At 33.1% G+C, this 72,089-nt stretch overlaps 2 protein-coding genes across 2 annotated transcripts; both read left to right on the forward strand.

Moving 5' to 3' along the window:
• The first annotated feature begins 8,047 nt into the window (after positions 1 to 8,047).
• Positions 8,048 to 50,652, forward strand: LOC113077155 (kinase non-catalytic C-lobe domain-containing protein 1). The gene is made up of 30 exons (XM_026249612.1): positions 8,048 to 8,428; positions 12,045 to 12,243; positions 13,995 to 14,053; positions 16,335 to 16,481; positions 17,399 to 17,516; positions 18,369 to 18,931; positions 20,090 to 20,204; positions 20,444 to 20,515; positions 20,676 to 20,737; positions 20,808 to 20,966; positions 21,762 to 21,839; positions 23,788 to 23,878; positions 26,191 to 26,353; positions 27,646 to 28,190; positions 28,988 to 29,150; positions 30,868 to 31,178; positions 33,588 to 33,904; positions 35,842 to 35,935; positions 36,046 to 36,143; positions 37,681 to 37,874; positions 37,961 to 38,071; positions 40,204 to 40,351; positions 40,443 to 40,610; positions 41,671 to 41,877; positions 42,719 to 42,801; positions 43,030 to 43,183; positions 44,093 to 44,215; positions 44,349 to 44,408; positions 45,804 to 45,961; positions 49,509 to 50,652. Exons 1-30 carry the CDS (start codon positions 8,324 to 8,326, stop codon positions 49,729 to 49,731), a joined length of 5,088 nt encoding a protein of 1,695 aa, XP_026105397.1. The 5' UTR covers positions 8,048 to 8,323; the 3' UTR covers positions 49,732 to 50,652.
• Positions 50,653 to 53,084: 2,432 nt separating this feature from the next.
• On the forward strand, positions 53,085 to 54,643 carry LOC113077154 (homeobox protein vent1-like). The gene is made up of 3 exons (XM_026249611.1): positions 53,085 to 53,760; positions 53,849 to 54,081; positions 54,298 to 54,643. The coding sequence occupies exons 1-3, from the start codon at positions 53,475 to 53,477 to the stop codon at positions 54,520 to 54,522; spliced, it is 744 nt and encodes a 247-aa protein (XP_026105396.1). The 5' UTR covers positions 53,085 to 53,474; the 3' UTR covers positions 54,523 to 54,643.
• The last annotated feature ends 17,446 nt before the right edge of the window (positions 54,644 to 72,089 follow it).

A 72,089-nucleotide genomic window follows, 5' to 3' on the forward strand; every position in this document is an offset into this window, starting at 1 on the left:
TTTATAGAGTGATCCTACATGTGTGAAAGTTTATAAAATGTTCTTGTTGATGGTTTAAGTCCTAGATTCACGAATGCATCCCTTTTTATAAGTCGTGGTTAATTTCAAGCTCATTGTGAACAAGCACATTAACGCCATCTACGAAATGGCCACAATTTATATCTTTATGGATGAGAAGTTGAACAGCCATCATCATCATTGGCAAGAAAGACCAATCCCATTTTATTTTATTTTATTTTATTGTTTATTTTTTTATTTTTTTAAATAAATTTTTTAGGCCATTTTATTTTATTTTTGTTTCAGATAAATAATTAATAATGAATTAATTTCATAACTATCATATAAACAAAAATATGCAGTTTTAAATATATATAATATACTTTTATTTATAGTATCATAATTTATTCTTTTTTTTCAGGAATATAGTGTGTATAAAAAACAGTACACACACACACACACACACACACATAAATATATGTTATCAGATTCCAAAATTAAGCATATGTAATATGATTAAATTACATTTTAAAATACTCAAACTTTTTTGTAATCTGAACTTCTTTCACCAAACATATTAACTTGAAGTGCCCCTGTCATATTAAAATAAATATTAAATAATTAAGCATCAGAATCCACACATCCACAGTTCTCTGATGTTGCTTAATGTTCACGTGACATGCAGAAAAAACTAATAAAATATTTTTTTATGAACTGTTTTATTTCGATTTGTTATTTTAAACGATATATTTAAATTGTACGTTTTTATGATTTGATTAATTATTAACTTTTCATTTAACCCCCTGCAGTACCTTTACGAGCCCCAGTTTGGGAAACATTGACGTAATGTTTAATGCACTTTATGATGTTAATTGCAACGAATAAAATATATTTTTCTTACTCTATGTATTTTATACCGATATTGTACAAGATATGATAAATTAGGTCAAAAGTTATCTAAAAGTAATTAAAAACTAGTTCGATTATATGTGTAATGTAAACACACAGAGTTGGGTCTCTTCACAGATTGTGTTCACATTTTCACATCAATTTTTTGGTTTGTTTGACTTGACATCGTATAAAATCCGTGAAAGTTCAGATCAGTCGTGTGTTTGATAAATGAGGCCCCTGGTTTGAGCTGGAGCACGTGTTCACACTGCACTTCAATCCGGAGTCACTCCACTTGTGAGAGTGTAATGTGCTTCTAATGATGTTTGATTTACACTCAATACTGAACCGAACTGGACCCGGCAGTGTTTATATGGCCATTGTGACCAGGTACAGGTACATTTATCACTCCAGGTGACACATTTAATAAAGTATTTGCCATATATTTATTTTCATAGATGTATTTGAGAGTCCCACAGATGTCCCAAAAAATCACTAGCCGTTTTAAACCATGGGACACACATGCTTAATATATACTGTGAATATCAACTAGCGTAAACTTAGTAATACCCAAAAAAGGCCTGCTTCTGTCTAACTTCTGTTCTGCCATTGAAATGTGTGACGTAAACAAACTCTGTTTCAGTTCCTAGTGAGTTGCTTGTAGGCTACATATGATTATTTTAGCCAAACTGTGAAGAAGCATTGTAGAGAAGGAAATCCCAGAATGCATTGCTCCAAACGTTAAAAGATGCATCCAAGATAGCGAACTTATAAATTTAAGATTTATAAATGTGAATTTCAAATAAAATCTTCATGCATTTGGATTAAATAATTATAATAATAATGTGATGCATATTTGTCGGTCATGCAGTAATGAAACTGTAATAACACTAATAATCTGAAAGTGTTTTAAACAAACGATAACCAGCTTTATATATTTATCATCAGTAAATACAATTTGTTTTAATCTTGTACATTTTAACTAATTGAATATCGCTTCTTGTCGTATTTTAACCATGTTCATAATTTTTAACTGTAATTAAATATTTTTTTACAATACCAATATTTATTTATTTTTCAAAGTGCATGTAATATTATTTAAATACAAATACAAAGAGTTGCAAATACTTATGGTAAATGGGAAACACACACACACACACACACACACACTCAGAGTATTATATTATCTAATTCTAGGAATATTTGAAGATGTGTTATTTATTTATTTTGTGCAATGGTCAGATCACAGTTAACAATAAAGCAAAGTGTTTTAAGAAGCTCCTTTTAAAAATATAAAATTTTCAAAGAAAATATTATATGCAATTCAAAAACAACACGGATAGTAGAGCAAATGTAAGGAAATTAAGTATTTTAAAGATATTGTAAGATTTATTATTTCTAGAAAAATAATGCCACAATGCAAAACATCATAATTACGTGTGGATCTTTGATATTTAACTCAAATATCTAAATCAATATGTTTATATGTTCTGAAGCGGCTCACGAGGTGCTGGAACACAGTTGTTCTGTTACAGAATCTTTACTGTTTCTAGTGAATCGCTGTTCTGTCGTTTGTGTGAGAACGTCATCACTGTGTAACGAAGGGAAAACGAGAAGGATGTGATGCTTGTGGTTGATTGACAGCTGCTTGACACACGTAAAGTATTTGAGCAGACGAGCCTTCAACGTACAAACATCTGGCTTTTCTTCTTTTGACGTGGAGTTGATGTCTGTGTAGTAGCCTCGCGTTCTTCAAAAAATAAATGCAAAGAGTGAATCTCAGTCCATCTGTCAAAAACATATCCCGGTCATATTACACCCCAAATATTTAAAGAAAAAAGTGTGTGCTTGTGTGAGAAGCCTATTTTAGGAATAAAGAATATTTTAAGAGCTTAATTGTCATGGCAGTAATGACACAATCAGATTACAATGCAAATATGTAATATATAATTATAGAAAAATATATTTACTATTATAGTAATATTTTAAGATCCAAAGCAACTTACATTGCATTCAGGCTAAAAACATTTTCTTAAAATGTGTTCCCTGGGATATATATATATATATATGTCAAGAAAATTAAGCATAATTTAAGATTTATTAATTTTATTTTATGTTTTAGTAATATAATGCTATAACATATATAAATGCAAAAGATAACAATCCAAAATGATATTATATTTTTACATAAATATTTATTAATATAATAATGTTATATTAGAATTTATATTATATTTTTAATATTAATATCATATATAACAAATAATATTTTTTAATTTTAATTTAGATAGTTTAATTAGGCTATAGTACTTTAAAATGATATATTTAAATATTAATTGTCATGATAATAACTACTAATTTATTATTTTTATTTATTAATCTTTTTTATTTCCTGCTTAATTGTCATGACAATAACAACACAATGCAAAAGATCTTGTTTCTTTATGAATTGTATTTATTAATGACAAATGTGACCTGGACATGTTTTCTGAGATTCTCTGCTTTTCCATTTAAATGTGACTTTCAGGAATCAACCGGAAAAGTTTCCTCTTGAGAAGAAGCACCAGGTTCAGCAGCGTTTAATTCACCGTTCGACAGAAAAGAGTTTAATTTGACGCCCTCCTGTGTTCCTCTGAAGTGCTGCGCTCTGATTGGCTGTCCTGGTGTGGGCCCCACCCATCAGTTCTTTTATTTTGTGTCCGTGTGTTTCCATGCATCACAGACTGAGATGTAGATGATGGATGATGTGTGGATCTTTACTCTGGAGGCGGATCTGTCTCTGGTTTATTGCTCAGTATCTGAGTCGAGATGTTTTGTCAGTTTTAATGCATCTGTCGTCTGTGTCGTGCAGGATTGTGATTTACACTGTGAGATCTGCAGGAACAACTCTATGCTGTTATGAGAGACGAACTTCAATTATAACTCAATTCTGTTGAACTGTGTGTCTGCTCTCCTTTTGTTTTTAATGCTTCACACGCTGGACTTTTGTTTTCACAAAAAGGTCAAATATCAAATTATGAGCCTTCTTCATCATAATCCTGGAAAGTCTGTGAGCCAAATGGGTTGAAGTCTTTTAAGGTTATAAGCATTTCCAAAAAAATGTCTTAATATTTCATCATGTTTGATATTTCTGTTCCTTATGCTTCAGTTTCACATCCTTCAAATTATGAATAATGTCTATTATACAGAATAAAATATGATGAATTATGAATATGTGGCAGAGAATAGTTTGATCCGCTCTGAAGCAAGAAAAATAAAGAGGCTGCATTTATTTGCAAAATACAGTAACGTTTTAAAAAATATTATTTAAATGTAAAAGCTGTTTTTGATGTCAATATAGTGTAAAAAGTAATTTATTTCTGTGATGCACAGCTGTATTATCAGCATCATATATCATATAAGATACATATCATTTATTTTATATAATATCTAGCATTAAAATAGCATTAAATTACCTTAACAAGGTCAATTTTATACATCCCACCTTGCTGGTCTTGTCTTTCTCAACAAATTAAATCCTATAAAAGTGTAATGATGGACTGCATTTAGAGAGAGAGAGTGTGTGTGTGTGTGTGTGTGTGAGAGAGAGAGAGAGAGAGAGAGAGTGTGTGTGTGTGTGTGTGTGTGAGAGAGAGAGAGAGAGTGTGTGTGTGAGAGTGTGTGTGTGAGTGATAGAGAGAGAGTGTGTGTGTGTGAGAGAGAGAGAGTGTGTGTGTGTGTGTGTGTGTGTGAGTGATAGAGAGAGAGAGTGTGTTTGTGTGTGTGTGTGTGTGAGTGTGTGTTTGTGTGTGAGAGAGAGTGTGTCTGAGTGTGTGTGTGTTTGAGTGTGTGTTTGAGTGAGTGAGAGAGAGTGTGTGTGTGTTGTCTGAGGACACAGTAATGAACACTCTCTAGTTGTGTGATATCTTTACATTTCTGAAGAATAATCCTCTTTTTCCAGCTCAGCTCAGCCAGAAGACGATCATTAGTGCTGTTAGATCAGCGTCGTGTGGCAGAAACCACACAAATCTGTCTCTGATCCTCACACTGTCAGGATGACACTCTAAACTATAATTCACTTATTTTGTGTCTGTTTATTAACAGCACATTAGTCATGTGTGTGTTATCAGTAATGTTCAGAATATAATATATAGATTACAGGTATATATGTTATTTGGAAATATTCTCATAACCAGAAGAAATAAATCTGAACATAACAGGGTTATATTTGACTAAAACTAAAACCATTAAAATTGTCTTAAATAAGCATAGACTGAAATCAAATATAAAGTATATTTCAGCTTGTTCCAAAGGCAACTTTTACATTTTCATTTAATTTAATTTGATCGTACTGAAATAACAACTTAAACTGAAATACAAAAATGAGAAAAGCATACAATAATATAACTAAAACAGAAATTATAGAAATAAAAATAAAATCTAGTTCCAAATATGAATAGAAATTAAATACTAAAACGACTCTGGAGCATTAAAAAAGAGTCTCAGTGTGTTATTAGTGATCTTCTGCCATCTAGTGGCTGATTTGATACATTAAATAATGATTTTTTTTTTTTTATTATTATTATTATGTATATTATTGTAGTATGTATTAATATGTTGAACTTTTCATTCTCATTTTAGTTTAAATAATGTCATTGTTTTTGTCATATCTATTTTTTAATTAGCTTTCATTTATTTTTAATCCCATTTTAGTAACTTTAGTAATTAAATATTTTTATTAATTTTCACTTTTCATTCTACGTCTAGTTTAAGTAATTTAATTGTACTTTCTCATTTTTATTTCTTTAAAATATTCATATTTATTTTCTTTTTTTTTAACTTATTTCATTTTATTTTTTAATGTAAATATTTTAGCCAGTTTCCAGTGCAACATTTATAATTTAAATTAATTTTTAATCTAGTACTTCAATTTAATTTGATTTGATTTTATACGTCACTTCATGCGCTCCTCCATGCCGATCATGTCTTGAGGAGCAATATTTGGGGAGAATCTGATTTGCATTGGAAAGCTGTGAGGTGTCTTAAGGGAGAGATATAAAAAGTGTTAATTTATGGATGAAATCCCTGCGAGCTGCTGTGAGAACATGAATATTCAAATGTTCATCACAACATTGTCTTAGATTTAGTCTTCTAGGATTTTGTTTGAAATTCAGCTTTGACTTGTTGATTGTTTACTACTGAAGTAATGTATTCCTGAAGTGTTCTTCATATCAATAACTTTATTCACTGTAAACACTTCTTGAGTTTTCCAGTAAATCTACATGTTAGACTGACAATAATGCATTGACCCAACCAGGCTTATTACAGTTCATTATAAATAAATACTTATTCTATAATATTTACTTATAGTAATTGCCAAAGCATCAATTCATTTTTTTTTTTTTTGATGTAATAAAATAACTACAACTTAAATAAAAAAAAAATTAATGACAATAATATCACACAATACAATTATTTAAACATCAGTTAAAATAAATAAATAAATTTTTCTAAATGTTAATAAAAACTAGCATCTCAGATGCTATAAGGTTTTGTTTAATAACTATATTATTTTACATTCGGCATTTATTAATCTTAATTAATATTCAGCATTTACGAATAGCTACATCAATAAAAAATCAAAAGTTGCATTTTTTTACATTAGTTAATGCACTGAACTAACATGAATATTAACATTTTGATTAATTGACATTAATAAATTAAATTAGTTGCTGTTAAAACATAATTATTTAAATAGCTTTTATCTCTTTATTTTCCATTTTAATTTTGTGCTTTAGTTTTTTTTTTTTTTTTCAGTTTTTTTATCCATTAAGCTTTCATTTATTTTTTTATTTCAGTTTTAGTCATGTTAATGAATTAGTTTAATTTAAATTTTTTATGTAATATTTATTTTATTTCAACTTACAGTAAATAAAACGTAAAAAATAGTGAATTTTTACACAATATTTTTTATGAAAAATATTCAAATTACAGTTTTTTTTTATAACAATAACAACACTGTTGTGAATGTATTGTGCTGTTCCTTTATAATATCATCTCAATGATACTAAAATAACACAACAAACATTATCATCATAAACACAGCTGCTTTTTGTGAGTTTCCCAGCATGCACTGCGGCACAGCTAAATCATGCAGCTACTGTTAAAGGGTTAGTGGATGTTTATAATAATCTGGATCATCATCATTTAAATCGTGATATTCTGGGTTGAATAATTAGGCCAGTTTGCTTTCCGTTTACTTGTAGTTTAGGCTGTTAAAAATTCTCTCGTAACAATAAAATTCTTGTAATGTAGGACAGTTTTGTTACAGGAGGTTGTTTCTGAATAATCTTTACTGCCTATAAATAAATGAAAAATTTCACAAACAGTTCCAGATAAATGGATCAAATGTACAATTTTAAAATAGAAAAACTGAAATATATGGAAAGCATCTTTTTATCTCATAATTCTGACTCTTGCAAAAAAAAAAAAAAAAAAAAAAAAAAAAAAAAAAAAGAGCCATAATTACAAGATGAAGAGTTATTATTATTATTATTACTATTATTATTATTATTATTATTATTATTATTTACTTATGTTATTATTGCATGGTGGGAAGAATCTACTATATTTTCTTGCAAAACATAATCTTTGTTTTATAAACACCTTTTATGCTACTCATAGTATTCTTTAATACTCATAATTTAATATTCAGATGTGATGGTACAGGAATACTGTAAACCTTCAGTGCCCCAGTGTAGGGAAGACCGGGGCTAGTTGTCACACTCTTTACCAGTCAATATTTCTCAGGTTAGCTTAATTTTATCACTAAATTATCAATCTGGGAACCTTCTGTATATTGATATTAAGAAAAAAATCGTTTTATATATATATATATATATAGAGAGAGAGAGAGAGAGAGAGAGAGAGTTGTTGAGATATCAAACATCCTTCCACAATATCGCTGTTTATTTATTTATGTACTTATTTGTTGTCCAATTTAGGAAGATGGAACACAAATGTAAAAATGTAAATGTTAAATACACTTGTGACAACTTGCCCCCTTATCAATGTGACCGCACACAGAACCGTTTCTTTATAAGGATTTATCACTCTTTCGCAGTTTTATCGCTTTAGAGACCTTCTAGAAGCGAATTATGTCAGATATTGTAAGGGGAAGCGCTTATGACGCATCTGCGAGTCACACTGAGTGAAACAGTGTCGCGTGCGCGCGCAGCTGCTGAAGACGCTCGCGCCTCGCGTAGTAATCGCGTCGTTACTATGGCAGCAGAGTTGGTAAACTCCCCGGTTGCCATCGGTTATCGATCCGCGGAAGAATCGCCGGCGCGTGACTGATCTGAGCGAGTCCTTCGGCGTGACGCGACGCGGCGCGCGCGTTACCGGGAGAGCGCGAGAGGACCCGAGGCTCCAGCTGCTCCGGGATCGATCGGGACGCGTTATGGGGACGCTCGGGAGCGCCGCAGCCGTCCTGGATGAGGAAGAGGAAGAGGAAGAGGAGAAGAAGCGCGGAGCTGAGCGTCTCCCTCCACTGCTCGAGGACGAGGTCAGTCTGATTGATCGATTGATTGATTGACAGGTGATTGACAGGGTCTCACGAGGACATTGTGAAGAAATGCTGATATTACATATGTAAAATATTACTATAACACACACATATATGCATATGAAAAATAGGTATTAAAATATACTATATAATTTTTATATTATGAAATTGTATATAAATATAAAATATTACAATATTATATTTAAAATATAAAATCTAATAATTAATATGCATTTCTGCATATATGTAAAATAGGTGTTCCTTTTGTATAATATATATGTATGTGTGTGTATATATATATATATATATACACACACACAAACACACACAAATGTATACAAATATATAATTTTAGAAAAATTATATACATATCTAATTATTAATATAATATTTTATCATTATTATAAAACATTTATAATTATTCTGTAATTGTTATAAATAAAACAAATAATGTGTTATTAAATATATGTAAAATATTAGGCCTATATATATATATATATATATATATATATATATATATATATATATATATATATATATATAAAACATATTTATTTACACTTTTTTCATGTCACTATATATTTATACCATGTATGTTTTTTTTTTCTTCTTTTTTTTTTTTTACTTTGATTATGGATGTAAATACTATGGTACGTGAATATTAAATTCTTTCTGTACCATGGTATTGCCATCACTTTACTATGATACCACAGCAGTACTAAAAGTGGAAAGAGGGTTAGCGCCTGGTTTTTTTAAAAATACATATTTTATGCAAGTATTTCAACTCCCTGAGGAACAAACATGTAAGCGTTTACAGAGATGCCATTGAAGATCGCTTCTCATGATGACCTACTTATAAACATGATTGTGAAGTGTGAGGTTCAGGACAATCTTAAGTAGGCCGGTGTGTGTGAGAGATTGCAGGGAGGTTCGGGAGAAATGCTCTGTTCTCACGGGAGATTGTCTATTTACAGGTTTGTGCCCATACAGCTGCATGAGACGGCAACTTTATGCCCTAAAAACACGTTATTGTTCAGCTACTAGTGAATAAACACACTCTTTTCTCTGAGAGTCAAGTCATGTGTTACTCTGTTGTGTTACAGTAACTATAAGTGACAACGAAAACAGTGCAACCGTATCATTTATTCATACTGCAGTGCATGCTGGGAAGCTAAGAGCCAGCATTGCAATACAGACGTGACATTATTACAGTTAAAGCTGCAGTGCGTGATGTCTGTGTCTCTGTACTGTAAATACAGCATCACTAAATGCAATGGGAATAATGATTGTTTGTAGAAAGTTTGTGAGGTGATTTAATGATTATGTAGCTAGTAATTAATCTATAATTAAACAAGCCTTTGCATATAATATTGAAGACTTTACAGCATAATACTGTGACTTCATCTCTTGGCCCTGTTTACAACGAAAGTCACCGTTATTTAATTGTATTAACTCCTAACGTAACAATTACAGCAAATTAGCAATTAGGGAAATATTGAGAATTATTTTTTTTTTTTAAACAGTGACATGTACTCTAAAAACATCATTCTTTGTTACTTTATTACATGCTTTTATCCTAGTTGTAATGTTATATATTTGTTTGCTTATAGTTAAATTTAAATGTCAATCAATGTCTTAAATGATTTTGCATAATATTTAGTTTCTGTTAAGCTACTTCTACTATCACCCTACTTATAATAGTGTTTTTATATCACTTTATTTGTATGTTTATTTAAATATATTTAATATTTAAATTTAATATATTTTAATTCAGTATTTTTTTAATCTCATTTGTATTTATTTATTTGTTTGTTTAATTTATTTACTTTATTTTAATCCAATTGTTTATTTTGATCTAATGTTTTAATTATTTTAATCTAATTTCTAAATATTTTTTAAAGGCATCTTTATAGTTACTTGTACAAAAGACCACATTTATTCTGTCAAAATGAATATTTAATGTATAATGTTATTTGGAAAATATTTAGTTTCTATTCAGTCACTTTATTGTGCTACTTTCATCCTCACTGTTATAGTACTTAGTTTCTTTATTTATTTTTTATCTTCTTATTTTTACTTCATTTTTTCCTCAAATTTTGATTATTATTTTTTATTTTATTTTATTAAGTATTTTGTATTACTTATTTACATTTAAACTTTTTACGAACTATGACATCATCACTGACATGGGCTTGTTTTTGGATCACAAATCAGATCCTTCTGAAGCGGGAGAATATTAATTTGCTATTTATTAAGCAGATTAAGTGCAAAAGTCTTTAAAGATCATCTTGGAGTAAATCTTCTTATGACTTCCATCTGTGAAGATGAATCTGTTATCTAACCATGATTTGATTATTTCCTTATAAAGGAAAATGACTATGCATGAAGTTTGGCTTGTAAGCATATTAGTAACTGCATAACAATGTCCCAGCATCATCAGTGAGGCGTTTTCTTCGGAGTGTGTGAAAATGTAGTTTAGACCCGACTTTAGAGGAAAACATACAGCTGTCCTTCATATATCTGCCAAACACACATTCCCCATGGAAATGAAATTAGGAATTGGAGCACAGTGATGTACAGATACTGCTGACATCATAGTGGAACTTATTACAATCTGTGCTTTGTCATCTGAGGAATATTCCACTGCAGTTAATGGGTCGATGGAGTTTTGTACTGTATGTGTATGTAGATATAGATGATTTAATGTTTTTGAAAGAAGTCTCGTCTGCTCATCAAAGCTGCATTTATTTGATCAAAAACACAGTCAAAATTGTGAAATATTATTACAGTTTAAATAACTAATAACATAGTAAAATAGTTATTTAAATAACTATTTGAATATATTGTAAAATGTCATTTATTGTTAAATTTAAATTAAATTAAATTAATTATAAAAATTATAATATAATATTATATATATATATATATATATATATAATATATATATATAATTATAATATTAAATAATATATATATATATATATATATATATATATATATATATATATATATATATATATATATATATATAATTATAATATCTAATATCTAATTTAATTAATTTTAATTTAATTTAACAGTAAAATAGTTATTTAAATAACTATGTGAATATTCTGTAAAATGCAATTTAATGTTATGATTATTATCAGCATTGTCTTGTCCAGTCAAAGTCACATGATCCTTCATTAATCATTCTGATATGCTGCTGTGTTATTTTATATATTTATTAGGGGTCAACCGATTATCGGCACCAATATTAAGCTTTTTATGCTTATCAGTATCTGTCATTTACGAAACCGATTTGCCGATAAAATAATTTAAAAGCATTTAAACAAAGTTTTTGTCAGAGCCCTTGATATTCTTAATTTTGACATTACTTTTCATTTTTAAACCAGACATTTATGTCGGTTTAAAATATTGGTTAGCTGTCTACTTGATCTGTTATAATCGGTATCGGCATCAGCTATTAAAATAATTAGTGCATTATTATTATTTTTGCATTAAACTAGATTAATGCAAACATGTTTTCATTAGTTTCAAAGATTTTTGATCCCATACATGTGTGCATTTGTGCATGCATGAGTCTGATCTCTCAGTATGTGCCTTCCATCCTCAGGAGAACGTGTCTCTGGCTGATATTCTGTGTCTGCGGGAAGGTGGGCTGTCGGAGCAGGAGTTGTGGGCGGTGTGTGTGGAGTGTGTTTGTTCTCTCCAGAGCATCGGCCTCTCGCCGCTCTTTCACACCCTCTGTGTTACGCCCGACACGCTGGCCTTCAACGCTCATGGTAATGTGTGCTTCATGGAGCAGCTCAACGGTGAGTCACCAGCTGCATGAGTCAAACTAACACTCAGCACTCACTTTAGTCACGAAACATTGCTTTTAATGCATATCTCTAATGAATGGTTTTGACAGACATGATCTTTTGAAATCGACAGCGCTCTGTCTTCATAAGTGTGATTTTTCATGTGCACCTCACATGCTGTTCCATTGTAAAGATAATGGATGCATTCGTTTGCATAATGATAGCATGTATGACACCCTCCTACGAGTGTAAAAAGCATTGATTATTTGACATTGGAAAAGTGCACATGTATTCAACTGCGTCTGCAGCAATTCATTTGATCACATTGCTACCTTAAACAGCTCCATTAAGCCTTTAGCCCAAAAGAGCACATATTTGGAATGATAAATTCTCATATGTTCATGCTAGAGGTCGACCAATAGTAGATTTTTGCCGATACTGGACCACACCGGCCGATACCGATTAATCGACCGATATTAAAATAATTGAACGAAAACAGTGCTTTACTAATAAAAAATACATTACTGAACCTACTTTGTACGTAAATAACAATATTATTGAATATTATTCATATATTGACCTTTAAATTAATTAACTACTGTTAACAGAAGAAACTTAAAAATATTAGTAGATGTAGACATTAACACACTATCTAGTTGGCCATAATTTAATATCTGCACAAAGGCAATAGCATTGAAATTGCATGTATATGAATATTGTATGCATACTCTCACACCTATATAATCAAAATAACAAAATATGGCAATTGCACACTGGGCAAAAAGCGCAATGCTAAGCCGACAATCAGCCAAAGCATCAGTGATTCCTCCACTAGGGGTCGCTCTCACTCTCTTACTGTAGAATGACAGCAGAGCTTCTCAGCCGCTTCAGCAATGAACAAAACCCGGAAAACTATCGGCATGGACATTTTTCCGATAACCAATAGTTCCAGCAATCAAATATCGGTGCCGATTAATCGGCAAAACCGATACATCGGTCAACCTCTAGTTCACACATAATTACTTTACAGAGTATTACTTTATTACTTTAGTTTTTGAGCATTCTCTCAAAAACTACAGTGGAGCAGAAATGTAATCAAAATTAATTTAACTTAGCTTATTTGGCGCTTGACGAGTGTTAATTACTGGCCCAAACAAATACGGCGTCCTGTAATGCGTGAAATATTGTCACTGTGTGTTTTCCAGTGAAATCACAAATGTAAGTCCAAAACCATCAAGGAAAAAGGTCTAGATCTGCTTCAGGTCTCACAGGTGAAGATTGAGACTAAGAACTATATAAAAGCAACCACTGGTTTCGTCCTCTAACCCATTTCTCAATGGCTGCACTGCATGCTGTCTAAATATACCGATGGCATAACCCTGAGGAGCTTCTGGAGGATCTTACATACTCAGGAGGAGAAAGCCTGGCCTATTTCAGCTGCAGAGCTCTGCAGAAGCGTCTGGAGGAGAATGTGAATCCTCTTCAGCCTGGCCTAGTTAGACTAAGACTCACTTACTTACTTACAGAGAGAGAGCAATGTAATTAAACATCAGCGCCAGAGCGTTTGATCATTCTGCCCTTTTGTGTCTTTTTTAGAGAACTATTATTAGAGCACATGCATCTGTGCTTTCTTTCATGTCTTATCAGTTTGTGTGATTTCTATCTCTCATGACGTATTGCATGAAGATGCATTGCTCAGATTCGACTGAGTTTGTGGAAGTGTAAGAATCAAGTTGATTTTGTTGTTTTGTCCTTGTTCTCAGATGATCCTGACGGCTGTTTTGTTCCTCCAGAGTTTGATAAGACTGGAAGCACATTTGAGGTGAGAAAGCATGAATCCAGGAGCTTGTTATGAACACGCATTACAAATATACAGTCGTACTGGTACTGTAACTTATCCTGAAAGAAGGCATATAATATATATATAATATATATATTTTTTATATTAATTGCATTATACATCAAGATTATTTTATTAAATAAAAACAAAAATAAAAATAAATGTTACTTGAAATACATGTAAAATAAATGTTGATATAAAATAAAAAACATAATGTATTTAAAAATAAAATATTTCAAATAAAATCTAAAAGTTTTTCATTTTTTTTTTTTTTTTCATTTTTAGTTGGTTTAACATGATGAAATAAATGAAATAAAAATGTATAAAACTTTATAGAAATGTAAAAAAAAATTCTAATGTCAAAACAACAAAATTACTAAAACTTTAAGTAAAATTAAAATTAAACAGAAAATACAAAAATAAATAAATAATTCAAAATATTAAAATAAACTATATTAGTATCTCAAAGTGTAACTTATATATATATATATATATATATATATATATATATATATATATATATATATATATATATATATATATATATATAAAACACAATATTTAGCTTTTCATGTTAATTGCATTAGAAACCAAGATTAAGATGTATTTTACCTTAAAAAAAAAAAAATTACAAAACACAACAATAAAAATATATATATATATATATATATATATATATATATATATATATATTGCTTGTCATGTGTATTGGATTAGTCACCAAGATTATTGTTCATAAAACTGAAAAACGTAATAAACTTCATCTGAAAAATAAAATCACTGAAATAAAAATGTATCAAAACTATTAAAAAAGCTAATAAAACTGAAAAAAATACAACACAATTACTAAAAAATGTGAGTAAAATTAAAATGATGTATTTTTAGGAATATTACCGATCATAATATATCTGTAAAAGGTGTGTGAATGATGCTGATGAGCCATGACACACAGATATGATATTATATGAATCATAAGCCCTCAGGACTGTGATCTGTGAGCCAAAACATTTAACTTCCAGCTAATTACACACGAGCACAAAGATGTCCGTGTCATAATATCACATGCAAACAACCCACTGGCTTCTATATTATATGTGTTTATAATCCATAACTCTGTACTGTATTAAACATCAATCGTGTGAGAACCACGAGCCAGAAAGACTGGAGGCGGCTTGCTTTTCTGAGATGAAAGACCTTACGTAATGTTTCTTTCAGAAGGGGAAGAAACAGATTTTTAATTTTAAACACAAGTTGAGGATGTTTTTTGAAATGCTGATGATGGGATGCATTTTAGCTTCAGGTGTATGCAATCACGATGTTTTTTACTGGGCTGTTTGCTGCATTTCTGATCTTAAGTCAGCTTTGATGGAGAGTACAGACTGCTGCATGCTGACCAATAAAACACTGATTAATGAGAAGAAAATATATCTGATAGAATATTTATTTTTGCATGTTCGTTACATCATTTTAATAGTATTTGTATTTGCATAATCATAAAATATTTTTAATTTTATACTTAATATACTTCTCTTTTTTTAGATGGAGGCCCTTTTAGCATGTTTATTAATGTTAATTACATAATTTTATTAAATGTTGTCATTTAAATTGTATACCTTATACTTCATGTTTTTATTTTGATGTTCATAACATAATTTTTATAATATTGTTTTAATTTTCTTTACATAATTTTGTAATTTTAATTTTATATTTTATTTTTATACTTCATATATTTTTTTAATGAAGGGATTCACTTATTTTAATTATTTTATTGCATGTGTATAGCATATTTTTTATGTTTTGCGTGTCATTTGAATAATTTTGTAATTAAATTTTAATAATGCTATAATTAAAAATATTTATACATAATTTTTTATAATTCATATGTATATTTATTTATTTATTTTCAGATGGAGACTTATCTCATCATTTTATTTATTGATTTACATCTTCATTCCATAATTTAAGTAACTTTGTCATTTTAATGATATACGTTAAATACAATGTTATTTAATTTCATGTTCATTGCATTATTTGCTCATTTAATATTTCATTTTTAGGGTGACTAGTTTTTTCCGACTACACAAGGAAAATAGCCTTACTGAACTAATAAATAAAATAAAGAACAAAATACATTTGCAATTTTTTATTGTACAAAATCAGGCTCATAATGCACATCTAGTGGACCAGATGCAGGTTTGCAAACTGAAAATATTTAAATGCTGTCAAGAAATATTGTTTCTGTCTCTCTCTGTCTCTCTGTCAGGGTCACATGTTCTCGTTAGGCTCCACCCTGTGGGCGGCGCTGGACTCTGTGTCGGAGGCGGAGCTTCAGGTGGAGTTGAGTGAAGAGAGCAGGTGTTTGCTGAAGCAGATGCAGCGAGAGAAACCTGAGGATCGACCACCAATCCAGGTTCAGCACATTCTTCTCATCGTTAATATAACATACAAATCTACATACATTGTATATCTACATTAAGTTAAACTAAATGAGAATATTAATTTTGCTTAGGCAACTAACTGAAATAAAATAAGTTTAAGCTTTTTTATATATTTTATTTCATTTCAGTTATTGTTTATTTTATTTCAAGTTACTAAATATTTTTTTTATGTTTTTAGTTTAACTAATAATACTGCTGTCAAGTATTTTTAACAATTAAAATAAAACACTATTAAAAATCGAATAAATAAAATTGATATCAGAGAATAATGTAATAATAATAATAATAAAATAATTAATAATTGATGAATAATAAGACATATACAAATTAATTTAAAAGGTTATATATATATATATATATATATATATATATATATATATATATATATATATATATATATATATATATATATATATATAAATCTTTTTTTTTACCTGCGTGTCGTGACCATTAACTGACATTCAGAGAAGAGTAAATTATATAAACTACATATTTTATATTTTATTTGTTTGTCTGCATGTCATGTGACCATTATCTGATCAGAGAATAATAAATAATACAAATATTTTATTAGTTTACCTGCATTGCAACCATTATCTGACATCAGAGATTAATAAGAAAAAAATACATTTGAATAATACATAAAATTAAATAATTAAAAATTACAAGTTTTTTGTTCATATATATATATATATATATATATATATATATATATATATATATATATATATATATATATATATATATATATATATACACACACACACACACACACATATATGTGTTTATATAATTCAGTATTTAAAATATACAATATGAATCGTTTCAGGGTGATTAGACGTAGTAAAGAGACAGATTTGTCTCTGTTGTTTAACGTCTCTGTCTTCAGGATCTTTTCTCTCAGGCCGAGGCTGTTCTCGGTGACGTCTCGTCTGCAGTCATCTGCCGAAAACTGTCTTCCATCGGCCGAAGAGTCCTGTCCATCGAGTCCATCGCTGCTCTGCAAGGTGTGAGCTCATCACACACTGCATCTCATGCTCTGGGAGGAATCACAAGGGCTTTAGGAGCTGATCATTCAACACAAAAATGGCAATAAAATACCTAAAAGTGTCATAAGGCATATTTATATTTTTAATGATTAAAATAAAATACTATAAAAATATATTAAGTATTGCAATTATTGTATGTTTACATGCAACCAACTTCTGACATCAGACAATAATAAATAATTAAAAATAATAAATAATACAATTATTTTGTTAGTTTACCTGCATGCCATTTGACATCAGAGAATATTAATAATGTAAAAAAATAATAATAATTACCAGCATTATGTGACAATTAACTGATGTCAGAGAATAATAAATAATAAAAAAGTAATAAATAATACAATTATTTTGTTAGTTTACCTGCATGCCATTTGACATCGGAGAATAATATTAATAATGTAAAAAAAAAAAAAAAAAATGTTTACCAACATGACCATTAACTGATGTCAGAGAATAAAAAAATAAAAAATAAAATAGATGCATAATAATAAAAATATTTATTTTTTAACCTTAATGTCATGTGACCATTAACTGACATCAGAGAATAATAAAACAATAATTATTAGTTTACTTGCATATAATGTGACCAATATCTAGAGATTCTACAGATTAATAAATGATAAAAAGTAATAAAAAATATTTTATTAGTTTACCTGCATGTGTCATGAAAACCATGAACATGCAATTTTTTTTTTAAATAATTAAAATGATTATTTTTAAACTTAAATATCAAGTTTGTTAGCTCAGAAAGGGTGTGTGAATCCCTGATCTAGTTTCATAGCACGCTCAAATCGATCCGTCTGTTCACAGATGGATGGGAGAAATGCAGTTTCCAGTTTCTGGATCTCAGAGCCTCGAGATCGAACTCCATGGAGCATCCCGCCGGAGACCGGACCATGATGAGAAACTACTCGTCTGATTCATACGACGGTGAGGAGCTGCTGCTGAGACGCAGAGGTCTGGTCTGGTCCGGAGGTTCGGCCGAGCTCTCTCCAGACAGCAGGTCTCAGAACAGTTCTCCGGTGCACAGGAGGAGTCAGGAGAGGAGGCCGGGGAGAGCCAGGAGAGCCCTGAACCGCTCCTGCTCCGTCCCGGACTCCAACAACCCCCCGGCGCTCTCTCCTCCGTCCCACACGCCCATCAGCATGATGATGGCTGACCTGTCCGAGATCACGGAGGAGGAGGGCTGGAGCGGGAGCCTGCGGAGGACCAAACCCAGGGATTCAGACTCGGAGGGAGCGTGTGAGACGGATCAGACTGAAGCAGCAGGAGCTCGAAGCCCCTCGTCATCTGAACACGGAGACACAGAAGTGCACGGCTCCAACATCGTCAACAAATCTGTGTTGTGCCTGAAAGAGGAATCTCAGAATCAGGTGCGTTTGGTGAAGCAAAACAGTCCAAATATGACTGTTTTTGTTCAATTAAGGCGATACACTTCAGGTAAGGCCATTGCTTTTACATGCAGTTTTTACATTTTGGACTATTTCGCTTCCATAACATGCTTTCTGTGTATTGAGCCTAATTTCCATCATGCAATAAAAACATAAGGTAATTGTTTTTATCTAACAATTTTAAATTTATATCTCACAGTTTTTAAAAATTTGTAATTCTGAATTTATTTCTCACTTCTTGATTATTTCATGCAATTCTGAGTTTATATCTAATAATACATTTTTTTCATGCAACTATGAGTTTATCACCAACAACTAGATTTTTTTTTCTTTCCTATTTTGTTCCCATTTCTCGTAATTAGATTTTGTTTTTTAATTCTGAGTTTATTTATCCTTATTAGATTTTTTTTTTTTTATTCTGATAATATTTCTCATAATCTTAATTTTTTTCTTGGAATTTCGAGTTTATTTTTCAAAATTTTTTTTTTTTTTTTTTTTTTTTACAGTTATGAGTTTTTTTCCACCATTTGATATTTTTTTTTAATTATTATTCTGATATTATTTCTCGAAATTAGATTTTTCATGCAATTCTGAGTGAATTTCCCACAATTTGTTTATTTATTTATTTTTCGCATTCTGAGTAGAAAATTCTCAGTTGCGTACAAAATCCTTATAATAGTGAGATATAAAGTCAGAATTCTGAGAAGAAACAGAGGGGCGAAAAAACTCCTAAATGTATTTTGATATTTTTTATTCCATGATGGTAACTAAAAAACAGAATTTGCAAGATATGAACTCAGAAATCAGAAAGAAAGAAGTCAGAATTGTGAGATAAAAAGTGTAATTACTTTATTGTTATTATTATTTGTATTCTTTGGTGGAGATGTACTATTCAATCTTTCAGACAATTGAAAAAAATTGACATTTAAGTGTTTATTTTATTGCACATTATATATGTGCATCCATAGATTTCGTTTTATTACAAGTCTTTAAAACCTGTGAGTTTTTTCTCCTCTCCAGTAACACGTTTTTTACCCTATATTGTATATTGAAGTGTCCTAACTTAATCCCAGGACTAAATCCAGCACTCATGTTGATGTAAAATCATATTGTGTGTTATTTTCTTTGTCTCTTTCTCAGTGGATCTCTTTGCGAGATCTTCTCTCGCTCTCTTCTCAGCCGTTCTCAGTCAGTGAGCTCTGGGCTTTATGCTTCACGTGTCTCTCGACGCTACAGACCTACATCGACCTCCCAGGTCAGTCGTGCACACACAAGATACTCCGCTTTGTCTTGATTTAGGTATGATGTCCATAGTACATTTATACTGATGGACAGTTCACCCAAAAATGAAAGTTGTATTTGTTTTTCCATACTATGGGAGTCAGTGGGGACCGGCAACTGTTCGGTAGCTGATGATATTGCATTTAAAATCAGGGTTGCATTTAATATTATTTATTTACATTTATTTAAAATAACTGTGCTGTGTTACATTAGACTACCTGTGTCTGGACTCTGTGTATGTGGGCTGTGAAGGAGAGATGCTGTTTCTGAGACCTAAAAACTCAGGTAGGAGAACTACAGAACATCTCATTACCATCACAACAGCTGTCGAGTCGATATTAAAGCGAGTCAATATTAAATCAGAACGAACTTTATCGACTTTAGAACATTCAATTATTATATTTTTATTAGTTTATTAAAACGATGTTCCTTTATTCCTTCTCAGCCTCCTGTGATGCATTTTTTCTGGCTCCTGAGTTTCAAGAACATGGAATTGTGACAGAAAAGGTCTGTCTAGTGACACATTGTGGTCTATTTGAATGAATGTGGTTTACAGTGTGTGTTTGCTCGTCTCTAGGCGTGTGTGTATGGGGTCGCAGCTGTTCTCTGGGCTACGGCCAAGTTTCATTTGTCTCCCGATCAAAAGCTGGCCATGCCGAGAAAACTCAAGAGGCTTCTGCTTGAGATGGCCAAAAGAACTCCAATCGAAAGACCTTCTATTGAAATGGCGAAAAAGGTACTTGCGAATCATTTAGTCATTTAAAACGTACATGCTGGAGTCAAATTTGAGTCTTTCACTCTAAAACATAGGATAAGATTATAAAAGAGTATTATATTTATAAAAAAGTCAATATTTCATCAATAATATAATTTTGATATAATCTGTTGACAGTTATTTTTTATAATTATTATTTGTGTTTTATTATTATTTTATTATGAATAATTTTTTGTATAATTAATGTATACTTTTCAAGAACTATAGTTAGATTGTGTATAATTATATTTATTATAAATAAAATAGTTTTTATATGCAAAATTAATATCTATTTATTTATAAATAATTATATTTATTATAAAGAAAAATAATGGCTATTTTATAGCAATTATATATATATATATATATATATATATATATATATATATATATATATATATATATATATATATATATATAGCTCAAAACATTGAGAATTTTTTAAAATATATTTTTATAAGCATTTTGTCCAGAAAGGATGATTTTAATTACTAAATTAAAGTAATAAAACTTATATGCAGAATTTTCATATTTTTTTGCATATATTAATGCAAATTTGGGGCAGGATTTAGTGTAATTGTTATGAGATTAATGTCAAAAAGTAATTAGAGTGTTAATGGTCATAGAATCGACTGATCATTAAGACTTATTAAGAGTTTCTCTATGCAGTCCAAGCATGTCTTGTTTTTTCATCTAAACACATGTTCTGTTCTCTCTCGTAACACATCCAGGCTGTTTAATGTGCTAATGTGCTTTATGTCGGCTCTTATGTTCTAGTCGTGCCGTGATTACCTCTCCCGCCAGGGAACGAATGCCGAGAGCGTGTGGACACAGATCATCATCCGTGTTCATCAGGTGAAGCGTCACACTTATTTCATTCAGAGGATCTGTGCAGATGCAGATCTGAAGGAGTCACACGTGGGCAGGGTTTCATCAGTCCTGTGATCTTGTTTTCTGTGAGAGTGTCTGTGTGTTTCACCCGCCGTCGACTGTCTGGCACAGAAACATCAAACATCAATAGTCAATAGTCAATGACTGATTTTGTTCAGAGGTTGATCTTTCAGCTCTGGAGATTCAGTTGTATTTAAGGCAAGACACCCTGGGTGAATAGGGTGAAGAATAAAGCTAATATTTATCACCATATTTCCCCAGTTGATTGATTGCATTAAAACCTTTTTTTTTTTTTTTGCATTACAAGTTTTCTGAAATTTTATGTTTAAAAAAAGCAAACATGGCACTAAATAATTAAATATACATTCATTTGCATACATTTCCAGAACAGAAATCTGAACATTCAGGTTTAAAATTCTTGTTTGATTTTGTTGAGATTAAATGTTTGTTTTTTTTACAGAGAGGATGTTGGATTTCTCTTTTTATCACTTAAGAATTCAGAAATTTACCATGTTTTTTTATGAATAAAATATTACATCAACAAAACCAGAGGCCCTCGGGAGAAACCAAGAAATAAATGAAACTGAATACAACTGTAAAATTTGGTGAATGTAAGTGTTAACTGGAGTAGAGAAATAACTTTATGTATTGAAATTTAAATACACAGATGTAAAGTCCAATAAAAAGTCAATTGAATTAAATATGAGCAAACCCCTCTATAAAAACCTTCAGAATACAGATAGGAATAAAACTGTAAAATTTGGTGTATGAAAGTGTTACTGAAGTGAAAAAAAAAATTGACTAGAAAGATATGCATTGTAATTGATATCTACAGACGTAAATCGAAAAAGTGCAATAATTAACCAGGTGAATGATATATAAAAAATCCTTCGACAAAAATCTTCAGAATTTAGATAAAAATGAAACTGTAAAGTCTGGTGAATGTAAGTACTGCTGAAGTGGAGAAAAAACTCACAGCATTTAAAGAGATGTATTGTAGTTGAAATCTAAAGACACCAATAGAAGTACAATAATAAAACCAGTGTGAATGATATATGAACAATTCTCTCTATAAAAACCTTCAGAATAGAGATAGGAATAAAACTGTAAAATTTGGTCTATATAAGTGCTACTGAAGTGAAAAAAACAACACTTATTTTAAGAAAATTGACTAGAAATATATGCATTGTAATTGAAATCTACAGACGTAAATCGAAAAAGTGCAATAATTAACCAGGTGAATGATATATTAAAAAAATCCTTCGACAAAAATCTTCAGAATTTAGATAAGAATGAAACTGTAAAGTCTGGTGTATGTAAGTACTGCTGAAGTGGAGAAAAAACGTATCATTTAAAGACATGTATTGTAGTTAAAATCTAAAGACACCAACAGAAGTACAATAATAAAACCATGAACCATGTATATATGAACAATTCCTTCTATAAAAACCTTAACAATATAGAAAGGAATACAACTGTAAAGGTTAGTCTATGTAAGTGTTACTGAAGTTGAGAAAAAACTCATTTTGAGAAAACTGCCTTGAAGGATATGTACTGTAACTGAAATCTACAGACGCAAGTAAAGTCCAACAAAATAAATATTTAAAAGTGCATTTTGCATGTTTTCTTTCCACTAGTCAAAAAATAAAAAAAACTTTTGAAAAGCCATATAACCAAAAACCTTAAAATTTACCTGTGCATGAAAAGCACAGTGTCTTGCCTTAATTGTCAACTTTGCTTCAAATGTTTCTATTCAAATTCTTTGGACAAAAGAAAATATAGAAACTAATGAAGACTAAATCCTATCAGCGTAGCAGCTGTTAGTCCAAACTCTCGTCTGTAACTCTTTCCTGTCTTAATGCATGAACTTCAGTCGACAAGTTTCTCATAATAAGTCTGGTTTTCATTGAAGGCATTCGATGGGAATAGAGATACAGAGGAATGGTCTTCTCCTGAGTGTGCTGAAAACCCATCTGACCCACACTTGGGAGAAGTTAAGACAGGTGCGAATTTGCATTTCTTTACATTTCAGATTAAATAGATAAACTCTCACAAAACCTGTCTAGAATAGATTCTGGTCATATTTCACCCCTCAAATCACAAGAAAGAAGAAGTAATTTTTTGTGCATAAATAAATAAAAAAAATAGTTATAATATTTTCATCAGTTAACCACATTATACCCACTCAAATGACTTATGTTGATTTATATGTATGTATGTGTGTGTGTGTATTACTGTGCAAAAGTCTTTGGCCATCGAAAAAAATAAAACACCCCAGCTCAACCTTTAATTGTATGATTTTTGCCAAATTCACTGATTTACCATTAAGTCCAGGTGAGCTCACTATAAGAGAAATAAACGAAATAATTTAATAATTACAGTGTTTTCACATAGATTTGACCTTTGTTTGAATTGTAATGTGTGTGTATATATATATATATATATATATATATATATATATATATATATATATATATATATATATATACACACACAAACACACAGGTGCTGTTCATATAATTAGAATATCATCAAAAAGTTTATTTATTTCACTAATATCATTCAAAAAGTGAAACTTGTATATTATATACATTCATTACACACAGACTGATATATTTCGAAGTTTTATTTCTTTTAATTTTGATGATTATAACTGACAACTCAAGAAAATTCCAAATTCAGTATCTCAAAAAATTTGAATATAAATTAAGACCAATACAAAGGATTTTTTGAAGTCTTGGCCAACTAAAAAAGTATAAAAATGAAAAGTATGAGTATGTACAGCACTCAATACTTAGTTGTGGCTCCTATTGTCTGAATGACTGCAACAATGCGGCGTGGCATGGAGTCGATCAGTCTGTGGCACTGCTCAGGTGTTATGAGAGACCAGGTTACTCTGATAGTGACCTTCAGCTCTTCTGCTTTCTTGGGTCTGGCATATCACATCTTCCTCTTCACAATACCCCATAGATTTTCAATGGAGTTAAGGTCAGGCAAGTTTGCTGGCCAATTAAGAACAGGGATACCATGGTCCTTAAACCAGGTACTGGTAGCTTTGGCACTGTGTGCAGGTGCAGAGTCCTGTTGGAAAATGAAATCTGCATCTCCATAAAGTTGGTCAGCAGCAGGAAGCATGAAGTGCTCTTAAACTTCCTGGTATACGGCTGTGTTGACCTTTGACCCTCAGAAAACACAGTGGACCAACACCAGCAGATGACATGGCACCCCAAACCATCACTGACTGTGGAAACTTTACACTGGACTCAAGAAACGTGGACTGTGTGCCTCTCCTCTCTTCCTCCAGATTCTGGGACCCTGATTTCCAAAGGAAATGCTAAATTTACTTTCATCAGAGAACATAACTGTGCACCACTCAGCAGAAGTCCAGTCCTTTCTGAAGTGAGACGCTTCTGACGCTGTCTGTTGTTCAAGAGTGTCTTGACACAAGGAATGCGAAGCTGAAACCCATGTCTTACATACGTCTGTGTGTAGTGGTTCTTGAAGCACTGACTCCAGCTGCGGTCCACTCTTTGTGAATATCCCCCACATTTTTGAATGGGTTCTGTTTCACAATCCTCTCCAGGGTGCAGTTATCTCTATTGCTTGTACACTTTCTTTCTACCACATTTTTTCCTTCCCTTCGTCTCTCTATTAATGTGCTTGGACACAGAGCTCTGTGAGCAGTCAGCCTCTTTTGTAATGACCTTTCGTGTCTTGCCCTCCTTGTGCAAGGTGTCAATGGTCGTCTTTTGGACAACTGTGAACTCAGCAGTCTTCCCCATGATTGTGTGTCCTACAGAACTAGACTGAGAGACCATTTAAAGGCTTTGCAGGTGTTTTGAGTTAATTATCTGATTAGAGTGTTGCTCCAGGTGTCTTCAATATTGAACCTTTTCACAATATTCTAATTTTCTGAGATACTAAATTTGGGATTTTCCTTAGTTGTCATTTATAATCATCAAAAGCACCTGGATGTGTGTGTATGTATATATATATATATATATATATATATATATATATATATATATATATATATATATATATATATATATATATATATATATATTGTGTACTGTATACTCAAAAGTAAAACGTCGGACCACAGTTACTTAATGAGTTTTTTGAGGGGAAATGTGCTTTTGCTTCTAAAATAATGCTATTTTCATTATGTAAAATATCGTTTCTTATTTGAGGTTGAAATGTCTTTGATGAGATCCACCCTGTTGTGTAATAACTGTATGTTGCCTATATATTATTGTCCTTCACATGTGTTTGGCGTTAATCTGCAGGTGTGTTTGTGTTGTCTTTCTCTCAGGTTTTGTCCCGTTGTCCAGCGAGGGCAGATTGGAGCCTGTAGCTGGTCCAGTTCCCCATCATTACCCAGAATCCTCCACCAGCGTCAGACTGCCCGAGGCGTTCACTTCTCCTGCCACACACTTCAGCCCCATAATCCTGACTCATCACCCGCAGTCTGAGCTGTAGGTCTGCAAAGAACAACTCACTGATTTTAGGAAACCCCACAATGCATCTTGTTGAATGTAATTGAGTCATCAGTGAATGTTTATTGAATCAATGCCTTTGTTAGTAGCCAGATTTGTCTTCATGATATGTTAATTCATGAAATGAATGCTGTTGATGTGCATTGTTTACTAATTCTTTGAATAAGTGTATATTGCAAAGCAGGAATGATCGGTTTCCCCAATTTATTGAGATTGAGGTTTTAGAGGAGATTGTATGTCACAAAGTCTGTGTCTTGACCAATGTATATTTTATTACAATATTTTACAGTAGTAAATCATACCCTATTATAGATTTTACTGATATTTTAAATTAACTTCTTTTTTTTTTACTTTCAGTTTTATTTTACGTTTATTTTTTCTTCTTCTTCTAATTGTTATCTGGTTTTAATATAATTATTTAAGTTTGATTATTTTTTATTTCAGTTTAATTTTTTATTTTAATTTTTTATTTTTATTTTAATTATTTTAGTGCTTAAACTTAAATTAAAAGAAAATTATAAATATTTATTTTATTTATTATTAATTTTAGTTTTAGTTAACAACAATAACCTTGATCTGAATCCCTATTTTTTGTTTTAATTATATTTTAGGATTTAAGGATCTTTTTTATTTAAAATTTAATATTTTATTTTATTTAATTATTTTAGGTATTCTTTAATTATTTTATTTTATTGTATGTTGTTAGTTTTTTTTTTATTATTATAATTTTTATAAAAAAAATATTTTTATATTTTCAAGTGTTAATTAAATTTATTTAGTTATTTATTTTACTTTTCTTTATTTTTATGCATTATTTAATCAATTTTATTTTATGTTGTTGGTTTTTTGTTTTCTTGTTTCTTTTTACTTTTTTTTTTAAGTATTATTTACATTTATTTGGTTACCTTTAAAAACATTCCATTGTATTATTTTTGTTTTTACTGTTTTAATTTATTTTAGTTTAGTTTACTCACCTGTAATAAAAAAAAACCACTTCCAGTTAACATTTTATTTTATGATTTTTGTTATAATTTCACAGATCTTCAGCTTCAATGTTGCTTTGGCAACTAACTGAAAATGTAGTTTTTTTTCCCCATCTAATATTGATATTTATTATTATTATATAATAAATATTATTTTATTTAAGCTTCATTTTTAATTAACAAATTTTTTTACATTGTTTTAATTATAAAAACTAAAAAAAGCTCTGAAGTTGACTTTAAAACTAAACAGTTTTTTTTATTATTATTGTTATTTTGACGGATTGTCAGTGGACGCTCTGATGAGGACATCACGGATGAAAGGATCCTGCGAGCACCAGATGAACAGGAAGAGAGCGCCGCTGAGAATGATGGGACGGGGGGAGTTTTCTCTGCCAGTTATTCATCCTCATCCAGTTGTAAGACTCTTGTGAACTCCTCGCCTCCAGCAACTCTTCAAATAACCAATCCAGAAACAGACGACCAGCCAAACTTCCCCGTCTTGTCTTGTGCTAATGGGATTTGTAACAACTTCCTGCTACAGCAAGACCCTCAAACAGGACGTCTAACCTTACTTCCTGTTCAGATCACCGTGCTTCAGCCAATCACAGGCTCAGAACCAGTAAAGCTTTCAGAGGACAGTGTGAGGCCTGAAAGCGTCTGTGTGACCCCCCGAGACTCGTCAGTGTCTCCTGAGAGTCCGGTGGCTGATATCAGAGTCCAGCCGAACGCTGCGCCTCGCTGTATGAACCCCAGCTCCTGCTCGTCTCTGGAGCACGTCATGGAGCTGCTCACTGAAGAGTTTGCTTTGGATGGAGTTAAAGATCTGGCTATGGGTAAAACATTAAATCACCAATTTTAATGTTTCTGCTTATTATACCTAATTGGTGTTTATTTTAAAATTATTTATTTAAAAATGTTTTATTATGATATTTATTATTAATAATAATAATTTAGTTTTTAAAATTTTACAATTATTTTTACTGTATTTTATTTTATATTTAATTATTTATATTTAATATTTAATATTTAATATTTAGTATTTTATTTGTGTTTTTTTATATTTTATTATTTTATTGTATTATTGTTTTTAATACATAAAAATATTTTCAATTATTTTATATTTTATTTAGTTTTAAATTTTTTCTGATTTATTTACATTTCATATATTTAAGTATTATTGTAATGTATTGCTTTAAATCATATTGTTCTTTTTTTACATTTTATTCTATTTTATTTTGTATTTATTACATATTTTATTACACATATTAAAATTGTTACTTTAAAAAAATTTTTACATTTTATGTTGTATTTTAATTAACTTTTTAATTGTATTATTAACTTGTCTTATTTTTTATTTTGTTTTACATTAAATTATTTTTATTTTATTTTATTTTACATATTATTCTTATTTTATTGTATTATTATTTTACATTTCTTTAGTTTAATTTAAATTGTGGTTTAATTCACATATTTTCCCATTAAAAAATAATTGAATAAATAAATAATTGTTGTGTTTTTGAGAGTAGGCAATATATTTTAGACACATATTTACCTTTGTTGGAATTGCCTGAATCAGTTCTTTGTTGGAAGAGTCATGTAGGATCCCTCGTGACTTGTTCTCTGTTTCCAGGAAAATACATCATCTCTTTAAAAAGCCTCCAGTTTGAGACGTTTTGTCGAGCGATAACAGAGAAGTTCAGTGATGTGCACTGGGATCAGAAGCAGCTGTGTGACCTTCACCGTCTGATCAAACAGCACTCGAGCGGATCTTTACACGCTTTATCATCTGACAGGTAAAAACAAATAAATAGTTTTGCAAAGCATATAATAAAAACTCTTGTTTTGCTTCTTAAGTGGATTAAGCTTATTTTTAGAGAACAAAAATATAGATTCAAACTAATTATTACTCAGATACAGATTGCAATGCACAAAATAAATAAATAAAAATACAAGTGCACGCATGAATGAATGATTGATTACTGAACAGCTCACATTCAGAGATGTGCAACAGTCTTGAATCTGAATTTCAGTCACATGAGACCTTCTCAAAACTCCTTCAAACACACGTTCACTTGCGCTGCACTTATCGTCAGTGATCAGGCCAGAATGGTTTCAGGAACAGCTGTTGGTCCGTGTGGAAACAGAAGAGTCCTCGAGATCAGGAACAGACACAGCGCTCATGTCACATGAAGCCGGGCACACAATGGTCTCTTTCTGACCGTGGATCACATGCGGTCCGATCCGGCTCGGGGTGTTACAGACGCTCTGCATGCGGTTAAACGAGACGCAGGTGATTCGAGGCGACTGGAGACGCAGGTGCTGGAGATTCAGTGAGTCTTGCATCAAAAGACCGGTTTTTATAACTCTCAGCGCTCGGGAAAAGTGTTCAGGAACCATTGTGCTGTTCTCTGGTAGGTGATTTGGAGGAAAACTTTTATTTATTTATTTGTTATTTCATTCTTCATTTAATTTCTTGCTCTGAAATCGGTCTGTATGGCAAAAAAAACTGCTTTTTTTTCTAAATATCCTTAAAACAAGATTTTTATTTTATTTATTTATTTATTTTTTTTTTTTTTTTTTTTGGTCCTGCAATCTGTATCTGTACTGCAAAAAAAAAAAAAAAGAAAAAAAAAAAGAAACAAATATTTATTGTACAAAGAATAATTTTCAGAATCTGTATTTTTGTTGTTGTTGTTGTTGTTTTACCTGTATTTGTCATTTTCTCCAGTAATGCTCTCCGGAGCAAAACTATTTAAAATAAAATATATGTTGAATTATTTTATTTATTTATTTATTTTGTTGGATGTGTTTTTAGCATCAATTTCACAGAAAAAAAAGATATTAGCTTTAGATTTTTACATATTTTACTGAAAAACCAGAATGTTTTTTTTTTTTCTACAAAGAATAATTTTCTTAATCTTTATTTTTGTCCTGTTTTCTAAACATTCTTTAACAAATAATAATACAATCTATATGGAAAAGTTGATGAAATACATTTTTTAAACGAATTAGCATGTTTTATTTGTTTAGGGGTCTGGCTTAATTTGTATTTTTATTGTTTTCATCTAATTATCCTTAAAACTAGACGCATATACTTAAAGAAAACCATGTGAGAGAATACATCTTCAAGTGTGTGTGTGTGTGTGTGTGTGTGTTTTATTTATTGACATATTTTAGACCGTTTATTATTGTTTTGACTTGCTTTCTGTATCTGTAGTGCAGAACAATATTTTTCATAATCTATATTTCATCATGTTTTTTAGTTAAAACATCCTTAAAAGATAAATGCACTTTTTAAAAAAAATTAATATTTAATATTTTAAGTTAGGTTTTTTTTTATGTTTTTTTTTTTTTTTTAGTGTTTTGAGCATAACCCTCAGCTCTTGACGTTCAGATATTTTACAGGACAGTGTTGTTTTCATCTTCTCGCTGGCTTGGCTCGGAGGCTTTGAGCTGTTTAATGTTCTGTTTCCAGAGCTTGTGTTGTGTCTCTCTCTCTCTCTCTCTCAGTGTCTCTGATGAACAGTCCTCCTCGGAGGCAGTGAAAAGGGCAGCAGCGTCGCTCCAGATCACCAGACAGAGCTTGACCGGCGAGGAAAACGCTCATCCTGACCACAATGCAAACCTCTGGCCCTCAGATCGACCCGCGACCGAGGAAAACCAGCTGAACCAGATCATGAAGGAACCGGAGTGCAAACCAAATGAGCTTAAATACAGAGAAACTGCAGATGGACGAAACCTAGAGCAGACGGGATCTGAGACCAGGACCGCATGCTGGAGACGAGACACACAGGAAATGACATCAGAGGACGACAACAAAGGTAGGACCGCCTCCCGTCATCAATCATTCATCAAAAAAATCTGCTGTTTAGTTTTGAAACCACTTTCCTTTTCTGTCAGCCAATAATCAAACAATTATTAAATCATTGTTTTAGGTTACCGTTGTATATGATGCACCCTTTATTAATATCTTGTTCAGATTTGGAGAAATGTAGCATTGCATTGCTCTGCAGTGAATGGGTGCCGTCAGAATGAGAGTCTGATAAAAACATCACAATAATCCAGTCCATCAGTGAACATCTGGAGAAGACAAAAGATGAAACAAATCCATTTCCATTTGCACATTAGAAATGAAACATGTCAAATATTTGGTTTTACTCAGATGGACATTCAGTGCTGTTTAATGTTGACTTCAGTGTCTCTGTTCTGTCGTTCTTGTCTGATTAGTGTTTAGGAGTCAGTGAAAGCCTGTTTTAGAGATGTTTTATTTAAAGTTGTGTAACGTTGATGGACAGTTGAAAGCAAATATAAAAGACGGAGTGTTTTTCAGCGCTGCCAGACTCACTGAGAGCTCTTGGTGCTTGTTAGTGGAAACGAATGCAGATGATGGGAGTTTTCATCCCGTCTGGCGCCCGGTGCTCTCCATTCTGCTCGTTCCAAACACTCGCAGTGATGTTTTCCTTCGTCTTTTATGGTCTTTGTGCTCCTGCTCTTCACACACACACACTTAGCACACACACACACACACACACACACACACACACACACACACACACTCACAGCAAACTGCAGGTGTAAATCGCACACAAACACGTCCAAGTCAAAAACCAGAAGGAACTAATAAGGAAATAGAGAAGTCTATCAACACAAAATAAGATTGTCTTGTTTGAAAGTTAGCACAGATAGATATTCAGATGGAGAGATGGACAGAAGGACAAATGAATGGTTGGATCGAAATTTAGAAGGATGGATGACAGACGGACGGACGCACGGACGAATATATAGATGGACGGCCGGCCATATGGATGGATAGATAGATGGCCGGGTGGAGAGATAGATGGATGGATGGATGGATGGATGGATAGATAGATAGATAGATAGATAGATAGATAGATAGATAGATAGATAGATAGATAGATAGATAGATAGATAGATAGATGGATGGATGGATGGACGGCTGGCCATATTGATGGATAGATAGAGGCCAGATGGATGGATAGATAGATGGAGGACCAAATGGATGAATATGTAGATGGATGGAAGACTATATAGATGAACGGATGCATGGATGGATGGATGGATAGAGGTACATATGGACGGATAGATAGATTGTGGGACGGACAGATGAATATATAGATGGACGGAAGGATGGACATATGGATGGATGGATGGATAGATAGAGGGACATATGGATGGACAGCCCTCAGATGGACAGATGGACAGATGGACAGATGGAAAAAAAGAAAGAAAGAAAGAAAGAAAGAAAGAAAGAAAGAAAGAAAGAAAGAAAGAAAGAAAGAAAGAAAAAGAACGGACGGACGGATGAATATATAGAGGGACGGACATATGGATGAATAGATAGAGGACAGATGGATGCATGGACAAATGGATGGATGGGTAGATAGATAGAGGGACAGATAGATGGATGGAAAAATGGATGGATAGATAGATGGACAGATGAATGGATGGATAGATAGATAGAGGGACAGATGTATGAATGGAAAAATGGATGGATAGATAGATGGACAGATGAATGGATGGATAGATAGAGGGACAGATGTATGAATGGACAAATGGATGGATAGATAGAGGACAGATGGATGCATGGACAAATGGATGGGTAGATAGATAGAGGGACAGATGGATGGATAGATAGATAGAAGGACAGATGGATAGATAGAGGACAGATGGATGCATGGACAAATGGATGGGTAGATAGATAGAGCGACAGATGGATGGATGGACAAATGGATGGATAGATAGAGGGACAGATGGATGGATGGACAAATGGATGGATAGATAGAGGGACAGATGGATGGATGGACAAATGGATGGATAGATAGAGGACAGATGGATGCATGGACAAATGGATGGGTAGATAGATAGAGCGACAGATGGATGGATGGACAAATGGATGGATAGATAGAGGACAGATGGATGCATGGACAAATGGATGGGTAGATAGATAGAGCGACAGATGGATGGATGGACAAATGGATGGATAGATAGAGGGACAGATGGATGGATGGACAAATGGATAGATGGATGGAGGAACAGACAGATGAATAAATAGATGGATGGCTGGATAGATAGAGGGACAGATGGATGGACAGCCCTCAGATAGACAGATGGACGTAGATAGATAGATAAGTTCTAATAACAATGGTGTTGATTTGGGGTTTGATGTGATCTTGGCAGGTTTGGTGAGCATCTCTCTCTGTCTGTGATAGAGCTGTCTGAGCTGATGGAGCTGCAGTGTGGTGCTCCTCCTGATGGTGGCGCTGGTGAGTGTGTGTGTGATGCTGAAGCGCTGGAGGACAGCGGCGGTGCTCGGATCACTCCCGACAGCTCGGAGCTGGACATGGACGACTGTGACTCTCTGATCTCCGAGCGGATGCTCTCGGCCCTCAGCGGCCCTCAGCGGGCCCCGTGCGGCTCCTGGGCTCTGGCTCTGTACGGGGACCAGTGCTTCAGTCCAGACGTGCTGGAGTACACACAGAAGCTCAGCAGTCACAGCCAAGCTCCCACGCTGGAGGACAAGTCTCAGGTGGGTCTTATACATGTGGTGTACGGATTCAAATCTGCGCTTCAAATCTGTACACGTATAGGTCATATTGTACCAAAATATACATATAATTATAATCATAAAACACTTTAAGATTAAAATTATTTTCATGACAATTTAACACATTTTCACCTCAATTATCAGTTTTGTATTTTGTTTCTTCTTAATTATCTTTATTCTCAGTGGTGAATTGGTTTTATTCCCGTGGTATATTTTACTGTTAAAATTATATATTTTTTAACAATTAACAAATATTAAAAGCAGTACAATGATAGATAAATAAAATATAAATACTTTACAATTTACATAATATTTCAGTTATTATTTTACTACCATTGTGATACTATTGTAGTTTTAAATTTAGATTTAATTTTGATATTATCTGTTTTCATTTTAATTGAATTAAAAAAAAATGTATTAATGTCTATATTGTTTTTACTTAATTTGTATTTATTAGTTTTAGTTATTTTAGTATAGCAAGTTAACCTGAAGAATGCTGCCTTGGCAACTAGCAAAAATAAAAATTATTTAATTTAATTTTATTTTATTTTATTTTATTTTATTTTATTTTATTTTATTTTATTTTATTTTATTTTATTTTATTTTATTTTATTTTGAAATGAAAATAATTGCGTGAAAATAATAAAATGTAATTATCAAAAAATAAATGTAAATTTTCTTTATGCAATTTAATTTCCTGTTTATTTATTTAGATTTCGGGCTGAAACATATATATATATATATATATATATATATATATATATATATATATATATATATATATATATATTCTTTTTTTTCTTGTGTTGACGTGTCTTTGCCCTGTGTGTGTTATTGTCCTAATGCTGATTTCCGGTGTTTATTTACTGCTAACTTTACTGAAAGGACCCACATTTCATGCAGCCAGAATTTCTCCAGGTACAGTATTCTAAACAACCTTCATTTTCATCGAAGAGCTTCAGTGGATCAGAACTTCCATCATTCATGTTTTGAATGAACCACATGCATCAAACATTCAGAACCAGGAACAGAATATAGACAATGTGCATTTTGATTGGCTTCAAGTATAGAGTTGGATTTATAGCAGAGTATGAGAGCTCAGTGTGTGTGTGTGTGTGTGTGTGTGTGTGTGTGTGTGTGTGTGTGAGAGATGCTTTGATGGCGTTTGAGGGCTGTTTTTATGAGCGGGGTTCAGACGCAGGAGCTCTACAGGAGGAACCGAGCTGCAGATGGACTTCAAAGCACTGACCATCGATCTCTGTTAGCACAGAGAGACACACAGAGAGTCTTCATCCTGATCATGTGCTCTACTGCTTAAGAGTTTGGGATCAGAAAGATACGATATTCTGCAAGGAAGCATCACATTGATCAAAAGTGACAGTGAAAACATTTATAATGTTATAAAGGAATTATATTTCGAATAAATGCTGTTCTTTTGAACTTTCTGTTCATCTCTGAATCCCGAAAACTTAAATGTATCATTGTTTCCACAAAAATATTAATAATATTGCATAATAATCATCATATTATTCTGATTCTGAAGTTTTTAAAGGCAATTTACACACCAAGCATCTTCATCCTCTTCATCACATTGAGTTCTAACTGCTGAAGAACAAAAAAAATTATATAAAAAACTTAGAAAATAAAAATGCATGAATAAACATTAATGTATTATTCTTTTTAAAATTAAACATTAATAGAAGTTAATAATTGGATCTAAATAATACCTAAATAACACTTGTCTAGATGATTAATCAGGTGGATTAATGATGAAGTTGGTTTCTTCCAGCAGGGAACTGGTTAAATCCTGCGCTCTGTTGTCTGTGAATGCAACGCATGTTAGTTGCATGTATTTCCAGAGTTCAGTTGGGCATCGAGATCCATTTATTGATCTTTTCTTACCTTTTTATCTTAAACAGGAGCTGCACCAGCAGCTGATTATTGAGAGCAGAAATCTGAAAAAGAGCAGAACTTTCTACCACAAGCTGATACAGCAAGAGAGGAAAAATAAAGGTACTTCTGCAACAATGGAAAACCTGACAGCTGTGCATTAATTCTGCAGTGCAGCTGTTCCTCGTTCGTCAGATGTGTGTGTTTTATGTGCCGCTCATCTGTCTTTGTAGGTTCAGACATGAAGGTGATGGTATCTAAAGTCAAGCAGCAGTTTGACGAGCTCAGAGCCAAAGTTGAGTTTCTGCAGTCTGTTAAGAAATATCTCCAGGTTTGTGCCAAAGCACACGCTGCATTTCCTCTGCATGGGTTTAAAGACATTTCTAAGCGTTCATATTCTACATTTACATTTATTTACTTTGCAAAGACAGTTTTATCTCACAGTGTATTCAGGTTTACATTTATCAGAGCTCTGGGAACCATGGGAACCCATGACCTTGATGTTGTCAGGAACTTTTAAATGATAAGAACTAGAGATCTGTTTGGATGAGCCAAATTCAAGCCATTGTAAAACAAAGCCATTGTAAAAGTTAAAATATTAGTTTCTTATAATAATAATAATAATAATAATAATAATTATTATTATTATTATTATTATTATTATTATTATTATTATTATTATTATTATTATTATTGTTGTTGTTGTTGTTGTTGTTATCATTACCAATTTATAACAAATTGTATAATAATGGTAATCTAGTTAATTTATTAGCAATAAAAATAATTATTTAATAATAATAATAATTATTATTATTATTAATTTATAATTATATAATACTGCTATTAATCTGCCTAGTTTATTCTAAATTAATAGTAAAAAAAAAATATTTTAATAATAATAAGAAGAAGAATAATAATATATTATTTTTTTTATTTTAATAAATTAGATAATATTGTAATCGAATTTATTATAAATAAAAAAATAACTGATTACTTATAATTATAATAATAAATGTTATTATTATTGTAAATATAATAATAATAATAATAATAATAATAATAATAATAATAATAATAATCGATTCATATTATCAATTTATAACAAATTGTATAATAATGGTAATCTATTTAATGTATTATAAATAAAAAATATATAATATTTATTAATTAAAGTAATAATTCATATAATATATAATATATTAATAAATATATTAAATATATATAATAATAGATAATATAATATATTATTATATAAATATATTATATAATATTATAAGTAATAATAATTTATATATTATAAATAATAATAATAATAATCTTTATAATTTATTCTAAATTAATAATAATAACTATTAATAATAATTATTAATGTTAAAGATTTATTTCAATAATAATACTTTTACTACTTATAATAATAATAATAATAATAATAATAATATGTATAATTTATTATAAATAGTAAAAATAACAATCATATTTTAATTTTAATAACACCAACAACCACAGAATAATTGCAATAAAACATTTTTTTTTTTACTTTTAAATAATTCTGTTCTACCCTGGTTTTGAAGTTGGCTTAACCAATCACATTTGACCTCAGCTCTAAGTTTTTATCCAATATTTAGAAGTTTCTAAATTCACCAAGGTCATAGGTTTGATTTTTAATAAACCGTAAGCCACTTAAAATAAAAGCATGTATGCCATATATGAATTATTACTTATTAGTGTCTTTGTCTTATTGTTGTTGCCTCAAGCGTTTCATATTCAGGCAAGCAATAATTCATTCGAGGGCATGCGTGGTGATTTTCCTTGAACACCAGTGTTGTATGGTTTAATGGGTGATGCAGGTGTTCTGTGATGTGGTGTAGGTGTTGTCTGTGGATCAGTGGGGTTTAGAGCTCTCTCTGCTGCCCTCTCTGGCTGTGTGTGGGGATGCACCTCTGGAGCTGCAGCACTCAGATGATCCTGCGCTTCTGCACTTTCTGTGTGAGCAGCGTCGGGGAAAAGGCTGCCCTCTAGTGGCCGCAACCGCCAGAGGCCTCATGGCCTACCTGTACGCCAGGTACTGAATGTGTATGAATACATGGGAATGGCATCAGCTGCCGGTACTGTAACCTTCATCATACATGTCTGTTCTGATGCTGACAGGAACGCTCACGCCGACGGATTTGTTCAACAGTTTTTCTACACCTATCGCTACTTCTGCACCCCGGAGGAGCTTCTGAGGTTTCTAATGGACAAATTAAACAGTACACTGGGGTAAGAATTAAATCAATCGGAGCACTGTTACAGATTAAGCTAGAAAGGTTACACTTGTCAAGACAAATTTAACCCTAACAGACAGACAGACAAACAGATAGACATTTAGAGACAGGTAGACAGACAGACAGACAGACGGATAGAAGGATATATAGATATATAGATACATAGATAGATTGATGGATGGATGGATGGATAGATGGACGGACGGACGGACGGACAGACGGACAGAAAGACGGAAAGACAGAAGGACAGACGGACAGAAAGACAGACAGACAGACGGACAGACAGACAGACAGACAGACACACACAGAAAGACGGACGGACAGAAAGACAGACAGACGGACAGAAAGACGGAAAGACAGAAGGACAGACGGACAGAAAGACAGACAGACAGACGGACAGACAGACAGACAGACAGACACACACAGAAAGACGGACGGACAGAAAGACAGACAGACAGACAGACACAGAAAGACAGACAGACAGACACAGAAAGACAGACAGACAGACAGACACAGAAAGACAGACAGACACAGAAAGACAGACAGACACAGAGAAAGACAGATAGACAGACAGACAGACACAGAAAGACAGACACACACACAGACAGACACAGAAAGACAGACAGACACACAGAAAGACAGACAGACAGACAGACAGACAGAAAGACACAGATAGACAGACAGACACAGAAAGACAGAAAGACACAGATAGACAGACAGACACAGAAAGACAGACACAGACAGACATACACAGAAAGACAGACAGACACACAGACAGACAGAAAGACAGACACAGATAGACAGACACAGAAAGACACACAGACAGACAGACAGACAGACAGAAAGACACAGATAGACAGACAGACACAGAAAGACAGAAAGACAGACAGACAGACACAGAAAGACAGACACAGACAGACATACACAGAAAGACAGACAGACACACAGACAGACAGAAAGACAGACACAGACAGACATACACAGAAAGACAGACAGACAGACAGACAGATAGACAGACACAGAAAGACAGACAGACACACAGACAGACAGACAGACACAGAAAGACAGACAGACAGACAGACAGACAGAAAGACACAGATAGACAGACAGACACAGAAAGACAGACACAGACAGACATACACAGAGAGACAGACAGACAGACAGCAAACAGACAGACAGAAAGACAGACACAGACAGACATACACAGAAAGACAGACAGACACACAGACAGATAGACAGACAGACAGCAAACAGACAGACAGAAAGACAGACACAGACAGACATACACAGAAAGACACACAGACAGACAGACACAGAAAGACAGACAGACAGACAGACACAGAAAGACAGACAGACAGAGAGACACAGAAAGACAGACACAGACAGACATACAGACAGACACAAAAATACAGACAGACAGACACAGACAGACATACAGACAGACACAGAAATACAGACAGACACAGAAAGACAGACACAGAAAGACAGACACAGACAGACATACAGACAGACACAGAAATACAGACAGACAGACACAGAAAGACAGACAGACAGACAGACAGACACAGAAAGACAGACAGAAACACAGACAGAAACACAGACAGACACAGAAAGACAGACACAGAAAGACAGACAGACAGACAGACACAGACAGACAGACACAGAAAGACAGACAGACAGACAGACACAGACAGACAGACACAGAAAGACAGACAGACACAGACAGACAGACACAGAAAGACAGACAGACAGACAGACAGACAGACAGAAAGACAGACACAGACAGACACAGAAAGACAGACAGACAGACAGACACAGACAGACAGACACAGAAAGACAGACAGACAGACACAGAAAGACAGACAGACACAGACAGACAGACACAGACAGACAGACACAGACAGACAGACAGACAGAAACACAGACACAGACAGACACAGAAAGACAGACCGACTGGAAGGAAGGAAGGAATGACGGACGGACGGACAATTATTTTGTCAAACTCATATAGTTAAGATGTAGAGAAAGAGTAATTCATTCACAGTCAAACACTAATTAAATAATCATCTCCAAGAAGTGAAATGAGATGAAATGTAATTATGTTCTCCATTAATTGTGAAACTGCAGAGCAAATGAAGATCCCTCATCAGACACAGCCAAAGTCTATCAGCGCACTCTGGATCTGTTACACTTCTGGATTGAAGACGCACAGTTAGTGGACTTCAGCTCCAGCTCCAGCCTCCTGCAGACGCTGGACGCTTTCCTGACCGCTGAGGTCACTGCCTTCAGAGTTTAACTCTTAAACTGCTGGTTTAGACAGAAAGCTTGAATGCATGTGAAATAACCGCGCTACGCTCTGTCTTCAGGTCGCACCGGTTGAAAGTCGAGGAGCAGGTTTGCTGGCGACGCTCCAGGCCTCACCCATGAAGAGGCGCGTCTGTGTCCCGTCGTGTGCGCTCGACGCCTCCATCAGCAGCCCAGAAGACGAGGAGAAGCTCTCAGTGAACTCATCCATCGAAGACGCTGCTCGAAAGGTCTGAGACAGTATAACAGAAAGTATAACAGTGTGGTTACAAATAATGATGGACATTAGCTACCTAATTAAGAAGGGTTGTAGTGTTTAGGAACACATTGTATGATTGAGAAAAGTAATACTGTGTAACCTGCTCTTGGTTTCTTCTTGTTTTAATTAATTTAATTTAATTTAATTTAATTTAATTTAATTTAATTTAATTTAATTTAATTTAATTTAATTTAATTTAATTTAATTTAATTTAATTTAATTTAATTTAATTTAATTTAATTAATTTAATTTAATTTTTATTGAGTTGAATTTTATTTTATTTGAATTGAAATTGAAGTAAATAATTTAATATGTTTTATTTATTCATTCATGTATTTAATAATTTATTTTACATTTCATTTTTATTTACACACATATTTATTTATTGTATTTTATTAACATATGTTTTATTTTGACTTTATTTTTATTTTTTTATTTTTTGTTATGAAACTTTAAAAAGTTGTTAAAAATGCATTTTAGGCATTATCTAATTGAAAAATGTGGTAATTTGCATTTATTTCCTCAACAAAAATCTAAGCATTTGATAAATCCAGGTTCTTGTTCGATTTTGACGACCAAAAAAAAAAAGGCTCTATGCAGACAGGAATTAAAATTTAAAAATAGTCAACAGACAGTAAAACATACATTTTTGCTATGTTTTTAGGAATTAAATGTTAAATATGAATCAAGCATGTTATATATATAAATACAATATAAAAACGTTCAGAATATGGATGGGAATAAAACTGTAAAATTTGGTGAATCTACAGCATGATAATATAAACACTTAACCTCGCATTTCAGATGTTTTCTTTCCACTAGCCTGAAAGTAGTCAAATATCCCCCAAAATCTTGAAATCTCTAATGTGCATGAAAAATAAAAAATGTGCATGAAAAATAAATAGTTTTACAGGTAATTCCTTGCCCTAAAAAAATCAAACACTTTTCTATTAATCTTAAACATGAATTTCATGCATCTGAGCAGCAGTCAAACCCCTTCTTCTTGATGTGATGTGTTCACGCGTGTGCAGAGCTTCCAGTGGCGTGTGTCGCGTGTGGTGGAGCCTCAGACGGTCCAGTGTAAAGAGAAAGTGTTCTCCATAGCCGCAGCTCTTCCACGGCCGTGTTACGCCTCTCTGATGAACAACAGCAGTCTGAGATCAGACGAGAGACGTCCCTTCAGTCAGAGCGAACACACACCGCTGCACATCGCACAGCAGCTCACTTTACTGGAGCAGGTGATCAAACACACGCACTCTTTTATTAAACATGCAACACATGCTAAATATCTGTTAAACGTGGAATAATTATGGAAAGAAGTCTCTTCTGCTCACCAGGGCTGCATTTATTTGATCAAAAATACAGTAGAAATAGTGAAAAATTATTAGAATTTAAAACAGAAGTTTTCTATGTTAATATATGTTAAAATGTAATTTATTTCGGTGATGAAAAGCTGAATTTACTCTTTAGTGTCACATGATCCTTCAAAAATCATTCTAATATGCAACACAACATTGATAATAATCAGAAATGTTTCTTGAGCAGTAAATCATCATATTATTCTGATTTCTGAAGATCATGTGACACTGAAGACTGGAGGAATGATGCTGAAAATACAGCGGAGCATCACAGAAATAAATTACACTTTAACGGAGATACACACAGAAAACAGTTATTTAAAAGTGCAATAATATTTTAAATTCTTAATTTCCAATTTCCATCATAGTCATTATTTAATTTAATTTAATTTAATTTAATTTTATTTTATTTTATTTTATTTTATTTTATTTTATTTTATTTTATTTTTATTTTATTTTATTTTATTGAAAATAAATTTATATTTATATTTTATATTTTATATTTTATTTTATTATATATATTTTTTTTTTTTTTTTTTTTTTTTTTTTTTTATTTATTTATTTTTATTTATTATTATTTTTTATCACTCTATTTTCCCTGTCTTTTCCTGATCCATCTCTAGGTGGAGACACATGATCATCTTATTTTAAAGCTGGTCTTTATATGAGGTCTGAATCACTATATCAAGCAGTTTCATGTCTCCTCGTGTTTTTCACGCAGGAAATATTTCATGACTGTCACCCGGTTCACTTTCTGAACTCAAGAGCTCACGGAGTGACGGAAAACTCTGGAAACATTTCCAGGTGAGTTTCCACTGTCCACTGTCCTGTGCATGAATGTATAATCAACAATTTAAGCAGTGGCTTTCTATAATAAATCTCAAACTTGTTTAAAATTCTTATAAATAAAAAGCATTTTTACATGCATAAGAATAATTTTCACCTAAAAGAAATAAAGTGCATGTGCATGTGTATATTTCATCCTCCCGATATGTTGAGTGTGTGTGTTCAGTGTTGCTGTGTGTTGGTCAGGTGTGTGTCTCCATCCTCCTCGCCTCTAGAGGGCAGCGGTCTGTTGGTCAGTGATGTGTCGGGGCCCCGGGGCCCTCTGCAGAGGCTCCTCACACACGCACACTGTGTCTCTAACTGGGTTTCTGCTGAACTGGTCACCTGCGACTCGGTCAAGGTGTCTCCTATATTTACTTGTCTTATAAATCTTAGCAGTGAAACTGGGTCATGAATGTGAATATCTATAACTCTTCTTCTTCTGCTTCACGGCTATTTGTTTTAATTACTATAATAATTAGTTTGAATTAACTCATTTAATTAACTAATTACATTATTAATAATAAAGTTATACTTAAAAACATTTTTAGTTACTTTAGTAGCATTGATATACTATTACATTTGTATTATTTTATATGAGATTTAATTTATATATTTTCATTTAATTTTACATAATATTTTAATAATTTCATTGATTGCTTATGTTATATTTTCATATATTTTAATAATTTTCTTTATTTTAAATTAGATTTTTTTTTTATATTTTCAGTTTTAATTTTAATTTTACTTAATATTTTAATAATTCCATTGATTGCTTTTGTTATATTTGTTTTTAATTATATATATATATATATATATATATATATATATATATATGTATTACAAACAAAACAAAACAAATACAAACAAAAACACTACAAAATCATTAAAACATATATTAAAGTTAAATTAAAACATAAAACAAAATATTAACAAAAACTATAATAGTAATAATAAGTTAGTGCTACTTAATTAACAACTAAAATAAAATAGTTTTGAAGCCACAACCTGTTTTACTTCCATAATGTGAAGAAAAACCTTGCAAGATTTTGGCTCGGGTGCAAAAAATAATTATATGATGCATTAAGAACATATTTTAAGGACTATTAAGTGTTTATTTTATTTTATTTTCTGCATTGTAACTTTAATTTCTTGCAAGTTAACAACACTTCTATTCCTAATTTCCCGATATGCACGATATAAATGCACTCTATATTTATTTAGACCAGTCCTAAAGTGGGGTGTATTTGAATACCTGGCTGTGTTTTAGGCACAGGCGGCTTTACTCGCTCGCTTTCTGTCCATCGGCAAGTTCTGCTACGAGACGAGAAACTTCTCCACAGCTCTGCAGATCCTGTCCGGGCTGGAGAATGTGATTGTGAGGCAGTTACCGGTAAGAAACCAAACTCCTGCGCTGTTTGTGATCGGTGCTGCATCTGTTTAAACTGATTAAACACTCGCTCTGTTGGAAAGCATGACTGAGATGTGATTGTCTCGGCTCTTGTGTGTGTGTGTGATGAACGCAGGCGTGGAAGCAGCTCTCGCTCAAGATGTGTGAGACTCTCGAGGAGCTCAGGGCCGTGCAGGTCAGACTCGGCAGATTTGAATTATTTTAACTAACTCTTAATGCTTTCTACTGTTATTAACATTTATAATATATTTATAAAATTAAAGTATGTTGCATTAGTGTTATTGCATTATATAATATCTATATCATTCATAATATTAATAATCAAACTGCTTCACAGCTATTTATTTTAATTATTGTAATAATTAGTTTTTAGAATTGTTTTTTTTTAACTAATGGATTGTTCTAAGTGTTTTTAGTAATAAAAGCAATAATGCAAACATTACATTATATTATATATCATCTGTAATAATAATAACTGCTTCAAATGTATCTATATTAGTAATAATATTCAATATTGTATTATATTATTATAATGTTATTGTGTTATAATAAAATAAAATAAAATAATTTTGATAACAAAACTGCTTCACAGCTATATTAAATTACTTCATTATTTTTTTTTATTGTTTTGGATTAATTCTGAATTGTTACTTGTATTATTATTATTATTATTATTATTATTATTATTATTATTATTATTATTATTATATAGCATTAATAATATTAATAATACTGCTTCACAGCCATTATTTTAATTATTTTAATGATTTATTTTAATTGTTTTCAACTAATTAATTGTGTAAAATGTTTTTAATAACAAATATAATACAAATATATAATTGTATTATATATTATCTGTAACAATAATAACTGCTTCATTGCTTTTTAATTTATTTTTAATGGTTTCTAATGAAATCATATTAGTTAAAATAGTATATTATTATATTATATAATATTTATAAAAATAATAATTTTAATAAAACTGATTTATAACTATGTTAAATTACTTAACATAATTATTAGAATTAATTCTGAATTGTTACTTTTATTATTATTATTATTATTATTATTATTATTATTATTATTATTATATAACATGAATATTAATAATAATAGTTTACATCCATTTATTTTCATTATTTTAATCATTTGTTTTTTAACAAACCCTTTGTTTTGACATTTTTTATTATTATTATTAATAATGTTAATAACAGAAATAATAACAAAACTGTTTTAATTAGCTTAATAATTAGTAAAAAATAAATGAAACCATTTAAAACTTAATTGCTACTTTCATTATCATCATCATTATTATTATTATTATTATTATTATTATTATTATATTAATAATAACAAAACTGCGTCACAGCTATTCATTTTTCAAGGTAATGCTAAGTAATTTATTTTCTAAATTATTATTATTTTTTTATTTTTTTTTTTATTTTTCTCATAATCTCCAGATAGTCACTCAACCCAAACATTATTGATTATGTCCTACAAATTAGTCAATAACTCAATTAAAATAGATACTGAATGCATGCTTATCACTATAAAGGTGTCCTTGTTTCAGGTCTTCCTGAAGAGTGATAATCTGTGTCTGATGGAGGGAGAGAAGGACAGACGGCGTCCCACTCTCCCAGACGCCCTGATCCTGGCCATCCACATCCAGCAGCTGGAGATCGGAGCGTTCACCGTGACCAGCGGCGCATACAAGTGGCCCAAACTGAGGTCTCCTGAACGCACTTACGTTTACATCCATGCTTTTAATAGACGCTTTTAACTTTTGTTTTTTAGTTCACCCAAAAATACATTTGTGCTAAAAATATCCTCACCCTCAGATCATCCCAAGATCAGGATGAGTGTGTTACTTCATCAGATTTGGAGAAATGTAGCATTGCATCACTTGCTCTGCAGTGAATGGGTGCCGTCAGAATGAGAGTCTGATAAAAACATCACAATAATCCACAGCACTCCAGTCCATCAGTGAACATCTGGAGAAGACAAAACCTGAAACACATCCAGCATTAAGATGATTTTAACTCAAATACATAGAGTCTGTAATCATAATAACACTTCCTCCAGTGAACAAGTGCATCTGCTGTTGTCTCTCACATAAAATAAAAATCAAGAATTAAAAAAATAAAAAATAACTGTATCTTAATTTCCAAATTATTAACCTCTGAACTTTTACTTTGACTAAATTGATAATAATAATAATAATAATAATAATAATAATAATAATAAAATTAATATAAACACTTTAACAAGTATTTTAGTTTTCTATAATTTCTGTATTTATTATAATTACTACTACTAAACAAAATAAGAAATATTACTATTGTATTATTACACTGTATTTAAGAAAATCATAATGATTTTATTGTATACTACTGTAACTGTAAAATTTCTTTAATACTAGTCTTATTTTCTTCATTTTCGAAAATTTACTTTTTTGACTATATTAATAATAACTATAAATTGCGTTGTTGTTGTTGTTTATTTAATATTTAAATTAAAATATAACATAATAAACACTATAAGCATGGTTTTAATTATTCTAAAAAATAATAATTAGGGGCCAAGCACCGAAGGTGCGTAGGACCCTCTTGTTTTTGTTGGCGTTCTTATTATTATTATTATTATTATTATTCTTCCGACTGGGGGTCTATGGCAGCCCATAGAACCGAATGCGGGAAAGTTGTAATGGTTTGACATTCTTATAGAGGACAGTGCCCACATTAAGTACACCAATTTTGGTGTGTCTAAGACATTCCCTCTAGCGCCACCAACTGTCCAAAATTTCACTTTAATTTTGTTAATAACTTTTTGACCGTAAGGCCAATCATCAAAATTCTTTTTTCATCTGATTTCTGAGCTCATGCCGATTCGATTGCACCATAGCAAATCATTTTCCGTCATAGAAATGTGGCCGCCATTTTGAATTTTTTTAAAAACCTACTTTTTCGAACTCGTCCTAGACGGTTTGTCCGATTCACACGAAAATTGAACCAGATCATCTTCAGTCAGTGCTGACCAAAAGTTATGCAAATCAAATTGATTCGTCAAACCGTTTTCGATAAACGCTCAAACAAATTTTACGTAACGCTTGCAAAAACAGTCGTAAGGCTGTATCTATGCAACGATTTATTCTATTCTGACCAAACTTGGTACATGTCATAACAAGCATGACCTGAGGCTACATGCTGTGTTTCGGCGCAGCGCCACCTACTGGTCCAGAGATATGAAAAATTGCTATTTTTGCTTATAACTTTTGAACAGTTTGTCCAAAAATCATAACATTTGTCTTGTTAGATTCAGGGCTACATGCCAAGTCGACTGATATCCAATTTTACCATTTTGGCCATTTTGACTGTCGGCCATTTTGAATTTTGTGCTAAAATGCTGTATTTTAAGAACACATCAACGGATTGTTACGAAACTTGGTATGGGTCATCAGCACAATGTCCTGAAGGAGCGTGAGAAGTTTCGAAACAGCGCCACCTAGTGGTGATCTTCTTTTTTAAATGCTTATAACTTTGGGTGTGGTCGACTTATTTTCACCAGACTCATTAAATTGGACTCCTGAAACCTTACCGAGTCCTACGATACCAAACATGCTAGGTTTCGCCTTACGGTTTGTGTAGCGTTGTGATTTAGCGCTTAAAAAACATTTGGCTATATCTACGAAACCGCTTGTCTGATCGAGACGAAACCACCATCAGAAGTTCGGAAACATAGGTCGATAGCTATACGCCAATGCCCAAATGCCAAAATATTGATAGTAAGGGGTAGTAATATTCAATCAAAGTCAAGAGTCAGTCATTTTTTACATGCTTTTTCATGTAAATGTCTATAACTCTGAAGTGAATTGAGATATTTTCACCAAAATTGACACACATATGTATGGGCTCACTCTGAGGACACATAAAACAAATGGTTTGACTGAGCCTCTTGGTGGCGCTATAATAGAACAAAACATGAAATTCCCATTGACTTCAATACAGTTTTGTGAAATAAAATGCTATACTAAACAAATGCATTTGTGTAATATTACGAAACTCAGAATGTGCCAACAACAACATCCCCTGAAGGTACTCAAAATATTTTGAAACACCTAGTGGTCAAGTTATAACTCAATTTACATAAAGGCTAATAACTTTTGAAAAGATCTGGCTATTGACATGACGCTGATCTTAATAGATTCCTTGGGTCAGGCCGAGAACATAGATACCAAGTTTTCCTTATTTGGCTGAACTTCCTGTCCGCCATTTTGATTAATGTTGAAAACCTACTTTTTCGAACTCCTCCTAGACCGTTAGTCCGATTTTCACCAAATTTGACATGGATCATCTTCAGACCATTCTGGCAAAATGTTATGGATTTCGTGTCAATATACGAAACGGTTCTCATTTAGCGCATCAACGAATCAGCTGGAAGGGTTCCAAAATGCATTTGAGGCTGTATCTCTGCAAAGCTTTGACATATTTGCAAAAAACTTTGTATGTGTCATCGTCACCTCACACTGACCATTTCAAACTAATTTGGTAACAGCGCCACCTATTGGTTACACGTGATAAGCCAATAAATCCTATTACTAGTTGTTGTGTTTATTGTTTTCAAGCCATTTTGCCTAAAATAATCTTAAAACTGTCTTAATTACTCATTCCTGCCGTTCGTCTGAAGCTTGCTTCTGTAATGCTTGGCCCCGTTATTGCTGCTTGCAGCTATATTTATTATTATTATTACTTCCACTAAATAAAACCATTAAATAAAATAACAGATATTACATGTGTATTGTTTCACTGTATTTTGTTCTATAGTACAACTATAAAATTACAAATCCAATATTAATTTTCTTTCCTAAATTATTAATTTATTCATGAACTGTTAAACTTTTATTTCGACAATAATAATAATAATATTTATTAGTAGTAGTAGTATTGCTACTACTAAATAAAACAATAAAATAAATAATATTACTAGTATATTATTTCAAGCATAATAATTCAACAAATAAAAACCCCAACCTTTAATTTGTAAAATTTACAGACATTAATCAGCCAGTTTATAATCAGATCCTATTACGAGTGACTCAAACTCAGATGCAGAGACGTATATATAAATATATATATAATAAATAATCAGCCTTTGCATTTTGATATGCACTCCAATCCGATTATGAGCAAAAATGAGTGTCAAATGCTGTTCTTTCCCTCTTTGCATCTAAAGCCAGACTCACAGCTGGAGTCTCTCTGGTGTGTGTGTTTCCTCTCAGGAACATTGCGCGTGTGGTCAGTCAGATCCAGGCGTTTCAGGAGCGTCTCTATTCCTATCCTCCGGACCTGGAGCTGCAGGCGTACCTGCGTGGACGACTCGCACGCTTCGGCAGGAGTGACATCTCGCTCCTCGCCTCCGACAACCACATCAACTTCAGCCAGATGCCCGCCGCTCGCCGGATCCACGACACGCTGCGCCGCGTCAAAGCCTCTTTCCAGTGACCCGAACAGATGTGGATCACCGCTGGAAGACAGACATCTCCATTAGAGCTGAGGACAGATGAAGATGTGTGAAGAATACTGTGTGAAAAAAGCACAGGTGAATTTCCTGTTTTTAGGATGTGGAGGTGTTTTTCATCTTTAACTTCTGTTTCAGCCTCATGGATGGTTTCCTTCAATGAAGCAAAGACTTTTAGCTTTGTGTTTATGTTTTTTCGGACGGCTACACGACCAAATATTACAGTATGGATGTTTATAGACTTGTAATTAGATAATGATTGAGAAATTATTAATGCATTTTAGATAAGATTCAACTGTGAGAGGCTTGAAATAATGCATTGTTATAACTGAAATTATTCTACTTTTAAAAATAGAGTAAACATGATATATTTCTATACAAATAGACGTACTTCTGCATAACTTTTAACATAATGAATGCATTGCATTTTGCTGTTTTGTAGTGCACTTTACATTGGGACACATATATTTCACTGCATGTTTTAAAGCTCAAGAACACGTCTTTTGCAATTGCGTTATCAGTAAGATTTCCCTTCTTCTTGAAGTTCAGTCGTTTCAAACTTGTATGAGTTTCTTTCTTGTGTTGAAAGCAGAAGATATTTGGATGAATCCTGGGAACCGAACAGTCCCCAGAAAGCAAAAAAAGTTTAGTTTTTCAGGTTTCAGTCTTTATAATAATGCTTTAGATTTGAAGAAAACCAGTTAATCTACATGCTTTACGTCTGCAGGATTGCAAACTTGTTTAGGTGTTAATAGCCCATTAATCAGGATTAGACCTAATAAATTCCATCGTATTGACTGAAAACTTCTCGTTTTGTTGCAGTGTGTTTTTCAGGTGTGCAGAATACAGATCTAGACGCTCCCATTATGTTTCGGAGAGTCTCTTCTGCTCATCAAGGATGCATTTATTTGATTAAAATACAGTAAAAATAGTGAAATATTATTATAATTTAAAACAGTGGTTTCCCGTGTGAATATCTGTTAAACTCTATTTTATTTCTGTAATGCTCCGCTGTATTTTCAGCATCATTGCTCCAGTCTTCAGTGTCACGTGATCTTCAGAAATCATGAAAATATGATGACAAGAAACATTTCTGATTATCATCAATGTTGGAAACAGTCGTGTTGCACAATATTTTTGTGGATGCATTTTATATTTCAGGATTTTTCAGATGAACAGAAAGTTCAAAAGAACAGCATTTATTTGAAATAGACATATTTAGTAACATTATACATCTATTTTTGTCACTTTTGATCAATTTAATTAATCCTTGCTGAATGAAATTATTATTATTTCTTTCTTTTTTTTCATAAATCTTACCCCACACTTTAAAACTAAGAAAATAGAGGAATTATGATGAAAACTCAAATTTGATCACAGAAAGAAATTACATTTTAAAACATATATTTACAGAGAAAACAGCTGTTTATATGGGAATAATATTTCACAATTTTTACTGTACATTTGATCAAATAAATACAAAACTTTCAAAAACATTACATTATTCCAAACTTTCGTCCTGTAGTGTACTGGACGTTCATTAGAATTATTAAAGAAACATCTATGCATCATTAAAATGTTAACAAATATCTGTGCTTCTGACGTGTCAGTGTAAACATTATTATTATTAGCCTATTATAAAACAAAAAGCAGTATCACACCCATAAACAGCAGCAGCTTGCTCAGGTGATTTTTCCACACAGAACTGCTCGCTGTTATTGCATGTTATCATATATCATATCATTTATGCGAATTAAATAATGTGTGTTTGGGAGTTTCCCGCGGAGCGGAGGAAGCGCGCGGGATCCTCGTCATTGTTTCGCGGCGGATCAAAGCGCTTCAGATAAAGGCTTTAATTGCGACTCAAAGAGCTGGAGCTCGTGCACTATAGATCAGTGATAAAGGAAGCAGTCAACATGTCCTTATCACCATTGTCCAGCTAAACGATCCTTTCAAAGGCTCTGTCTCTCATCCACAGACATTCAAAAACAGTCTGATGAACTGCAGACCTCTGTGCCATGCAAAACCTTTCAGATTATCACCAATATTATCGAATCACAGGTTTTGTTTCATCATGAAACCTCGAATGAGCAAACAATCACATGAATGCTTTTGAACTGATTTGTTATATTTCCTTCCAAACCCGCCTTTGGGGATGCAATTATTTTCATTTCTAGTTCGTTTTTTAAAAATTGCGGAAGCGTCATATGCTTTGTGCAAAAAGAAAGTAAAAGCTATCTATTTAAACGTATTGATTTCCAGATTCCGATTGATTGGTGTTGTAAAATTAAGATTGACAAAGTTATAGCATGAGTTTCATTAAACGTGCATAAGCCTATAGGTGCACATATGTGCATATGCATGATTTAAAATAAATCAATGCAAGTAAATAGTTGCACAGATTTAGGTTGGTGCAATGAGATCTCCAAGTGGTTGTGTTGAGACATTGGATCAGGCTTAAGCTTGTCCGGCTGTGAATTTGCATTTGAACCGCTGGTCAATCAAAGTTAATTGTGTTGCTACTGTAATCCCTTTGATCTTGATGTTTGCCGACCGCGCCAAACGCCGCTGAGATGGACAGTGGCGCCAGAGACTCCACAGGCAGCAGCATGTGTGAAAACACAACCATTTCAACTACAGTCTAATCACACACCACAACACAGAAACAGACGAATAGCACAAGCTGCTATTCTTTTTTTTATTTTTTATATTCGAATATTTTTTTTCTAATCGTCGGATTTATAATTTCCCACTGATGTCACAGTAACACGAAAGAATAAGCCCAAAATATTATTTAGAGGCTTATATAAGCAAAACTATTCAAACCCAGAATTTAGAAGCAGATATGTTGAAAAGTGCTGTAGAACAAATAAAACATGTTCTTTATTGGCTATATTTTTCGTTTTTATATTATTCCGACTATTTAACTCTTTTTTACAGTAACGTTTTGTTTCGTTATATATTTTAAATATTTACATTTATTTAAAGTTATATTGAGACATGATGCACAGAAGTCTGAACTAACAAGGATTTATTAGTGGGATATGCAGCAAACTGGGAACAAAAAAATACCGTTTAAAAGTTCTACTGGCCATTTGAAGCCTTGTTGTAATTATTTTTGACATAATACCCGCTATCTATGTGAATATATTGTAAAATGAATTTCCAAGCATCATTACTCCAGTCTTCAGTGTCACATGATTTTCAGAATTCATTCTCATATGCTGATCTTGTTTTATTTCTGATTATTACCATTGTTGAAAACAGTTGATTATTATTTTGGAAAACGTGATTTATATGCATATTCCGCACGACAAATAATGCAAAATAATTAAAATACAAGGATTTATCATGGGGAATATGCTTACAATTGGTGTAAAATATTGAAAAAGTTTTACTAATCATTTTATGTTTTTGTTTTAAAGTTTCTTGGCTTTAAACTTTAAAATCCCAGTATTAAAGCAGCATTTTTCGTCATTAATGCGCCACTCGCATCCAGCTGTTCGGACACTCCATCTGTGTTTGAAGAGGATGCAGACAGCTGGATGAGACAGAGGTGAGCACAGACAAGCTGGCGCCAGGCTTTCACACAATCACAGGATATGTAAAGACTTCAATAACGACCCATTAGGCCTAATGATTGAGAATCGATCAGGCGTTAACTCCTCCATGCATATGTTAATGCGATGCCGGTACAGGCCTATATATTCAGCCCGCTTCTGGAGACATGGCAAACAGTTTGGGATTCTGTTGGGATAGTTTGACTTCCTCAGACAGACAGACAGCAATCATGGTTAAGGATTTTTCTGTGGACTGGCTCGCCCAAAGCTTTCACGATTCGGAGAAAAAGACGCACAGGCCGCACGTGCCGTGTGTGGTTCAACCGAGGCCTCCAACATCCTACGACAAGGTTTATTTGCAGCCAAAACCAAAGGTTTCCAAAGTTGAACAGAAACCAGAGACCATTAAGGAGAACGAGGTCACGACTCCAAGACACTGTTCATCTCCAAGCTGTAAGTATGCGCTTCAATGCATTTTCGATTGGCTTCAATGAATGTAAATGTAAACAGAGCGTGTTTTAATGATTTATTTCATGCTCAGTTTCAGAAAACAGCGGCTATTCGTCTGGTTATGAAAGCGAAGCGGCCGCTTCTGAATGCGCGTCCGCGGAAGATGGGAACGACGTGGAAAAAGACGCGGCGACGCGCAGAATCAGAACCAAATTCACTCCGGAACAGATCGACAAACTTGAGAAAATCTTCTGCAAGCACAAATACTTGGACGCGGGAGAAAGAGTGAAAACCGCATTGAAACTCAATCTGTCAGAAACCCAGGTGAGACGCGCGCACTAAACTCAATTCTCTTTATTTAAATGCATCATCGAAAATAAATAAATAGCTTTCTCTTATGCACTGAAAAAAAAGATAAATATTGACATAAAAAAAAACTTTTTCTTATAAATATATTCCAATAATATTTGTAATTATAGTAAAAGTTGCGATTTGAACAATAGAACACAATTTTAAATGCATCCTCGTTTTGTTCTTCAGGTCAGAACATGGTTCCAGAACCGCAGGATGAAGCTGAAGCGGGAAGTTCAGGAAATGCGCGCTGAATATCTTCTGCCTCAGATGGTTCTTCCGGTTCAGTACCACTGCTACGACAGACAGCGACTTCCGTTTCCGGCTCACGGCGCGCTGGTGCACCAGATGATGACGCATCATCCGCTCGCTCCTCATCATCACCTCATGATGGCGAGGCAACATTACTACTGAAGACAGACACGTTCCCTTATAAAAACACTTATCATATTCTGTGTGCAATGTGCTTTGTAAAAATAGTGTTTAATTAAAAAGAAGAGTTTATTTATTTTCAGAAATAAAGTTTAATGTCTAATTTTGTTTGATTGGTGATTTGTTTGTGTTCAAGTTAAACTTTGCAAGCTTAAAGTTCACATTTGATGAGATTCGGTTCAGAAGTCAATCGATCTGAAATAGGATTATTGTTGTTTAAATGCTTTCAATCTTAATCAGTTTCCTTTGAAGTTAAAAGATACTGCGACAATCCGATTTAATGTTTCATCTTTATTTAGGAATTCAGTGTTTTCTTGGAATGTTCCACATACATTGTGTAAGTTAAAGAAATTATTCTCCATCTGCTACCAGATTGCACAATTAATTTTCGCAGGCATCTGTGTAATTATCTCAGGTCTGTAAATACATGCAGTTTATATGCAATTATTTAATCAAAAAAATACAGAAAAAACTGTAATGTGAAAATAATGATATGCATAACCATCCAAAAGTTTTTAAGTATTTTTTTTAAAGAAATAAATACTTTCATTCAGCAAGGATGTTAAATTGATTAAAAAAAGTGACAATAAAGACAATAAAAGTTAATTTTTTAAAATAAACATTGTTCTATTTAACTTTACTAATCAAAAAATCCTAAAAAATAAATAAATAAAAAATACAGTTTTACCGGTTACAAATAAATAAATAAATTACATTAAAAATAAATTAATAAGCAGCACAACTCTTTCCAACATTCATAACAAATCATCATATTATTCTAAATTTCTGAAGATCACGTGACACTGAAGACTGGAGGAATGATGCTGAAAATACAGCGGAGCATCACAGAAATAAATTATATTTCAAAGTATACAAAACTATATATATAAAAAAAACATAATTTTAAATGGAAATAATATATTTTTTACAATATTAGTTGTTTTTGTATTTTAGTTAAATAAATGAATCCTTGATGAACAGAAGAGACTTCTTTAAAAAACATTAAAAGTCTCACTAAACCCAAACTTATATATATATATATATTTCAACTATTTTTAAACCCAGTTCAGATGTGAAAAGTCAAACTCTAAATATTTCTCTTGATATTAGTGCCTACACAAGGTGTATTTTTCATGCATGAAGAGCATAGCATAAATAAACTCATGAATAAAATATAGTTTCAAATTATAACCAATAGCATTTAGGCTACTTCCTGAAACTAGTTAAACCTGAGTTAGATCTGTCCCGCACAGAAGCCTATAATGCAACATCAACACTTTTAATACCCAAAGAGCAATATGCGTGTATCGTGTCTCTTGCATGATACCAGTGGGATTTATTTAAATCAAATGTAGGCGCCACAGAAAGCCTAAATGAAGCCTGACCCCTGCGCCACGGTCTCACACTGCGCTTCCAGATGCGCGCGACTCCGTGTACTTCAAACAAGACCTAACGAGCAGATCACGGTCAACAATTAGTCCTAATTAAGTCGACCATTGATGAGTTTACACTCTCCACATAATCCCAACAGACTGGCTCCAGCATGTCTGGGATGCGTGTGCGTGTGCGTGCGCGTGCGTGTGCGTGTGTGTGATAATGTATGTGTGTGTGTGTGTGTGTGTGTGTTCAAGTGGACCTGTGATACACAGTGTGACAGAGTATTGATCACTCTCTAATATCAGCCCGGTGAGATCATCAAGAATGACTAGCACTGATCACTGAAAGCCAATCGAGGTTAATAATTCGTTATCATTTTACTAAATTAATCATGCAGGTTCATAAAGAGATGATTTAATTTACTGTACATAAGCAAAAGCAAAAAAACAAAACAAACAAAAATGTTCTTGATGTTGCATAAGTTTGAACTTCTTCAGATGAGGATTTTGGTTTCTGGATTCAATAAATCATCAATAAATAAAGAAATAAATACATGTATTGAATCTTGAATTTACATTATAAGTTATGGATTTTGGTCTGGATTTATAAAATCAACATTCATTCATCCTTTCATTTTTTTAATTCTAGATTCTTCAGATGAGTATTTTGTAGAGTATTTGCATTCATTAAATCATCACTAGCCCTGTATTATTATTATTGTTATTATTATAATTTTTTTTTAATTTTTCTTTAGAAGTAAAATATGCAAAATAAGACTATATATGATTTATCTCAAAAGTTGTACATTTCATTTGATCTCATACCTCATTTTACTCTTCATGTGATCTCAGTGGTTTAGTATTTCTCCGTTTATCTTCTTAAAAATGCATGCAACTATCAACAAAATCTATAATTCAGCATCTCTGAGAGATTTCGCGGGAGAAATGCATTTCAGTGTTGGACATAAGACATCAAACGCTTTGCTCTACAGACATCAGCTTGCTGCTCAAACGCATAATATGCGAAGATGCATTCAATGTGATAAAGGGATGTATCAGTGCATTGATGACTCTTCTCAGGTACTTGAGGTGAACACACGAGGTGCTCAGACTCTCTGGCGCCTGGATATCACAAGTACACCGAACGTGTGAACAAGCTCATTAACTTCAATTACAGGGTTATAACTCCGAAGAGAGTCGCTTTACTCATGCAAACGAGCGGAGAAGCTCCTATAAAGTTCTGGAAGAACTACAGCGGATCAAATTATTAGGAGAGGAAGCATCATATTCAAGTTCTCTGTGGAGTGGTTGACCCAGAGCTTAGATCTGGAGCAGGAGAAATGCGTCACATTAATCCCAGATGCTTGCACTTTTTTTAGGCACGATTTGTTTAGTTTTTGAATATACTTGATACTGTTCAAAGGCACATCATTAAAACAAAAAAATATGAGTTCACATATCACACCTAAACAAGCGTGGAATACATAATTAGAACTAGCTACTAAATTAGTTAAAAATGCCTATCTATATACAGCTATGATTCGTGAACCCCAGACTGACTCAAATGATTCGCGAACCTGCTACGAACTCCCAAACTGACTCAAATGATTCGCGAACCCGCTACGAACTCCCAAACTGACTCAAATGATTCGCGAACCCGCTACGAACTCCCAAACTGACTCAAATGATTCGCGAACCCGCTACGAACTCCCAAACTGACTCAAATGATTCGCGAACCCGCTACGAACTCCCAAACTGATTCAAATGATTCGCGAACCCGCTACGAACTCCCGAACTGACTCAAATGATTCGCGAACCCGCTACGAACTCCCGAACTGATTCAAATGATTCGCGAACCCGCTACGAACTCCCGAACTGATTCAAATGATTCGCGAACCCCAAACTGACTCAAATGATTCGGGTTCCTGCTACGAACTCCCGAACTGATTCAAATGATTTGCGAACACGCTATGAACTCCCGAACTGATTCAAATGATTTGCGAACCCCAAACTGACTCAAATGATTCGCGAACCTGCTACGAACTCCCAAACTGACTCAAATGATTCGCGAACCCGCTACGAACTCCCGAACTGATTCAAATGATTCGCGAACCCCAAACTGACTCAAATGATTCGCGAACCCCCTACGAACTCCCGAACTGATTCAAATGATTCGCGAACCCCAAACTGACTCAAATGATTCGCGAACCCGCTTTGAACTCCCGGACTGACTCAAATGATTCGCGAACCCGCTACGAACTTCCGAACTGATTCAAATGATTTGCGAACCCCAAACTGATTCAAATGATTCGCGAACCCACTCCGAACTCCCAAACTGACTCAAATGATTTGCGATCCCTAAACTGACTCAAATGATTCGCGATCCCGCTCCGAAGTCCCAAACTGACTCAAATGATTCGCGAGCCCCAAAACGACTCAAATGATTCGCGATCCCCAAAATGATTCGCGATCCCCAAAACTGACTCAAATGATTCGCGATCCCGCTCAGAGCTCCCGGACAGACTCAAATGATTCGCAAAATCTGAGGTGGTCGGATCACATCAGATTGTGGTTAATCTTGCAGATCATGACTTATATCTACTCTTCCTCTCCCTGCAGTTTGGTAATATAAAGATTCCTCCTTTGAACTCCCACCTCTTCTGTGGGTTTTATTGTTCTGGGTCTGAATTTGGGCTCCTGGGGTCTCAAAAAAGAAACATTTTCAATCTCCAAGGTGAACGTTATGACATCACACTCTCATAAAAATGTGTTTGACTATAATGTGGACTGTTTTCGTTCCAAAAACACAACTAAGTGCAATTAATTTCTACTAAACTGTAATTGAGATATTTGTGAATATCTGTAATACTGAGTGAATATGACAATATTTGTATTATTCCTCACCTGCAGGTATTTTATAAAGGGGCTCACAATAGCTTTATTGCTCATTCAACTTCTCAAAACTCCCAAATGCTTGCTCTCCAATATTGTATAAATATAAAGCATGCCCAGGAAAAGAGAACATATACAACAGTGTAATTTGGATAGTAGTGGTCTCTGATAGATTTGTATATGTGGGGCATTGTGTGAGGAAGTGCAGCTCTGTTTCCATCTCTCCCAGAATGCAGTGGGAGCAGAGTCTCTCCTTCGCGCGCGCGCGTGTGTGTGTGAGAGAGTGCGTGCGCGTGCGTGTGTGTGTCCACTGGGAGGCAGTATTGTCCTACTCTCTGAATGTGAGCTTCAGCTGGTGTTGATGGTGCTGTTCATTATCATGGAAAACATGCACTTTACATTCATGCCATAATGTGCATGTTCAGAAACAACCGTGCATATATCATCATTTGTGTTTGTATTGGTATATCACGAGCCACAAATTATGGGGTAAACATTTAATGGTGCATAGATCTCTTCTTTTCTTTAATATATAATATAACCTTTAATGCATTTGAATGGTAAAAGGATCTTCATGAAGCATTGATGGCAATTAAAAAATATGTCTTTTTTTTCTTTATCTGTTATAAATTATCATACTCTTAAAAGCTATAACCACAAAAAAGTAAATATTATAATATATTAAAACTGTTCTTATGAATATTCATGAAATAATACAACAAAATATTACGTTTTTTATAATGCATTATGCATTCATTATAATGGCTTTACAATACCCTTATAATGCATTATAAATACATGCTTCATAGAAAGTGTTATCATATCTTTTTATTTAGACAGTATATGTCAAGAAAGACTGGAATCATGCAAACCAATGCAATTTTTTCATCACAACTGTGTGTAAATATTTAACACTGTATATAACTTTTTAATAGTATTAAAAAAAGTCTATATTTTTTATTATTTATTTATTTATTTTTTTTTTTATTTTTTTTTTATTTTTTTATTTGCCTTTTTATCATCTCATTATTAATATATTTGTATGTATTTACCCATAAAACACTGCGGTGCATCAACTTTTTAAAATGTTACTTGTTTATTATGAATTTATGTAACACATATGAATAGATCTGAGATCAGAAAAAGGTATATTTTCATTTAGACATTAAGTCAAAAGAAGACTGGAATCATGCAAACCAAACACGTCAGGCACAGAAAATGAAGGCCAAACACATTTGAGTGCAACTCACATTGACTTTTATTTTGCATCTCAAACCGAAGATTAAACACATTTTCAGTGGATGTCAGCATCATTAATGTTAATGATCTGGGGTGCGCTGAACGCCAAAGGCAGGTGAAAACCTCTGCGGCCCCATTTTCCCATGCCCTATGCCTCTTTAAAGCTACATCTCAAAGAGGTATATGCATAGGAAAAAGGAACAGCGAGTGGATCGGCCGGACGGGAGACCTCGGAGCAGAGAGACAGGGAGAAACACATTAGTAAAACATTATTACAATCCCCAACATGAGAAAAACATACGGTGAAACCTTACAAATTAAGCCTGATGACATAGAAGAATTATTTCGGGTTCCCAGAGGACCATTTCAGTAATCAGTTCTTAAAACAACCATTATTTCAACCATTATAAAACATTTAAAAAAATCTAAAAACATTTTTCCTACTATAATTACTATTTTTTAATTAAATTTTATTTTGATTGCAAATAATTAAATCATAAATGAATGATAAAAAAAAACTTTTGACTAAATATAATTATATTAATAATAATATTTTATTTTATTTTATTTTACAATAATATTAAACTCGGGAACAACAAACGTGTCTATTTTTATTGCATTTTATTTTGAGTGTAGTAAATAAATAAATAATAATAAATACATTAATAAAACTTTTGATTTGTGATAATTATATTAATAATAACATTTTGGTTTATTTTATTTTACTATAACAGTAAACTCATGAACAACAATCTTTTGTCTGTTTTATTTTATTTTATTTATTTTTTTATTTTATTTTATTTTATTTTATTTTATTTTATTTTATTTTATTTTATTTTATTTTATTTTATTTATTTTTATTTTATTTTATTAAGAGAACCTTTTGTGTAAAGTATAATAAATAATAGTAAACTCATGAGCAACAAACGTCTGACAATTTCATCATATTTAATTATTAATCCTTTTTTGAGTTTGCATTTAAACCATCTTATGCCATAAAACACAAAATTGACCAAACTATATAAACCTAGTTTGTGTTTTGAACGTTTTGCTAGTTAATCCTGTCATAATCAAGCATTTAAATAATCATTAACAGTGCAGAAAAAAGGCTTTATATAAATAAAAAGCAATAGCTGTGCATATGCTTCCCCTCGTTCATCAAGTGTACTGATTAAACTAAACACATAAATGCATGCAAACCCTTCTGTAATCCTCAGAAAGCCAGTTAAACTGCTCATACTGAGGTTAAAGAGAAGAAGCATGTCTTACCCGACGCCGCAGCAGCACCGTCTCCTCCCGAAAACTCTTCCTCTGGGATTTTATTCCTCAGGCGAGACCTTGAAGATGTTTGAGGAAGACACAGTAACGGAGTCTCGGCCCTCCTCCTCCTCATCCAGCACCTGTAATCTTCAGCCGGGCACAAAACAACCCATTGTGAAGCGTGTGAGGGAGCGCATTATTTGGCACAGCTGTCGTCTGAAGCAGGGGTTTAGGGACAGAGCGTTCCTGATGGCTCCAGTGTTTCTTATCTATCAGAGAGAAGCTCTGTCTCCCATGATTCAACACACTCAAGGACCCAGACAAGGCCTGGTGGAGGCGAATGAGGACACACACACACACACACACACACACACACAGGCACTAAGCGTTCAGGCATGTCAAGGTTAACACCGAGCTCAATGAGAAACACAAGCGAGTGTTGGGGTGTTGTGACCCGGGTCTCTGCATTCATGCATCATAGCTGATGCTTCTCAGATAGACGACTGTAAATATTATCTTTGGAGCAGATTTATGTGCTTTTATCAGGTTACTCTGACATACAAGTGTTGTAGATTATTTCTAGTCAGGAGCGTATAGTGGAGATCATGAAAACATGTTCACATCCAGGTTTTACGCCAACATCAACATGCAAAGTAAACTTTTATTTATTTGTTTATTTATGCATGCATGCATGTATTTCTAGATTATTTATTGTTTTTATATTATATTATTTACAATTTATGTTTATTTGAGTTTATTACAATTTATGCATTTATTTATGCATTGTTAATTCATTAATTTATAAATGTTTGTTCATTAATTAATTCAAACATTTTATCGATTAGTTTGTTTTTTATACATCACATACTCATTTATAAATTTTTGTTCATTTAATAATTCATTAAAAAAAAATTAATATTATTCATTTATACATTTATACATTTATATTAATGCAAACATTTGATCGATTTTTTTTTACTTTTTTTAGTTTATGCATAATTCATTCTTTCATTCATGTTATTTCCAGTATTCTCATCAGATTATCTGTTCTTAATTTTTTATTACACTCCTCATAAATTAAAGGCAGTAAAGCACATACCATGTATAAATACTTTACAGCTTTAATATATCTTAATTTGCATTAATAATGAGTTAATAAAGGTGCTTAGCTGTTACTGAAATAATGTCAATGCATAATAAATAAATAAAAACACAAAAGCGATGAAGAGAAAGAGGCGTTTTAATGTTTCTAAAAGAAGTCTCTTCTGCTCACCAGGGCTGTTTTTAATGTAAAAAATACAGTAAAAATAGCTAAATATTATTATAATGTAAAACATCTGTTTTCTATGTGAATCTGTGTTAAAGTGTAATTTATTTCTGTGATGCTCCGCTGTATTTTCAGCATCATTCCTCCAGTCTTCAGTGTCACATGATCTTCAGAAATCATGAAGATATGATGATTTACTGTCACTTTTGATAGATTAAATACATCTTTGCTGAATGAAAGTATTAAAAGTACAGATTTGAACACATACAAACAGTAAACTCTCTCTCAGCTCAGTTTGTGAGCTCTGGGCAGTGTTTAATTCCCCGTCAGTGTTTTGTCAGATTTCACAGCAGAAGAACAATTATGCCGAGCGCAGCAGGAATGTGTTTATTTTTTCAGCTTTGCAGTAAATACTGGCGTCTGAAGTCAACATCCACAAGCAGCAAAGCACTTCACACGATCCATCATTAAACTCTTTAAACTGTGTGTTCGTTCAGAAAGACCACTTTCAGTTTTATCCCACTTTACTTTTGTTCTTTAGTCGCTCAGAGGACAATGCTGCACGGATGTTTCTCTTTCATAATTCAGAAAACAAAATACAGATACATATATTAAAATATATTTATATATTAAATACATTTTAATGTAAATTTATTTATATTAACTATTTTTTTTATTTTTTCAAAATACATGCATATAATATTATAAATATATTTATATTCTCCAAAATACAAGTCCAAATGAAGATTTTTTTGTAGATTAAGTGTTGGAGTTTTATTTTATTTTATTTTTTTTAAATATAATTTCTTAAACTGTGCTGTTTTTTTTTTTTTAGCATTTATTCTACATATATAATTTTTTTTGTTACATTTTATTTATTTTATGATTGGAAATTGTTATTTTCTTGCTTCTTCAAGTATATTTTATAATATATCTCAACATTTGGAAAATGTATTAAGCCGTGCTATTTATTATCCATGTATTTTGGACCGAAAAAACAATGTAAATATATTTATTCTCCAAAATACATTTTAAGTTTATTATAATTATAATTATTATTATTATTATTGTGCTTTTTATTTTCTTGCGCCTTGAAGTATATTTTATAGTATTTATATACTTCTAAATAATTTCAAAAAAATCTTTTTTATGTAAATATATTTGTATTTTGTTTCTTATCTTGACACTTGAAATAAATTGTGTAATATATACTGCCACTTGAATGGATAAATGCTGCTCTGTTGATTTAGTGCATATTACACAGATATTTTGGCTAGATTATTAAATTGTAATAATATGGAGCTCGCTTGATGAGAAATAGTTCACATTGAGACTTTTGATGAAAGTGACATCATTTTGAGACTATAGCTGTACTAGTTATTTTTACAGATCTTCTTCTCACACACAATGCAATCATTCTCATGTGGAGCGTGAGCTTATGTTGTGATAATGTCTGTGAGTTTGTCTTTACAGGACTGGACTCTGTTTAGTCTGACCGTGATTATCTGAAGGCCGTGTTCCTGTCAGACCTTCTTCAGCTGCTGAAAACATGTTTTTGAACAGTCTTTGTGAGACGTTTGTTCAGTGAAAGGTGCTTGATTGGAGGTTGTCCGGTGTCAACAGATGCTCAGCGTTACAGGACCGTCCTGATGGACTAAGAGCTTTTAAAGATTCATCTGCGCTGAGCATCAAACATTCATCAGTCTTCATTAAGCGTTCACTCTTCACCTTTACTCATTCATGTTGAGGATCAGAGCCGACAATAACAGATAAAAGAAACACCATGCGCTTCTCAAGCAGAAATGTTACATTCAGAGTCGCAGGTGTTACACTGTGACAGTTCCAGGAATGTAGAGATGCTACTTTTGTATCGCGTGGTTGAAACATCAGAAGAGTTTCCATCAGTGTGTTTCGTTTATATTCTGAGTATGTGTGGATACTCTCTGTATATATGAAAAGAGAGACTTACACTTTTCTTTCACTCCAGTTATTATTTCTGTGTTGATACAAAACTTTAACTTATAAAACTGTTAATATTCCCATCATCAGCAGTTAGTTTCAGACGGTGAGCATCTCAGAGGGACATGCTGACTATATGGGGTGAGTTATAATGGACTTCTAAAGATACAGACATGACACCTTCCCCGCGTGACAACTAGCCCCGGCCTGCAGTGTGTAGTGATCACGGTGTTAGAGGAGCATTGAGCTCGGTCTGTACCTCCAGATCCGGATGTGTTTGGAGAGTCACAGACGGAGAGGAAGAGACCCGGGACTCAACTAACACCAGCCAATCAGCATCAACCGTGGGAGGCTGACAGAACCAGGCCACGGCTGTGTGTGTGTGTAAGAGAGAGAGAGAGAGAGAGAGAGAGAGAGAGAGAGAGAGAGAGAGAGAGAGAGAGAGAGAGTGTGTGTGTGTGTGTATGTGTGTGTGTGTGTGTGTGTGAAAGAGAGAGAGAGAGAGAGAGAGAGAGAGAGAGAGTGTGTGTGTGTGTGTGTGTGTGTGTGTATGAGACCGAGAGTGTGTGTGTTTGGGAGCAAGAGAATGTGTGTGTGTATGTGTGTGTGTGTGTATGTGTGTGTGTGTATGTGTATGTGTGTTTGTAAGAGAGAGAGAGAGAGTGTGTGTGTGTGTGTGTGTGTGTGTTCAAGAGAGTGAGAATCTGTGTGTGTATGTGTTTGAGAGCAAGAGAATGTGTGTGTGTGTGTTTGAGACCGAGAGTGTGTGTGTTTGAGAGCAAGAGATTGTGTGTCGGTGTGTGTGTGTGTGTGTGTGTGTGTAAGAGAGACAGAGATAGGCGAGAGACAGAGAGTGTGTGTGTATAAGAGAGAGACAGATTTACAAGGGACCACATTAACAGTACATCAGTGATTTATGTTTTTGACATGTTTTTCTAGAAGAAAAATAATCATATTTTTAGGACCATTAAGAATATATATATATAAAAATATCATAATATTTTCATAATGTATGTGTAAATTTCATATAAAAAATATATAAAAAAAACAAGAGATTTCAGAAAATTAATAACATAATAACATAAAAATCCAATTTTTATGTATATATTATATATAGAAAACATACAATTTCAGATATAATTTTTTTAATTCAGAAAAAAATAGGTTATCATAGTATGTGTATATAATTGTATAATTTTATTCATATAATTACATATGTTCATTTTATTTCATATTTAATTTTCTTTCTGGGATGTGCAATGTGTGTCATGAAAATGTTTGAATCCTAAATAAATACAATGGTGTTAAAAATTTTATTTGTTTTTCTGTAATAAAAATACAGTTTTTTTTTTTCACTTTCTGCAGATATTCCCATTGCACTGAGACTTCAAACATGAAGAAAAGAGGATTAGTGAAGAGAATCGACGCATGAATCTCATTCACAGGTGTCTGCAGCTGCATGATGCTGTTCTTCCAGCATTAAAGCAGCGTCTAGACAATAATCACACGTTCCCTTAAACATCTCTGAGCTGACAGACTCTGGCTCTCTCGCAGTAATTCAGGGTCTGATGTCTTCATGTGCTGCTTTCACACAAACTGAACAGAGATGCAGTGTCTCTCTCCACGGGAGGATCTCATGCAAACCTGTCAACAGCAAGTCAAAATAATGCAAACGTAAAAGTAAAAAAAAAATAAATGCATCAAGAAATATTTAGGATTATTATGGAATATAAATAATAAAAACATTATTAACATTATTATACATATTTTTTGCTAATTGAAATAATTTCATCATTCATTTTTAGGCCTCTTATGGTCCTGAAAAGGATTTATATCTCAAAGAAAAAAAGTAATAAATATATTGGCAAGAATTCAAAATGAATTCCTGGGGCAAAATAAATAAATAAATAAATATATATAATGTATTCTAAATATATTTTGTAAACAGTGATGCTCAATGAAAATAAATGTTTAAATATTTCGTTTTGACCTTCTTTTACCTAAATATATATAAAAATAAAAAATAAAAAATTATTGAAAAAAAATACATTTGAATTGTATTCTAAATATATGTTGTAATCTGTGTATATCAATTAAAATATATATGTTTTAAAATAGAAAATATATTTCGTTTCAACCTTCATATACTAAAATATATTCTTAAAATTAAATAAAACAATCTGGCAAAAATATGTTTTACATATATTCTTAATGTAAAGCTCAATGAAATATATATAACTTTTTAACTAGAAAATATATTTACTATATTTATATATAATATAATTTTATATATTTAAGTATTTATGTATTTCGGTGGCATCCCATCTAAATATATATTGTAAATGGTGAAGCACAATGAAAACAACAATAACAAAATATATTTGTTGCTAAATTTTTGACCATTTAAATCATTGCATCATTAATTTTTTTGGACTCTTATCGTCCTTATAGCTTCATTTTTTCAATTGTTGTTGTTTTATTTTTATTTCTATTTTATATTATTTTATTATTATTATTATTATGTTTTTTGGTTTTAGGGTGAAACATGTGAAATCATGTTCTCTTGTGACCTGCTTTTCTCTGCAGCTTCATAAGTCCATCTCTCTCTCTTTCTCTCTCTCTCTCTCTCTCTCTCTCTCTCTCTCTCTCTCTCTCTCTCTCTCTCGGGCTGCAGGTACAGCACAATCCTCTAAACCTGTCAGGCATGTCAAAGACATTTCAATTTGACGTTCTCCCTCAGGTCCTGGACTGAATTACCACTTCAGAGTCTGTGTGGAAGGAGGCATCCCCGTGAGCAGGGCCCTGGGACTCCCTCAGAGATGCATAATCAACAACATATTTAGCATATTAATTCTGATAGTTTGTGGAGTCTAACGTTTTCAGCAGCTGTAATGAATTGTGCAGAACTGGAGAAAGCTGTGCGATGGCTGGATGCTGACAGCTGATGATAGAGTAACATCAGACATTAGTGTTCAGGGGAAAAACACTGGCTGGATGCTAGGGCATTGCTACTTTTCATGCTACGCTTCCGGAAGGAACACAGAGTCAAGAATAATCGAGAGTGTCTTTATTAATCCAACACAGGGGTATGTCCAACATGGAACATAGGAAGAAGACACACGTACTGACAAAATTGAACTGAAAGACTATGGCATTTAAAGGCAGGATAATTGGGGAAACACAGGTGAATGGAGTGACTAATAAACGGAGACATGGAACACATGGGGGGGGGGGGAAACTAGACACACCTGGAATCAAATTAACAAATCACTGTGATTAGATACAGACCTCGGACTGTAGAAACAACAGACGGAGGCATGGGTGGGAACTTGGGAGGAGGTTCCAGTGGAACCAGGGAGGAGCCGACGGAGGGAGGAGCCACGGAGGACACGAGGTAGGGAGGAGCCAGGGAGGAGACGACGGAGGGAGGAGCCAAAAGAGGGAGGAGCCAGGGAGGAGATGAAGGAGGGAGGAGCCATGGAGGAGACCAAGAAGGGAGGAGCCAGGGAGGAGACGACGGAGGGAGGAGCCACGGAGAGAGGAGATACGGAGGAGACGATGGAGGGAGGAGCCAGGAAGGAGACGAGGGAGGGAGGAGCCACGGAGGACACGAGGGAGGGAGGAGCCAGAGAGGAGACGAGGGAGGGAGGAGCCACGGAGGACACGAGGGAGGGAGGAGCCAGGGAGGAGACGACGGAGGGAGGAGCCAAAAGAGGGAGGAGCCAGGAAGGAGACGAAGGAGGGAGGAGCCATGGAGGAGACGAGGGAGGGAGGAGCCAGGAAGGAGACGAGGGAGGGAGGGAGCCAGAGAGGAGACGAGGGAGGGAAGAACCAGGAAGGAGACGAAGGAGGGAGGAGCCAAAAGAGGGAGGAGCCAGGGAGGAGACGAAGGAGGGAGGAGCCAGGGAGGAGACGAAGAAGGGAGGAGCCAGGGAGGAGACGACGAAGAGAGGAGCCAGGGATGAGACGAAGAAGGGAGGAGCCAGGGAGGAGACGAAGAAGGGAGGAGCCAGGGAGGAGACGAGGGAGGGAGGAGCCAGGGAGGAGACGAGGGAGGGAGGAGCCAGGGAGGAGATGATGAAGGGAGGAACCAGGAAGGAGACGAAGGAGGGAGGAGCCAAATGAGGGAGGAGCCAGGGAGGAGACGAAGGAGGGAGGAGCCAGGGAGGAGACGAGGAAGGGAGGATCCAGGGAGGAGATGATGAAGGGAGGAGCCAGGGAGGAGACGACGGAGGGAGGAGCCACGGAGGACACAAGTAAGGGAGGAGCCAGGGAGGAGACGAATAAGGGAGGAGCCAGGGAGGAGACGAGGGAGGGAGGAGCCAGGGAGGAGACGAAGAAGGGTGGAGCCAGGGAGGAGACGACGAAGAGAGGAGCCAGGGATGAGACGAAGAAGGGAGGAGCCAGGGAGGAGACGAAGAAGGGAGGAGCCAGGGAGGAACGAGGGAGGGAGGAGCCAGGGAGGAGACGAGGAGGGAGAGCCAGGGAGGAGACGAGGGAGGGAGGAGCCAGGGAGGAGATGATGAAGGGAGGAACCAGGAAGGAGACGAAGGAGGGAGGAGCCAAATGAGGGAGGAGCCAGGGAGGAGACGAAGGAGGGAGGAGCCAGGGAGGAGACGAGGAAGGGAGGATCCAGGGAGGAGATGATGAAGGGAGGAAGCCAGGGAGGAGACGACGAAGAGAGGAGCCAGGGAGGAGACGAATAAGGGAGGAGCCAGGGAGGAGACGAGGGAGTGAGGAGCCAGGGAGGAGACGAAGGAGGGAGGAGCCAAAAGAGGGAGGAGCCAGGGAGGAGACGACGGATGTAGCAGCCAGGGAGGAGACGACGGATGTAGCAGCCAGGGAGGAGACGACGGATGTAGCAGCCAGGGAGGAGATGGTGCAGGAGGAACCCAGGAGGACCCAGGCCACAGTCATAATGGCCCAAGGTGGAGTCGACAGTGGGAGGAACCATGGAGGAGGAATGGCCATTTATTTTTTAAAATGTATTTAAGGGCATGAATGAATTAATATATAAATAAAAAATTATGTTAAAGTTAAAATTATGAAAGTAAAATTAATAAAAATGAAGTTAATACAAATAAATAAATAAATAAATAAATGACAAAAGCACTTAAAAATGACTTAAACAAACTGAAATGTCTTTTTATGAATAACCGTTTCGCTTTTGTCACTGTGTAAATAATCCAGTATTAATGAAACTGATGTGAAATGTTCTGAAACAGTGTTGTTATCAGTTCAAACTATTAACAATAATTTTCAATAATTATTGTAAAGTTGAAAATATTACATATATATATATATATAAATAAAATAAAATAATTAACCAGAACAATCAGAAATGTTTCTATTGTATCTTGTTGAAATAAACTAGTTTATGTTGAACAATTAAAATTACTAGAACTAAAAACTTCAATAAAAAAATATTTTTTATTTATTGTTTTTTCTGTCGGTAGAAAATATATACACATAAATATATTTTTTAATTTTTTTACCTTTTGATATATATTTAAAATTATTTGACCGTCAATCTCCAGAGACTTTCTGTTGTCTCTGACAGAGAGTGACATGTTTAATGATAATATAATGACATAAAGACTTAGAACAAACATTTGGCTGATGAAAAGAAAGGAAACGACAGCTTATTCATGTGGATTACTTGCATTAAAGATCAGAAATTAGTTAAACCCTCTTGACAGCAATTATGAATCAATTAATGCTGAATTAAGAGCTCTGTTGTGTGTCTCTGTTCATCTCGTATCAAACAGCCATGATGTGCAGGTTTGCTCTCCACTAATTACAGCCTAATGCTACAATTAAAGATCAGACGTTAATTAATCAAATGTTCAAGCAGTGTATTCAGGAAGGGTTCGTCTTTGTTTAATTAATTAGTTCTATTGTTTTCTAAATAAAGTTGAAGCGCTTCAGTCAGTGTTGTCGTTGTGAACTGAAACGATTAACATAAGTTATCATTAATTAAAATAGAACTGTGAGAATATGCAAATATATATATTAAAAAAAACATTTACAATTAAATAATACAAATAAAAAAGCATGAAAAAGTAGAAATAATGGCTAGGAAACTAACTGAAATGAACAAAGCTTATGTGGAATTATTAAATGACTAAAACTAAACTTTTGATGAAGATTAAACTAAATAGAAAAGAAAAATAAACTAATAAAAATTACTAAAACCTTACAGTTTAATTCGACTAAACTTCAGCTTTTTAATGAAGTTACAATCAATAAGTGTCATTGTTTTTGTTTGTTAATTGTCATCAATTGAGATAAAATTTGTTATATGTACGTTGTATTATAAACTATATTATATATATATATATATAATATAATATATATATATAATGACTAAACCTTAGCTATTTTTTAACAACCTGTAAAGATTTTTTTTTCATTGTGTAAATAATAATCGCAAATTAATTTATAAAGTTTTAATGAATAAACTCGTCAATGTTTTTGTTTGTTAACTAAAACTATTAAAAATAATTGTCATTAATTAAAATCAAACATAAGTATAAATTTGATTTGATTAAAAACATTTATATAAAGTTTTAATAAAAAATTACTTTCAAAACTAATTAAGTTGGTAACTAAACTGAAATAAAAATATTATTAGGTTAAGTATTGAAATTACTGCAACTAAAACTAAAGTAAAAAAATAAAATATATAAACTAAAATATTAAACTAAAATATTAACAAAAGCTATATAATATAATATAATATTTAAATATTTTTATTTTTACATAATTTATTACAATTCATAAGTAATAATATAACATTATTATTAATAGTATTACATTGAATAATATAAATAAAATGATTTAATATTTTATAATAATTAAATAAATAATAATTATAACTTATGTAATTATTATATTATATTTTTATAATTTATAATAATTTCAAAGCAATTTTTAATTTTTAAATTAATTTCATAAATAATTGTAAATTATTTTGTAATCATTAAACATTAAAATGTAGAAATGTTGGAAACTAACTGAAATGAAATATGATCAGGTTAAAGTTTTGAAATGACTGCAAAAAAAAAAAAAAAAATAAAGCTAAAGAAATGTACTAACTAAACTAATATAAAGTAAAATCTGAAAATATAAAAGGTATAAAAAAATATGGTCAAATGTTTTAATATTATATCATTTAAGCATTTTTGAAGGGAAAGTTCCAGCATTTTTCCAGTTCAGCTTTAGCTCTTTTTCCAGTGGTCAGCTGATTAATCTTCACTTGATGTGAGCTGATAGCAGAATAAAGCGTGTTTACTGAGAGCGGATAAGAGCAGGTGAGCGAGTCTCAGGGTCACAGCGACTCCCTCGAGAGCAGCGCTGGAATCCCGTGGGAGAGAGACCGTGTTTGTGTGTGAAGGAGGCGAGCACTGAGATCCGCTGAAGGTCAGAGCGCAGGAGCGGCCCGAGAGGTCAGAGGTCAGCCTCTACTAAACCATGAAGCGCATCCATACAGCCCTCGTGAATCACGGCTGCGGGGGATGAGGGGAGTTTTGGACGGGAAACAGTTTTGAGAGGTT

Source organism: Carassius auratus, unplaced genomic scaffold (assembly GCF_003368295.1).
Source record: "Carassius auratus strain Wakin unplaced genomic scaffold, ASM336829v1 scaf_tig00021793, whole genome shotgun sequence".
Classification (NCBI taxonomy): Eukaryota; Metazoa; Chordata; class Actinopteri; order Cypriniformes; family Cyprinidae; genus Carassius; species Carassius auratus.

What these genes read in the sequence shown, in the direction of transcription:
- LOC113077155 (XM_026249612.1), top strand. Translation starts at nt 8,324, where the DNA reads ATGGGGACGCTCGGGAGCGCCGCAGCCGTCCTGGATGAGGAAGAGGAA. An exon ending in CACGCTTTATCATCTGACAG is followed by an intron (nt 29,151 to 30,867) that starts GTAAAAACAAAT and finishes TCTCTCTCTCAG; the next exon opens with TGTCTCTGATGAACAGTCCT. An exon ending in TCGAAGACGCTGCTCGAAAG is followed by an intron (nt 40,611 to 41,670) that starts GTCTGAGACAGT and finishes ACGCGTGTGCAG; the next exon opens with AGCTTCCAGTGGCGTGTGTC.
- LOC113077154 (XM_026249611.1), top strand. Translation starts at nt 53,475, where the DNA reads ATGGCAAACAGTTTGGGATTCTGTTGGGATAGTTTGACTTCCTCAGAC. An exon ending in ACACTGTTCATCTCCAAGCT is followed by an intron (nt 53,761 to 53,848) that starts GTAAGTATGCGC and finishes TTTCATGCTCAG; the next exon opens with TTTCAGAAAACAGCGGCTAT. An exon ending in TCAATCTGTCAGAAACCCAG is followed by an intron (nt 54,082 to 54,297) that starts GTGAGACGCGCG and finishes TTTGTTCTTCAG; the next exon opens with GTCAGAACATGGTTCCAGAA.